Source organism: Polypterus senegalus, chromosome 6, assembly GCF_016835505.1.
Source record: "Polypterus senegalus isolate Bchr_013 chromosome 6, ASM1683550v1, whole genome shotgun sequence".
Classification (NCBI taxonomy): domain Eukaryota; kingdom Metazoa; phylum Chordata; class Cladistia; order Polypteriformes; family Polypteridae; genus Polypterus; species Polypterus senegalus.
Genome location: NC_053159.1, coordinates 36633474 through 36685142, shown reverse-complemented (window position 1 = coordinate 36685142; position 51669 = coordinate 36633474). Strand labels below are relative to the sequence as shown.

Genomic DNA, 51669 nt, shown 5'->3' with positions numbered 1-51669 from the left:
TTTCTCAGTGCTGTGGGGAGGGAAGGAGAAGACAATGTTAGTGATGGCGCCCTCTGTCGTTCCAGTAGATTAGTGCATACCTCAGCAGAGCCGGAGATCCTCTGACGTGCGTGTGTGACACAATGCACAACAAAACACCACTCTGACTCTCTGAGGTATCCCCTCCAACACCCCCTGCACACACACCCACCTGTTCATCGGGATTCAATTCACTTATTCTATAGCACCCTTCATTACAGTTTCAATCAGAGCAGTGAATGGACTGCGAACTATGAAGCATAATGAAGATTAGAAGCACAGAGAAATAAAAAAGAGCTCCAGAAAGGCTGAGTCAGCATGTGTCTGCGAAAAGATAAAATAGATAACTGCTAATTCCAAGTTGAAAAATAAAAAGAAACTTGTTTCAGGTGACTCACTTTCCTATAAAGCAGACATCATGTTACTAGAGATCTTGTTCTTGCTTGAATTATTTATCACTTATTTGTTCTTTATGAAAAGAATAAAGTACCACAGGGTAATTATTTCTAATTATAACATAAGTTGCTTAGAGCAGCATGGTGGCACGGGGTCAGCGCATTCTGCCTCACACCTTCATTGTCGAAAACCCAAATCATGGCCCTAAGCAGTGCTTGTTGTGGGGTTTGCAGGTTCTCCCCATGACTGTGTGGGTTATTCTTATAATAATCCACATAACAATAATTATAATTTGTTTATTAATTTATAATAATTTTCTTATAATAATCCAGATTTCCTGCCACACAATGTCACGTCTGTATTAGGAGCAAGTGGGGCACAGCCTCACCAGATGTCCAGCAAAATAAGTAAAAAGCTCCCTTATGTACAGTAATTTAATTATCATTAAAATGTTTATGTCAACTCTCTGCTTTGTCTTCTGGCCAATTCTTCCCCAATTTTCATCAAATGCTCAATGTAATTACTTTAACTGATATGCAAAAATATACAGTATATATCTAATAAGTTTCATTCCCATCAAGTTTTAGATTTTCTTTATTGATTTTAGAGTGCTGAATGCAAATCTGGCAACAGAATAACTTTATCATATCCAGTTTTTGAGAGATGATGGTTTAAAATGAAGAAACACTACTTTACAGGAAAAACTGAACATGGTTTTTAAAAATTAATTATTTTGAATTCAAAAAAGTATACATTGCACAAATAATTGATTATTATTAACTATAATTATTATTACAAAAAGTAGTCAATTGGTAGATTATTTCTTCTTAAATTCCCTGGAAGGTGTTTCATGGTGGAATGAGCAACCGGTAGCCTGCTAACATGGACTCATGCCACATTCCACTATAACGTCCGTCCAGCTGGGTAATGCCCTGGTGGAGCGTCTCCCCGTGTTCACCCGAGGCCACCTCATGTTCTTGGGAGAAAATCCAAATGAAAGTGTTGGAAATAGACCTTTTAAAGACATGTTACACTCTTAAAAATAAAGGTGCCAGAGTGGTTCTTCAGAGTGATGCCACAAAAGACCCACCACATGAAGGCTCCATACAGTAAATAACCATGAGCAGTGTGATGGGCGGCCAGCAGTTCAACCCGGCCAGGATGCCCCGAGAATGAAAGGATGGGGAAAGGCACCAACTTTTGGACACTGCCTCCTCCAAGACGCAAGATGGCAGCTCCCCTGCAGTATAGCGGTGTACCCTGATTCCTGCAGGGCATACTGGGACTTAGAGTTCAGTTCCTCAGCCCTGTTCTGTGCTGTGGGTGCCACCAGAGGGAGCTGTCAAAGGACCTGGGGAGTCATACTTTTCCTATACCACGGAAGTACTAATGGATCACGTGGATGGGAGCCCCGAAGTACTTCCGGGCTGACTAAAGAACTTGAGTTCTCCATCTGACCTGGAAGTGCTGGCAAGTCACGTGGGAGGAAGAACAGAAGCACTTCCAGGTCGGGCACTTCATAATGATCTGCTGAAGACCCAGCAAGCAAGCCAGAGTCAGGAGGAGCTGGACAACGCTTGCTGGGAGGCGGGGAGGAAAGAGAATTGTGATTGTTGATTTACTTGTGTTTATTGTGGCTGTGGTGCTTTGGGCATGATTATTAAGAAGAACTAGGAGGCTTTGCCCCCTGCTCACTTCACTCGCCAACCCCCCCGCCTGCGCTACGCGCCAGCATCTTCACATCTCTGCTGCTCACATATGTGGAATTCACTTTCACCAAACAACAAAACTTTTAATTCTTGTGGATACGCCTCTTCATTGGGAAGAAACACTGCTTTTCCCTGATGGGAACACGAATTAGACGATCTACAAGTCTCTGACTTAAAGTTTAAATCCAAACAATATATTCAATCTCTTTTCGCTGTTTCGTTATTTCACCGAGTCATAATTTCCATTTGTCTGCACTAATGAGATCTTTATTATCATGTTTTTGAGACTTTTGAATTTTATTTCTTTCATTATCTCTAACCTGCTCAGTCTGTGCACTGCGCCTTTACGTCTTTACGACGTTCAACTTTGTCATCTACTCTTTGTCTTTTATTTCCAGCCCCAGGCATGGTTAAATCTCTCTTGCACAAAGTCTCATCTCACGGGATGTGAATGTGTCTCTCTGAGAAAGTCACGTCTCGTCTCTCTCTTCCCAAAATTTTTTTATTATAATAGAGAGAAATAATTAAAACGCTTCTTAGTGCTTTTACTTTGTGTCCCGAGCGTCTGTCTGTTGGGATTAAAAGGGCAACAGCAACCCCTAGCATCTTTCAGCAGATAGGAACAAATTTACGGCTCATGATTTTAAAAGGACTCTCGCTGCATACAATAACACAGGCTAAGTCCAGTTTTCTTATTCTTTTAGTGTCCTGCTAGGTAGCCTACCATAAATTCAAGATTTCACTTTTTTCCTACATATTAGGCACAAAGCACAAAGGACCAGCTTCACTTGCAAAGAACCCTTCCTAGAATGAAGTGGTGCTTTGTTAAGCAGTGGCCCCACAAAGGACCACACAACCCAGTAAAACACCATAAAATACAATCAAAGAACTGAATAGGAAAAGAGAAGTTCCTCAACAAGCTCCTCGCAATTTTCTGCCTTTGTTTTGCCAAGAAAATGGCGGCACTTGCTCTTTTTTGAATAAAGGAAGGCTGTGCATTCTTGTACTGTTTGCTTAGCATTTACCTGGTCGAGACAATGAACAGATCAGACTGACTCCAAAAAAACATTTCAACAGCAACTTTCTTTATTCTGGACAATAAAAAGGCATCTTTATAACCTTCTAAATATAAATTCCTGACTATTTTGAAAGAATAAGAAGAAAAATTAAAGATTAAAAATGAGAAAATGCTCAATTTTGAGGTTATTTTCACCACAACTGACATTAAGAACAAGAAAGAGTGTTTTTTCCAGCAGAAAAATATACTTCAAATAATATTCTTAGCATGAAAAATACTCATTACATCTTGCCTGAAGAAAGGGACTGAGTTGTCTCGAAGGCTTACATATTGTAATCTTTTTAGTTAGACAATAAAAGGTGTCATTTTGCTTGACTTCTCACTATGTCATAAAAGAAATTTAACTTATTGATAAAAAAAATCAGCTTTTTTTTTTTCTCAAAAGTGTATTTTTGATTGAATCCAATATGTTGCAGAAATAAGTTGGGGTAAAAAAAAATTCCAATTTCAGAAATAGATTCAGCAAACCCAAATCGTTAACATACAAGAAAGGATTTTGGTGAAGCCCAATGATAGCTGAAATGATCTCGTGTTTTGTAGCAGTTTTCACACCAGGTCTGTCAAGCCCGTTTCCTGCTAAAGGGCTGCACCAATTGACCATTCAGTGTTCTCTGTTGTGTGTGTGTGTGTGTGTGTGTGTGTGTGTGTGCACGTCAGACCTGAGCTTTCCAGTTTAGAGATGAGGCTTGAAGGTCATCGTCCATATTGAAATAACAGCCATCTCTTGTCTTATTTTTAAAATTGTGCATTTGCACATCAAGTATGAGCTTTACCCATTTGTGGCCATGCAGCACACAGCAGTGTAGTGGTGTAGTATAGCCGGCACCCGGGGGCAGTCAGAAGTGGTCACTCCCGCTGAGCGTTAATAAGGAGCAGGAGGGAGTGGAAGGAGGATGGCTCGCCGCATATGGCTGCGGGAGTCTGGGACTTGGGAAGTGGAAGCCCCAGTGTGAGCGCCCTGGTCACGGGGGAGCCCAAGTCACAGTCTGGTGGAGCCCACCGGAGCCAGGCATCAGAAAGGCGAACAGACCAGCAGAAGTAAGAGAAGGTCAGCTGCAGGCAGGGCGACTATCCTGGTGCATAGCCTGGATGGTAGAAGAAGGGGAGTCACCAGTAGAAAGAAGGCACTGGGCTTTGTTTGTAAAAGGACTGCTTCTAGCCATTGTTTTAACCTCGTTTTTAACTGGATTTATTTATTTTTCACTTGTTTTTTAATGGATTATTTATTTATGGAACTTTATGCATTGCACTTGTTTTTGAACACTTTGTTTTTGGTTTTGTTTTAAATAAAAGTACTATTTTGCACCATCTCCTTGCTTCGTTGTTGATGTCTTCACTGTCTAGCTCATCTGGTTACATTACCAGTGGTGTTGGGTTCGAGAGCTCCCTAGAAGCCAGATGGGAGTACGGAGCAGAACCCACATCATCACAAAAGATACAAAAAGTTCAGTCCCATTTGCTCCCTTAACGGTATCCAATGTAATGTGAAAAATTGAAATGCGGAATACCTCATCCACAAAACATCACGCTGCTTCTTGAGTTCTACCCACTGCTATATAAAAAAAGCCACTAAGGCAGCCTACATATGTGTGCTCATCCACTTTGTGCCAAACAAGCCAGCAGTCTGATGGTCCTGTTTCAAATAAGTGCAGAGTCCTAACACAGGTATGCATGTAGAAAATCATTTTTTAAATTGTTTTTCTGGCCTTCCACTGAGAAGCAAAAACATGGCCACACGGTAATTAGCATTGCTAATGGATGTGCCGTGCAGCGTGTAGTTTGATCGTCCAGTGGGTGTAGTTTGCCTATTCTTCTGTATTAGGGTTGCCAGATTAGAAAATTAGAAATACAGGACACTCTTAAAATCTCTGTCTGTATTACTAAATATATACATTTATACATACCCCCTAAGAGAGACATAAGTTTAAAACATAAAGCAAGGATTTTAATGCGTTAGGAGAAAAACAAAAGTAAAATCATCCATCCATCCATTATCCAACCCACTATATCCGAACTACAGGGTCACGGGGGTCTGCTGGAGCCAATCCCAGCCAACACAGGGCGCAAGGCAGGATGCCAGCCCACCGCAGGGCACACACACACACACACACACCAAGTACACACTAGGGACAATTTAGGATCGCCAATGCACCGAACCTGCATGTCTTTGGACTGTGGGAGGAAACCCAGGCAGACAAGGAGAGAACAAAAGTAAAATCATTTGAAAATGATTTAATACACGCTAAAAAAAAATCTGTAAAAGTGAAATCATTTGAAAATATTTATTTAATACAGACAACAGAGAAATATTAGTCAGTCAGTCATCTTCCAACCCGCTATATCCCAACAGTGTGACCCGTCATTTCCGCGATAGACATGTGCGCCGATTAAAACGCGCTGTCAAAATCGCGCCGACAAAATCACGAAAGTTTCATTAAATATGAATTACTAGTTTAAAGCATATTTAATAATGTTTATTTTTGAAGTCAATATTATGAGACGCGGCATGCCATCAGCACAGCACGCAGATAGTCCTTAAGATCAGCCCCTGCATATGTAGGATGGATTGCAGCAAGAGAGTCCCACTCTCTTGGCCTCTCTCGCGATTTTGTCGGCGCGCATTTGTCGAAAACCAGTTAGCGGCTTTGTCGGCGCTCATTTGTCGGTCGCGGTTTTGTCGGGGTGCATATGTCTATCGCGCTTTTGTCGGTGAAACTCCTAACACAGAGTCACGGGAGTCTGCTGGAGCCAATCCCAGCCAACACAGAGAATATTATTATTAATTAACACGGGCAGTTAGAAAAAAAAGTGGTCCGCGGCAAGCAGTAACAACACACTTTGTTGACAGTCACTGTATGTTGCAATGCTGATCCAGAACTGCACAGCAGCAAGGCTGGAGAGCAAAACGGTGAGAGTGTCGCTGTCCTCGGCCAACCAGTTGCAAACAGGCAGCAAACACTCGTTTCCTCGTTACATTTGGGTTATTTTCATCAAGATAATCTGGGAAAAGAAAGTATAGTTACTTATAAAGTTACAACTAAGTACCATAAAAAGGTAGTAAAAATATATTTTTACTTTGAAAATGAACTAAATACAGGAAATTTGGGTGTCCCTGAAAGGTCAGTATGGGACAGGGGACAAAATGATCAAATATGTGCTGTATATAAGGGAGGTCTGGTGACCCTATTTTATATCATTGCGTCTTGTACTTTTTCTTCTGGTCGTTAAACTCTAAATTAAGGTGTTGCCACTTCAGTGTTGTCAGTTACAATACTTTTTCCTTGACAGTGGCTGCTTGTGAGGCTCCCACTTGTTTCTGTTTATCATTGAAGTCTATCTGGTGGTATTTTGGGAAAAAATTGAGGGACAGTGATAAAGTTTCTCTCAGTCTTTGGGCTAGTTCAGGGCGATGTGTGCGCAGATGTATTATTTTTTTAATATGGCAACGTAAAACAACAGCATTTGAGCATCAACTGAATCATTTGAGGAAGACGTGCTGTACCACCTTTAAAGATGAACAACCGTCCCGTTAATTTCTTAACATCATACACTCAATGAAACTTCAGAGACTTTACCAAGATGTGTGCTTTACTGCGTATCTTAACAGTCTCTGTGGCAAGGGCAGAGCTATGTTATTTTAAAAAACTGAAATTGTTAAAAAATGATTTATGCTCAACAATGTGCCATCACTGAACTAATTCTCTCTGTTGAACGTCAGTCTGCACGCTCACTAAAGTTATTAACAACTTCACAACTGCAAAAGCTTGGTGGCGGAATCTGTAAAAGTTAGTGGAGTAAGACAGGACCTGAGTTTTTACAAACTATTTTTGTTTTACTTGATGTTAAAGGAATACTTGGACATATTGGTTTTGCAAAATATCCACTAAATTCCACAGCTCGGAAAAGATTTTGTCACAGAACAGCTTAATAGTTTTTCATGCTGATTTCAGAAATGTACTTAGATTGTTTCTATCACCCGTGAGTTATTTTTTAGAGGCTCAACATTTAGTAAACCTTTTTAAGGTGTATTTTTTAAGTTAAACTCAGGTTTACAATGTTTTTATAGGTGTTTGTGAACATTTTCTGACTTTGGAAAAAGTGAATTCAGGGCAAGTGGAGCCCCATATGCTTGCTGACTACTGCAGGACTTTTAAGAAGGATATTTCTGAGGTCAAATACACAAGCTAACAGCACTTTACAGGATTGGGTTGTTCTTTATGGCCCATTGCTTGATAAAGACCCTTTTCATTCTGCATATGAAACAAGATTTTTGGGCTTTCAAAATGTTTTTAATAGGTGGACAAAACAGAAATCTTTAGTGTCTAGTAGGTGACCTATGGGGATTCTGAGAGATTTAGCCTGGCATTGTATGCAGCAAGAGGCTTTTTAAAATCAAGCATCCAGTGGCGTTTCACAAGTGTGTTATCATCTATTGATGGCTAGTTATGGAACCTGTTACAGATCTAAATAAATAAAGGCTCTCCTTGGATACTTCATGAAGATGGGTCTTTTGGGAACCACAAATGGTTTGCTTATGGCAAGAGTGGCATATGGGGGCGGCAAGTGGGGTGAACTCCCCAGGCCCCGCTTTTGAGGTCCACATGTCCCGTTTGAGCGGATTTGTCAAGTTATATTCTCAGGTATATATATATATATATATATATATATGTGAGATGCTTCGAAGAGGAACCCTTTTAAAATCCCTCTTCAAGGTCAGATTCCAGACATGTCAGAGTAAACTTGCAATTTGGGTACTTTTCTAGAAGAGGCCCTGCTAATTTCCGCATGACACCGCATCGCATTTCGCAGTGTCGTGGTATTGTCATGAATTATGAATTGCACATTTTTAATAGATTATATCATTATATTTTGATAAAGTCTGCGTGTTATCTTGCAAAAATTTAGCTGAATACTGCAATGAGAAAATACGGCTTATGTTAACATTATTTTTATTAAATTCACACACACGTTTATACAGTCCATACATACCGGTAACAGCGTTTGACATAACTGGCCCCGCGTGGGGTTGGTCAGCCCTAGGCCCCCCGCACATCCCTAAGGCTGCCTCTGCCCTATGGCATCACTCTGGCACCGTTATATGTAAGAGCGTTCAGCAGAAAATCTTCACTTCTGAGACACTCCTAGCACATACTGTACATAGTGTGCATATGTTTTTATTGTAGAACCCACTTGTCTGAGAGAGAAAGTCTCATCAGATATTTGAATTCAGCACATAAAAACACTGTGGGTTGAACCTTTATTGATTTATGTGGCAAAAAAAGGACATTTTGTTAAAATCTTTGGCATTTGTCTTGAAATGTAAAAGATATATATATATTGTAGTGACCCGGCAGCCAGCGCTGGCGGCATGATGCATTGTGGGTAATTTATGTAAAGTTTACTGTTGTGTTAAATTAGCAAGGCAATCGAATTATTGTTCCTGTTGTAATTGTTGTATGTGTTTGTGTTCAACTGGTGGGGTGGGTTTGGGTTATTGCCGTCCGGGGTTATTAAATTGTAAATAGTTACCATCAATGAGAAAGATGGCTTCGTTAATGACCTTGGCAATGGCTTTGCAATGAGATTGAGCTTTGTTTTCTGACTATCTGCTCTAATAAAGAGATACAACAGGACAGAGCTGTGTATTGCTAAGATTTCATCTAAGCAATGATTGCCGAGACACTCTGAGTCGTGCGGTGTATGGGACACGAGTGCTCGCTTGCTTAATGAGCTAGGTACAGCTGCGTGCATGGCGCTGGCATTCCGCTGGCCGATCAGCTTGGGGGAAGTGCACGGCTGAGTTCGGCTCTGAAAACTTCAAGACTCAACCACGGGTCGCTATATATATATATAATATAGAGAGAGAGAGGAAACTCTATAAAAGATAGCAAATGGGAAAGTCTTTAGATAGATTGTAATCAATAAAGTTGTCCATGTTTTGCATTTGTAGCATTTGGTTGCTACAAAATACACATTAAGAATGCCCTGTCAGTCACGGTTCTGTTAACAAGGCCCTGTGTCGGACAGCCAGGGTCCTTATCCAGTTGGGATGCCTTTGAATTGGAAGCACCGAGAGGGAAGGAAAAAACACAGGACAGTAACCCCCCCGCTTGGGCAACTAGATAGCAGTCCCCTTGGGTAGCAGCAGTCCTTAAGATTTCTACAGAGCAACATGGGACTTTAAAGTTAGGGACAGCTCCATGGGTGCCACCAGGGGGAGCTGCAGAGCCCCAGTTTTTCGGGCTTCTGCCACAGCTGGGAGTCCTGGGGATCTCACTGATAGGCCACCTGACGTATTCCCAGGTGCAGCATAAAAGGAGCCGTCCGCCTTCATTCTGGGAGCCAGAGTCGGGTGGAAGAGGATGAAGCTTGACGAAGGAGGAGTGCTGTTTGTTATATCTGAGTTTATTTTGGGGACCTTTTTGTGGTACGTTTTGGTGTGTGGAAAACTCTGACGAGAAAGCAATGTCTACGAAAAATAAAGTTTGTGTTGTGTTTCTGAACTTGTGTCTGCGTCTGTGTCTGGTTTGGGTGGCTGGAGCGCAACCTGCAGGCAACAGCCCAGTAGAGTTCTGTCCCAGGCCCGGACATGTATAACAACGTCCCACTTACACCCAAAAAACAAATTCAGTGGTTAAAATAGTGACTATGGAAACTAAAATGAGAATTTTGGCACATTACGTTTATACTGAAGATCTTGTACAAAAACGTTTCTGACACCATGTAGGCAACATCACCAGCCATACAAATGGTTTTAGAAACTTTAACCCCCATATTGAAACACTTGCTGTTTCTGTCGCGTTTTCAGGCAGAATCTTATAAAGTGTAGGGTCTTCAACTTGTTGGTGTATAATATATATTTTTTGCATCTATGATCTAATCGAGTATGAATAGTATGTAGAAAAAAATCAGGAAGTAATCACAAAAGTAATCACAAAACTACACAAGCAGGGAAAAATGAGTCTCGCCTATCCACCCCATGGCTTGTATTTAACGGCTTGCAGCGAATACGAACCAAGCCCTTGAACTTCTGCTGCAAATGAATCGGAATCCCAGAACGTGATACTCACGGAAGCGTCGCCGTGCTTCTTTAATTTCTTTTTTCCAAGCAGTTAAATAATGGCAGATTGTTCAAGATAAGTGTGCACTACGCACCTATAAAACTTCTCGCTCGTCACATCCCCACTCGCTCCAGCCCACCCATACACCTGTCACATGGTGAGATTTCAGTTTGTTGCGAGCTCTTGCTGTGCATCCGTCACGTAACCAGGCAGTCCACCTCAAATCTAAGCAAAGCTCTCCTCCAGGTATCGCGATCTCGTACCACCAGTGTCACTCCAGTGCTGCCCTAAATACGAAAGACCCTCACAAATGTGGAATTACTGGCGAACCCAGATCAGGGCTTCGTGTTCCTGTTGGCTGAGCTCATGAGGGGAAAAAAAGAAATCAAATCTGCGAGGTGGCGAGTCTCCGTCACAGGAAGCAGGGGGTGCTCTACAAAGCAAATAATAGAGGAGGTGAGAGATTGGGAGCGGTCAAAGCGAAGTTCCCTTTATATAATCCCCCTTTATATAATACGCTATTCTAGTAATCTCACATTGCCGGTTTTAATTTCTGCTACAATAAAGTGAACATTGAGTGTCGAGGCCTTTTCGAGACGACGTGATGAATAAGCCAACACAGGAGATGAGGCAGCTTTTGTCAAATATTAGGTCACTGTTTTATTTCGAAGCGTTTTTTGCTTCAGCTCAAGTACACTTAATGGCTATTAGGAGCAAAGTGAACGAGGACAGAGGATACCGTTACAGTATAAAAATAAACAAAAAAAGAAAAAAGTGCAAACACTCCAGCTAAGGTGTTCGGGCAGACACCACGTAAGGACGGGCTTTTCACTGCTGCTTTACATTCCAAATATCCATTTATGGGAAGGTGGGAAAGTTTTTGATTTTTTAAAGGAAATTAGTACACTGTTTGTTGTTACTTGCTTTAAAGAAGGAAATAGATAGAAGACATTCTCTTTTTTTTAATGCAGATTCCTATTAGTGTAAAGATACGGGGTTTTTCTTTACCCTTAGAATAATACGCGCTCGCATTTACTTTTCTTTTTAAATTATCCATCCATACGTTTACTAACGGCTAATTTTATTGTATCATCTGCTAGCAAATGACACAGCATTGTCAAAACCGCATAGTCCAAATCAGGGCCGCGGAGAACCGAATCCCACCCCGGCATTACTGGACTCAAGGCAGATAACAGTCATGGACAGGACGATGATGAATTGTATGACCCACTGACGCTCACGGGGCGATTTAGAGTCGCCAACTAACCTCACAAGGACATCATCGATAATGCGTGGGGTCCACCGAAGGAAACCCCACACAGACATATAGAAAGCACTTACAACTTTCTGGGATTTCGAGCCCGGGGCGATTCCGTGAAGCAACAACGCTGATCACCCAGGTAGATCCCTGCATTAACATTATATGTGTTTTATAAATAACAGCGTAACATCGGCTCGAGTTTCGCCACCTCTCTTAACGGTAAAGGTTCTAAAACGACACGTTGCTGGATTGTGCCGTATTTCGTAGAGCCATGCTTAACAATGAACAATTTCATTCTGGAAAGGGTCCTATATACACGAAAATTGTTATGATTGCTTTAAAAAGGTTCTTAATATGTGGCAAAACCAGAAATCTTTAATGAGAAGGATGCTACAAAATCAAGAAAACCATCACTTTGACTGGGTTATTGCCTGGCAAGAGTCCCTTTAAAACCATTAACTTATTGTCATTTCGCAAACCTGTTGTCATCTATTCGTAGTTATTTTTGGAACCCGCTGCTGATCGACGTAAATAAAGGGACTTTCTGAAACCTTCGTGTGGATGGTTCTTCTGGAAAACAAAAAAAAAGGTTTCTCTAAGGCATCGCCCTGAAGAGCCTCTTTGGCAGCTTTGTTTTTAAAGGTGTGTTCCTTTCACACGTTCTCCCTCGGATTTTTTTATTTTTCTCTCCCACTTTCGAAGTTGTGTCGGTGGGCTTTGGCTTTTGGGGGAGTGTGCGGTGTGCGCTCGAAGGGATCCGCGCCATCCGAGTACAGCCTGTCATCTGAATAGCGCACACCTGAGCGTCTTAAACGGGAAACATCTTTAAATGAATTTCACTGTAATGTGTGCCTTCACGTATTGTATGTAAATGACGGTGTAATAATTCTTGTTATTGCTATATAGCTGGAAACCTGTGCAGCCTCGCTGAGCCTGTATTCAATGAGGGGGACATACGAAAATGAATTATTAACGTTGTTGACGTTCAAATTCTATTTACATTCCTTTGCTTTCATTTCTTGCAGATACCAGTCAAACAATGGAAGCCCTTTGTAAACGTTTAAAGCTACTGCTTTTGACCGTCATTGCAAGAGGTAAGTAATTTTGAGGAAACAGTTTATTTTTATTAAGGTAAGTATAGTTTATTGCGCTCGCAACACCCCAAAAAGGGGGGCGGTGGGGTTTGGTAAAGGTGCAAAGAAGGATACGAAGCGAATACGATGTTATTTAAATTTCTTCAGCCTCCGACCATCTCACGCAGCTAAGGGGCACTCTGCAGCTGTGGCTTTCCTACTCGCATATTTAGCGCATTATCGTCGTAAATGAAGCGGAAAGAGGTCTGAACTACTAAGTCTCACGGTGAAGAGGCGGCTGCTTCGCTCACATTAATACATTGTGCATTAATGACGGGCTGTCATTAACACGATGATAAGTCTCTCTGCTCTTTGTAGTCCATAATGTGGCTCCGGTTAGTATGTAGGAATCCAACCGCCAAGTCGACTTCACTGGAGAATGTTTCGTTGTGTCACTCCTGATGTAGGGCATAGTCGTCGCCAAGGCGCCATCTAGTGGCCTGGTTGCACTACCGCAGCACCACACGGAGATTCCTATCTTAATTTTGTTTAGAAAAATTAGTCCGGACCAGACAAAGATAGATTTATGTTGTGCATGTGAAGCTGCGCATGTACTGTCTGCAATATGCACAGCTCAATCCGTTGTCCAGAAACAGTCCTGGGCGGCACGACATTTTTTCAACAATACACACTAACGAACACTCGGACTCAAAGCCAGTCAGTCAGACATCGTCCAACCCGTTATAGCCTAACATAGGGTCACGGGGGTCTGCAGGAGCCAATCCCAGCCAGCACAGGGCGCAAGGCAGGAACAAATCACAGGCAGGGTGCCAGCCCGCCGCAGGACACACACACACACCAAGCACACACTAGGGGCAATCTAGGATCGCCAATGTACCTAACCTGCATGTCTTTGGACTGTGGGAGGAAACCGGAGCGGCCGGAGGAAAATGTTTTATATTATTTTTGCATCTGTGGCGTAGCAATGGATTATGAAGATTGTGCAAATCACGAGGGCCTACGAGTTTAGGGGAGCACACTTAGGGCCGTACAGATTAAAAACAAATCAAAAAATTAAACCACTTGCACAGTTCATTGCGTTAATAATTCACAGTTTCAGTGGCATGTTTGCACCATCACTAAGCAAGCCCAATCCATGATGAGATTACATATTCGGCAGGCCTACAATTTACACGAATTTAGGTAGTTCTGAGGCTCAGGGCCTAATCGGTGGCGCAAAGCGTCCTAGTCCGCCTTATTGAGAAGTGCACTTCTTCAAATTTGTCAACCTTTGGTGTGCCATATAGCGGACGTGAACGGAAGAAGTTTTGAAGGACGTCACATGAATAATGTAAATATACATTATTATTGTAAATAATTGTTACTTTTGAACCTTGATTTGATTTGAAAACTTTTCGAAGTTCGAATTCGTAAATGGTAAATCATAACAATTCTGTTGTTAAGTTATGCTCCCCGTTAGTCGTCAGACGGCGAATATTTTAACAATTTGACGCTTTTTATTAAACTCTCGCCATATCGGCCAGTAGCAGCGAATCCGGCAAACATGAAGAGTGGTGCTGCTAAACGTAACAGGAATTGGAAGAACGCTAAGCTTACCAAAATTTCTACCTTTGTCAAAATTGAGCAAGGGTCAGCGGTAGTAACTAAGAATGCCGATGCTGGTGAATCGCCACAATGGCCGCAAGCAGGTTAAGAAGACAGTGCAGGGAGTGAAATGGTTGTAACTACCGAATCTGGAAGTATAGCCATACAACGGCTTCAGATCAGGCGCTGTCTGCTGAAACCGTTCAAGCCAGAGAAGCTACTGAAGATAAACAAGCAATATATTGTATATGACAAAGCAATTTCCTACCGACAAGGCAAATTTCTTGGAACCATTGACACTTCACTTTATGATGTCCATTTTCTCCGAACTTCTGTAAAACAGGTCGATTGTGTAGTGGTATTCTGTCAGCCGGTGTTGTCGTTTTAATTTGATACAAATTGAAATTGCTTCATTTTAGGGTACAGAGCAGTTTATACTTTCTAGCATACCTTACATTTTAATCATCTTCCATCACAAAGTTGCCTTGGAAAAGTAAGCGGGTCCACATCTTACATACTGTATTTTATGTACTACTACTACTACCCGCACCTCCCACTTTCCATTCCCACAATGTATTTTATTTTTGCAAACTTACAGCTGTTGTAATAAAGTGATTTCAAACGTCATTACAAAATTCCATGTACAGAGCCGGTTGGTTTGTCACTAGCGTGTGGTCTGATAGTGTCGCGGACGCCACCGCCCAGCCGGACTCTCGGATCTAGTTGTGAATAAATTACTAACAGTTGTGCTAGACAGGAGAGGCCCACCTCAAGGCGCTGCACAGGGGTCTTCATTAAGCCAACTACGCCACTGTTTCGCATACTAGTGATGTTCGGTCTTCACGTTTTACGACCTGCACAGTCCAACAATAACACGAACAACAATAATAATCCTTAAACTGTGGCAAAGAAGAGACAGACAAGGCGAAATACAACTGAACGATCAACACGGCAACAGGACTGTAGCTCTTGAGTAAATTGCTAAAAGCTAATTTAATCCAAACTATATCATCTCCCAAATGGACATATATTAAAACTTATGTTAAAACTTAGTAAATATTGTTCTTTGTTATTCACTATCATTTGTGAGATTCGCTCTGGGCACGCTAAAGCGGTTTTTTGGATGGGTGGATTGCATTATTTGCATACACGATCTTACAGTAAATAGGAATTATATGTAAAGATTCCTATTTAAAGATAATCATTGTATTCTCAGTTTCACTGAATGTTGTCATTATGCTAAGTTTTCAATTTGTTTTGTTAATGGCAGGTATACCGTATGTTATGTTATGGTAGTGTCTTAGTTAAAAAAAAATGATATATGGAATGTCACTGTCATCAAAAGGCACATGTTTATTGGTGGTTTAAACAGATATTTATATTACCAAATCCATTGCTTTATCAATAATTTCAGTGTTTCTTTTTTTAATTTTCTTTAGAGAAATGTTAAAAACCAATAAATAAAGAGTACTAGCACAGCCCAAATCCTTCTTATTTTTTGAAATGGCCCTCCTCAAGACAGTATTTTTCTGAGACAGTCTGGTAAACAGATGTTGCTATAACTCTGCATCCTCAAATTGTGAGTTTTGGCTCCTAAATACTTTGCTGTCCCCAGTCCCGTCTCCTGGTCTTAATGTGCAGATCTGGCAGTGAAGATTCCTCTCAAATCAAAGGGAGTGGCGGGGGCGGCATTTACAACTTCTGCTAGAGCAGCAAAAATCCTAGAACCGGCTCTGTCCTGATGAATCGGCCAACAGTACACGATGACAAAATACGCTTTTGACTAGAAAGGTTCTCCTTGTTTGGCTTCTGCCACATTCCTGAGGAATGGTCTGATGCTAAAGGATAGAGTTTCACTAGTATTTTAAGTTTTACTCACCTTCAAACAGAAGTCGTTTTGATATTTTATTCTTTTATTGTACCTATTAAACCAACCAGCTTTACCTGACTATATCCATCCATCCATCCATCATCCAACCCGCTATATCCTAACTACAGGGTCACAGGGGTCTGCTGGAGCCAATCCCAGCCATCACAGGGCGCAAGGCAGGAAACAATCCCAGGCAGGGCGTCAGCCCACCGCAGTTATGCGACTATATATGGGAGTTTATTCCTTGAATGTGGGATACTGAAAAGAAATAAGTGGGTTAGGCACAGCTATTCATATCACCGCAATCATACAGTTAAAGAGTTACCAACATTAAAGTCTTTGAGATCCGTCCAGATGTGAGGAGAACTTAAAGCCTCCATCCTCAGACCCTGGGTTTTAGTTCCACCAGGCCCCAGTGGGACATCGGGCAGCAAGAGGTGACCACCAAACTCTGTCAATGGCCAGTTGAGTTGCTTTCTCAAGTGATGCCACAAGCTTGGAGGTCTTTTTGTAATGTTGCTCTCTAAATCTTTCTGCGACATCCCCTCTGCCGCTGTCCTTCAGTGGGCTTAAAGCCTCCATATAGACAGTTAATTCATTTTATGCTTACCTCGTGTTCTCCATTGAAGAAAGAATCATGATTTTTACATAATTACAAATCCAACCAGAAAGTAACAGTCATATATAGTGCCTTCAGAAAGTATTCAGACCCCTTCACTTTTTTCACATTTTATTATGTTGCAGCCTTGTGCTAAAGGTGTTTAAATTCATTTCTTCCCTCATCAAACCACATTCAAATCCTCAGAATGGCAAAGTGAAAATAGAACGTATTTTGGCAAATGTATTAAAAATCACTTTGACACAAGTGTTAAGACTCTTTACTATAACACTTGAAATCTGACTCAGGTTTGAACTCCATCTGTGGTCAATTCAATTGATCTCACTTGACAAGGAAAGGCACACACCTGTCTATAGAAGGTCCCACAGTTGACAGTGTGCATCATAGCAAAAGCCAAGACATGAAGTCGAAGGAATTACCTGCAGAACTTGGAGACAGGAATGTGTCGAGGCACACATCTGGGGAAGGCTACAAAAAAATTCCTGCAGGTTCCCAAGAGCACAGTAGCCACCATAATTCCAAAATGGAAGACATTTGGAACAATCATGATTCTTCCTAGAGCTGGCTACTTGGCCTCACTGAACAACTGTAGGAAAAGGGTCACTCTTGCCGAGCTCCGGCAAAACAGTGTAAAGATGGGTGAAACTTCCAGAAGGACAACAACCACTGCATCACTGCACTAGTCTGGGCTTTATGGCAGAGTGGCCAGATGATGCATGAAGTCCTGCTTGGAGTTTTTAAAAAGGACCCTTATGGACTCTCAGCTATGAGAAACAAGATTCTGTGGTCTGATGAAAGCAGGACTGAACTGTCTGAAGAAAACTAGGCACCATTCAGTAACTGCGCAATGCCATTCGAATGGTGAGGCATGATGGTGGCGGCATCATGCTGTGGGGTTCTTTTTCAATTGTAGGAACTGAAAGACTAGTCAGGGTTTTGGAAAAGCTGATGGAGTACAGTACAGTGCACAGATATCGCTAGTGAAAACCTGCCCCAGAATACTTCTGACTGGGCCAAAGGTTCACTTTCTAACAGTGAAAGCACAAAGCAAAGACCACACAGGAATGGCTTAGGGTCAGCTCTGGGAATGTTCTTCAGTGGCCAAGCCAGAGCCCTGACTCAGACTCAATCAAACACCTCTGGAAAGAATTGAAAATAGCTGACCACTGAAGGTCTCCATCCAACCTGGCAGAGCTTGAGAGGATCTTCATTGATGAATGAAAGAAAATCTCCAAATTTTATTGTATGAAGCTTGCTGTATCGTGCCCAAGAACAAACCTGGATGTAATTGCCGCCAAATGGGCTTCAATGAAGTATCGAATAAAGGGTCTGAACACCTGTGTCAATGTGATAGTTCAGATTTTATTTTTAATAAATGTGCAAAAATGTCTAAAATCTTGTTTATACTTTTTCATTCTTGAGTATTGAGTGTTGCTTAATGAGAGAAAAATGAATTTGAATGATTTTGGCACAAGACAGAAACATATAACATATAAAAAGTGAAAGGGTCTGAATACTTCCTGAAGGCACTGCATGACTTGAAATAAAGAAAATGAGAAAGACCCAATAATCTCGGTTACAATTTAACAGAAATCCCCGTGTCTGCGTAGGTTTCCTCCGGGTGCTCCAGTTTCCTCCAACAGTCCAAAGACATGCAGGTTAGGTGCATTGGTGATTCTAAATTGTCCCTAGTGTGTGCTTGGTGTGTGTGTGTGTGCCCTACGGTGGGCTGGCACCCTGCCCGGGGTTCGTTTCCTGCCTTGCGCCCTGTGTTGGCTGGGATTGGCTCCAGCAGACCCCCGTGACCCTGTAGTTAGGATATAGCGGGTTGGATAATGGATGGATGGATGTTAAAGGAAGATTTGGCCAGTTGACATAGTAGGAGATTGGAATGAAAAGGTCAGTCCTGGATAAAACAAGATTAGCGGGATCCATGATCAAATGGTAAATGAATGAAAGATTTAAACCTTTTCATTTTAAGTAAACCAAGGTTTAAAGGTGACTTTAGTTTTGAAAATTATGAAATGAATTATTATAGTTTGGCTCCAGCAGACCCCCGTGACCCTGTAGTTGGGATATAGCGGGTTGGATAATGGATGAATGGATTATTATATTGGATTTCAGCTGTTGCTTTAAAATCAGGCCTTCAAGGAGAACACATATAGGAATACAGATGAAAATATATTAGGGTCAGATTTCACACGAATGTTCTTCTTGATACAGACCACCACAGACATCTGGAATAAACTACTCAGTAGTGTGGCGGTGAGTGTGTGAAGCCGGTGCGCAGCAAAGCGCATGCGTGGTCGGTGTCTAAAACACATTCACACTTGTTGCGGTCCCTTTGATCGGCGTGCTGACTGTCCCTAGTCAGTAGGTGACACTTTTTTGGTAAATGTCGTGTACTTAATGCTTTCACAGCACAGAAAGTGACAATCTGCTGATGGAAGAAGAGTCGTGCCTGTTATTACTAGCTTCAAGTGGGAAAAAAGGAAAACATGGAGAGTCTAAAACTGGCGAAGGAGCAGCAAATATAATTTTCTTGTGAGTGGGCAACATGCATGATTAACAGATGGGGGCCTGAGCTGCCTCGAAGGCTTGCATATTGTAATCTTTTTAGTTAGCCAATAAAAGGCGTCATTTTGTTTAACTTTTCATTACATCCATAATGGCTAAGACAGTGCAACACCCTAGTGTTACAGATGCGCTTCTGACATTTTTCCATATCTGTCTTGCGGTTTGATGACCTCTTGCATCATAATAAGTCCTTCATTCATCATTCTGTCACCCACGTAACCAGCATCTCCTCAAAATTCCCCACTGTGGATGATACACACTGTGGTGGGCTGGCACCTTTCCCGGGGTTTGTTTCCTGCCTTGCGCTCTGTGTTGGCTGGGATTGGCTCCAGCAGAACCCCCATGACCCTGTAGTTAGGACATAGCGGGTTGGATAATGGATGGATGGATGGATGGATGATACACATTGATTTGTCCAAATCGTCACAGAATTATAAAAGCTTTTATGCACCATATCCGCTAAACCCTCATGATCTGCGGATGCATCAAATATAAACCAGACCTCAGACTTTAGGGTCCTTAAAAACCAAACGCTCTTTTGGAGCAATTCAGTGGGTCGGACTATGGAGTTTTGTTAATCGGAATCGCATGGCCTCATCAAAATTGCTTAAATGTTCTACAATATTTTTATCCATCCATCCATCCATGAAACGTCTCCCATTATCTAGGTTAAAGCTTGCATACAGCTAGTGCTTATTCAGTATAGCATAACCAACATACACCTCATCCATTTCAGGGCTGGCAGAGAAGGGATGCTTGTGGGGTGGAACCTGGCAGCACTACACAAAAAGCAGGAAACATCCCATTGACAGGGAGCCAGTCTATCACAGGGCCCACCCACACTCACATGGGCACCAATCAGCGTATCCAGCAGACCTTTAGAGGAATGGGAGGAGAACTGGGGTACCAAAAGGATAAAATGTATAAGCAGGGGGAGAACATGCAAACTCCACATGGTCAATTAGGATTTATTTGAATTTCTATTGAAATTCAAATTATGTAAGTGCACTTGTAAAAAAAATCTGTTCTCTTGTCATCTTGGAAAAAAAACTACCACAACTAGAAAAGCAATATTTTATTACCAGATGAGCGTAAATATTCACAAAATACAGTAACCGTCTGGATAGCAGCTTCATAGAAGTTGGATATTATTATGAACCTAATTCCCCTTTAACAAGGCAGGTGCCTAAAGAGATGTCTGTGGTGTCTCCTGCTGCTGTGGGTGAACTGGTCCCTCTGAGATTAAAGAGCTGTCACCTGCTTTTGCAACTATCCACACCTTGCAATATGGCCATCAGAGAAAGAACTTGCATAGAAGAGGGACTTTCAAATAATGCATAAAATCAAAGGTTCTCGCTCAGTAAGATGTTTCTTTTTTTTTTTGGCCAGTTACTGGCCAGCATGCACCACTCTTAAAAATTAAGGTGCCAGAGTGGTTTTTCAAAGCAGTGCCATAGGACAGTGTTTCCAAGATTTTTTTGTTGGGTGGCACACTTTTTATAATCAAAATCATCCCAAGGCACACCACTATCTTACTAACCACGATCACATTATATCTCATACATGTGCTCAACTGTTCGAAGGTATAGGACCACCGGAGAAGCTGGTAAAAAAGCAGCTCCAAGATCAGCGTTCGCAGACACAGCACTTAGTGAGCATTTTGGTGGCATCTCCAAGCTGCTTTACCCTTTTGCCCACACCTCTCTGTCTCAGAGGTAACTCGTATGCCCACCATCCACCAGCACTGTGAAGCTCGCTGGCGACAACACACCCTGGGCAGATGGACTCTAGCAGCCTGGAGATGCGTCTGAAGTGCTCGAAATGCTGTGTCTGCAATGTAGCGATCACAGAGCTGCTTTTTTGCCAGCTTGTCCAGGTAGTCCTGTCCTCCTCAGAAAGGTCTTGACCACTCAAGGAGGTTTTCTCTCTCAGGTTCAGACCAAGGTGTGCTACACTATTATTTCCACAGCACACCTTTCCACACCACAAAGTGGTTGAAAAACAGTGTCATAGGGAAACCATGTTGAGTTGCCAAAACACCCATCTACGTGAAGGTTCCAGGAAGGACCTCTACATATTTAGATCAGTAACAGGCTCCTACAGGACAGATTTGTGATATTCCAGCGGGTCATGATTGCAAAAGGACTTAAAGGCTTAAGTTTTTTTAATTTCAGTGTCCTGCTAGGTAGCCTATCATGCATTCAAGATTTCAGCTTTTTTCTACATGTTAGGAAGTTTTTTTTTATCAAGTTGCTTCTTTGCACTTGATATGCAAAGAACCCTTCCTAGAATGAAATGGTGAATCGCCAAGCAATGGTTCTACGAGGAACCACACAATCCAAAGAAGAACCATAACATGCCAATAAAGACGTGTGGACTCAAAAAATCTCAGAGAGTTAAAAAATGGCAGGACAGGCTCAACCAGCTGACTCACACAAATTCAGGCCCTCATATGGATGTCCATTTCTCCGAGGCTGAGATTTAATTTTACCAGTTAAGACTTTGAGCTCCTGACCAGTGCCATACTTGCCTGTCACGTCAGATTTAGAAAAGGTAAACTGAGCTCATTTCAGAGTCACTTTGAGATGGGTTGCTGTGATGATTGTCCTGTTTAGTAAGAAGGTGAAGTAGCAGGGAGGGGTATAGGGAAGCATCATCTCACAGCACCTGAGCAGGTTCCATTCTGGGACGTTGAACCACATGCACAAACATGCTTCTTTTAACTCTTTTGTCTCCTCAGGTCTGCTGGGAGCAGCACAAAGTATACCCAGCACTGGTAAGCATGAACCCTTTGCTTTATTGCGCTAACACTTGGCTGCATGGGTTTCAATTTAAGCAACAGCTGCCGTGGTGGCAGCTGTCATGTGGGGGACACAAACTGCAAAACAATATAAATCAGTTCTGGCTCCCTCCAGCACTGGTACACTTCTTATGAGAAGTATGAAAAACCATTTTCAGGTGCCAGGCTTGGGAAATTCAACCTACAGCAAGTATTGGAATGTGCACCACAGTGTGATTTATAACCACAAAGAAAAGTTTTTAAAGCATGAAGTGCATGTACTGCATCTGGCTCAGTATACAAACCTTGCCATTTCATTTTAAATTCTGACGAGTTTGACCAGCCGCTAGTGCTCAGCAGCCCACAGGATAGCAAACCATGGACATGACTTAAACCCAGCCGTGCTGAGTACATCCATTGCAGCCTTCATCTGTGCTCTGGCTTGCATTTGAAGGTCTAACTGGGACCTTATTGTGGTTCATTCTTTCAAAGAGAGAGGTTCAATCTCAGTTTTAGCTGTCCCATCAGAGAATATGGAGTAGTTTGTTGAACAGAATTCTTGTCTCTTTTGTGCCTAACAACACTCTGACCCTCTTCTTGCTGCACTGGTTTCTATGGGCCTATTCAGGGTTGAGTAACTAGAGGAGATGGTACTCTGAATCCTTTTTGACCTTCTTGAGTGAAATTAAACTTCGCGCCCCCATAAGGTGTGTCTTGGGGGTAACCAGATTAACACACCTCCCTGAATAGATATCTCAGTCTCCTCCCTTGGTGGACTTCCAGGGGTCCCTCTAGTTGTTTCAGAAACATTGTAGTTGCCAGCTGTGACAGGAAATTCAAAGTGTTACAGTGTGCAGTGCAGACAGAACAGCGAGTTGTGGTCCAACAGTAAGTTGGGCACCAGCTATCTTTGGAACATTCTGGTGCTTTCCATATTGGAGTGACTGACTTTAACATAATATATGACAGATCAGCTAATGGTAAGAAAGATTCCCCCTATTCAGTAATCTGTGGATTTAATGAATACTAATTTTCCTACAGAATACGCTTTAACATTTTTCATCAGTAATGGGCACAATTTAAGAACCAAAAACTGATGTGTAGTCAGTCCATCACAGAACACACTCAGTTAGACCACAGCATTTAAGAGTCCGCAGTTAAGCTAAAACACATGTCTTTGGGTTGTAAGAGGAAAACAAGAGTAACTCGTGAACACCTATGTGACAAGGCCTAAAATCAAACCTGGACCAATGAAACTGTGAGCGAACAGTGCTATCCTTTCCATCCCCTTGAAAGATTCCAGTAGAATTACAGTAATTCAGGGTAGGAGAAATGGATAACGGAAAGGCTGATATAAGAAAAAACAGAGAGTGGAGTCCATTTGTGTCACCTACTGTTTCACATGCTACGGCCCGATCCTTTTGGTGTGGCAGATCATTCATGACAATGAAGAATAGAGAGAAGCAGTTCCAAATCTAATGAGCTGCTCAACATAGCATTGACACCAGCACTATGGCCACTAAAATAAACATAATTAAGGGAAAGATTGAGCAACACGTGGCAAGAACATGGGGTTTACTGAACAGTCAGAAGAGGGAGGTCATGCTTTACCAACAAGCTGGAATTCCATGAGGAAGCAACAAAAGGATATGATCAAAGTGGAGCATATGATATTATTTATCTGGACTTTCAGAAAACATTTAATAAGGTGCCACATGAGAGGTTGGGCTTCAAACTAAAAGAAGTGGGAGTTCAGGGGGTTGTGTGTAGATGTGTGCAAAATTGGCCCAGACACAGGAAGCAGAGGGTGATCATGGTGAGGAACCTCATCAGAACTGGCCGATGTTAAGAGTTGTGCTCCACAGGGGTCAGTGCTAGGGCCGCTGCTATTTTTAATATATATAAATGATTCAGATAGGAATATAAGTAACAAGCTGGTTAAGTTTGTAGTTGATATCAAGCTAAGTTGATTGGCAGATAATTTAGGATTCCGCAGAATCACTACAAAGGGACTTGGACAGATTACAGGCTTTTGCAGATTTGTCACAGGTGAAATTTAATGTAACTAAATGTAAAGTATTACACATAGGAAGAAAAATGTTAGGTTTGAATACACAATGGGTGGTCAGAAAATCAAAAATGCACTTTATGGGAAGGATTTAGGAGTCATAGTGGACTCAACACTGTCCACTTCAGTGTTCAGAAGCCATTAAGAAGGCTAACAGAATGTTATGTTATATAGCGCCCTGATGTGTAGAGTACAAGTCCAAAGAGGTTCTGCTCAAGCTTTATAATGCACTGGTGAGGCCTTATCTGGAGTACTGGGTACAGTTTTGGACTCCAGACTATAAAAATGACATAGCAGCACTAGAAATGGTCCAGAGAAGAGCAACTAGGCTGATTCCAGGATAGCAAGGGGATGAGTTATAAGGAAAGATTAAAAGAGCTGAGCCTTTTCAGTTTAATCAAAAGAATATAAGGAGAAGACATGAATGAACTGTTTAAAATGAAGGGAATAAGTCCAGCGGATCAAGACTTTTACTTTAAAATGAGTACATTAAGACTATGAGGACACAGTTAGAAACATGTTACTGGTAAATATCACACAGACATTAGGAAGTTTTTCTTCCCACAGAGAACCATCGACACTTGGAATAAATTACCAAGTAATGTGGTAAACAGTAAGACTTAAAGACTTTTCAAACTCGACTTGAAGTTCTTTCAGAAGAATTCAGTGGTGAGCTTTTTTGGGCTGAATGGCCTGTTCTCATCTAGATTGTTCTAGTGTTCTAATACAGAGAGAGTGCATGAGCGCACATGTCAAGGAATATTAAATGTAATTTGTGTGATTAATATTCTAGTGGCTAGCTGATCCAATTGTCCAATTCAGTAGTCTATTTAAAGATCGATTGCTGTACTATTAAGGAAAAGGAGTGCCCAGTTTGTGTTTAAGTGCATTCTGCCCTGTTTCTTGACGTTAAACCCAAACACATTATGAATAAACTCCACTGCTGGATTCACCTTGTCTTTGCTTTGGAAGATTTTATGTAATGTCAGTTTATGTAATGGCTTGTGGTTTTGCAGAACTTAATGTGAGTCTTTTCCTATTCAAGACCAGGACTCCACATGTGATTTTAGTCATGATTAAGCACAATTTTTTTCCTAATTATGACTGACATTAAAACTTTTAAAATGCAGTTCATATAGCAACCTAACTCTAAACTGCATTTTCCCAGTTCTACCTCCTTAATACTTCTTACCACATCAATTGTGATGCGGGCTGCTAATTTCAAGTAACAATCCAGGCAAAAGGAGTAACGTTCTGATATCAATCCAGACACACCTGAACTGCTTGTCTCTGAAAACGTACCCCACATCTGAAATCCATGTTTTCTTTTTTTTAGTCTGGTTCATTTAGGAAATTTGTAAAACTCCATAAACTCTGTAATATTTGTTCAGTTCTGTATTGTCCATCCAGTTTATCTCTCACCTTAGTCTGAATAATGTTGCATTTTCGCATTTATATTCAACTATTCACTTGTTAAAGCTTAGTGAGAGCCAATGACCCTCTGCCTGTACCTCACTTCTGTCTTCTGCTTTCATAACTTTCTTATTCTCCTAATTCATGTTGAAGCGCTGTAATTGTTTCTTTCTTGGAAAAAATGTTGGAAAGGTAATTATTTGATTCCTTATCTATTATCCTCTCAGTTATTTGAAGTCAATCTTACTTTACAAAGGTTTTAGATATTTTTATTTTTAGGTAATATTACTACAGCATTTTGCTCCAGTTCCGTTTACATATTGTTTAGCTATACGTCTGCTTCTTCTTTGTACAAGAACTCAGCATTACACCTCAATATCTGAGGAACTCTACTTTCTTTCATTTTTATCTGCAATGAAGTAGAAAAGGCTTAAGGTGTCATTTTTGTTTCTCATTTCAGGAGCATTTGATTCAAGGATTATTGGAGGCTATGAGGTTATCCCAAATTCCATCAAGTACCAGGCCTCAATTCAGTTTCTTTCTTCTCACTACTGCGGGGGTACACTGGTCCATCCACAGTGGGTCCTGTCTGCTGCCCACTGTATGAGACCGTATGTGGAGATGAATTTTCTACTTTTGTTTAAATAAGTTTGTGTCAGATTTGGTTAAGTATTCTGTTTAAAAGACACCATTCTAGCTGAAAGGTCAATGCAAGCGAGTGACTACAACCAGTATCAATATATATTCGATAGACTAGTCTAGACCTTTTTACACAAGTGCCCATATTTATCAAGTGTCTCAGGGTAGGAAAATAGTCTTAACCAGCTCAAAAACCTCAGAGTGATGACAATTTGGTCCTACTCTTAGGGGCAGGAGTAAAAGCGTTTTATCAATTTTAATAATTTAGGAAACTGCACTTAACTTCTTCAGAATTTAGGAGAGTTTGTGGGATGTCCTAACATGCTAGGAGATTCCAGAAGATGACATTCAGGCAGAGATCAACACACACATCCCAGAAAAGGCTGAATGTTTTGAAAAGGATGGACAGCAGTGAACGTATAAAAAGATATTATTCTGAGAAAGATAGAATAATATTCATAACAAATCTTGAATCTATGTACCTGGAGACATCATGCACTGTCAACCGAAATAAAAAATGTTGGCAAAATTACACTGCAGCCTTTCAATTGCAATGATTTGGGTATGTAACAACCAAACCACTTCACGAATTTTGATCACCTTTACAATGCAAGATGTATACACAGATTCATACATTTCCCACAACTCCATGTGAGGCAATATTAAAGCAAGCTAAATTGATGGAAATTGGCAAACACGAAAAGATCAATGCAAGAGATATCATAGTATCATTGCACACAGGTGAGTATTGATGCAAACTGCACTGTAGTAGCCAGCATATAACCCAGAAGATTAGTGGGGCTGGATGGGTGACTGACAGTGAAATATCACACAGGTAAGCTGACCTTTGCATTCCATGAACCTCGAGAACATTCTCTTTGCACTGTACATGCTCATGAAGGTTCAAGATGGCAGGCTGAGACTCCCGGGGCATTAGATAAATAGAGCCTCGTAGAAGATTAGGGTGAATCACTGAGAGAGAGGCATGGCACACAACTCTGGAAGATAATCCTGGAAAAGTGAGCATAACTGCAGAAATAGCACAAGAATAGCTGTGGTTAGTTACAGTTAAACTGTTACTTCATGAGGTGTTTTCTGGGGCCATAACAGCAGGAAGGTAATTCATCTGAAAGTATGACTGTGAAGCACCCATCCATTGTCTAAACCCACTTTATCCTTAGCAGGGTCATGGGGAAGCTGTAGCATATCCCGGTAAGCCTCAGGCACAAGGCAGGAACAAACCCCTGGGTCATTCATTGTTAAATAACCATGTCTGTTATCAGGCTTTACTCTCATTAATTGTTTGTATGTCTAGGGCTTTCCATTTTGGTGCTCATTATACAGTAGTATTAATCTTGATGGTGTAGGAAATTGACAATAGTTATGTGCAGCTTAATGGAATATCTTACATTATTATGTTATCCTATTTATTCTTCACTTCCTACTTTGATTATTATTATTATTATCTTTCTGGTGTGGTGTTAGTATCAGAAAACTATAAAATATCATCATGAGTTACAATTTGCAGCTCAGGATGTCGTAAAGTCGTCACGACATTCATTCTCAAACATGAACTCCTGCTCCTGTTGTGGGAGTACGAGTAGGACGCTTCATAAATGGTTCTCATGTCCTACTCTGGTGCAGGACATATTCTTATCCTAGTGAGATTCTGAGATGCTTGATTAATATGGGCCCAGATGTCTTTAGTTTCAATTAACATGATTCATTTTAATCTTTTCAGAAGCCTTGTAAACTCCTGTTATATTTGTTTTGGCTCTATATCACCCATCCAGTATATTTCTGACTTTAATTTCCATTATGTTGTATTTTCAAATTTGTACTAAAGTACAAACCTGCCAGTTTAATTCCCACCTACTCGTGTACCGAGTGACCTACAATAAGTCACTAATTTGTCTGTGCTCCATATATATAAATAATACTGATTGTGAAAATCACTTTGGATAATGGACTAATGATGATCATCATCATTGTTATCATCAAAGTGTAGTGGGCAGCAGTGCTGCCTCACAGATTCAGTGTCCTGGGTTCAAATCCCACACCAAGTTCTTGTCTGTTGACTTTGCACATTCTCTTCACATTTGTGTGGGTTTTTCTCCAAGGACTCCAGTTTTCCTCCCACATTTCCATATGCATGTAAGTTACATTAATTGTCAATTCCAAACTGGGCCCTGTGATGGACTGGCATTCTGCCCAGAGCTGTTTTCTTGCCCCCTGCAACCCTGAATTGAATCAAATGGGTCCAGGAATGTTATTTATATATAGTAGTCCACACAAAACGGTATAAATATACATTCTCATATACTGTACATCCACACATTCAAATGTATAGACACACAATGTCTTACATTAAAGCTATAATGCTGAATATAGAGTATGTCAATATGTATAATGTATATATACATATATAATCATATGTAAAATTCTGAATATACAGTATGACAGCCTTATTGAGGAAGATCACTCCCTTCTGCTGTAGCACAAATAGTTTCAGTTACTTTCTAATTCATATTAAACATTAAAGTGTCAGAAAGACAAACATCAGAAGTCAAAAGATTTCATTTAACAGATTCTTGTGGTGGCCGCAGCCTCTGTACAGTATAGGAATACATTTCAATCATGCTTAGAAATATATTTTGTGAACATGGCACTAGCCTGGGAGTACCTTTCTGAACAGGGCATCAAAAACTCATTTCACACCCCCAGGGCTCATCATTTCCATATGTGGTCATAAGGGTGCCAATCTCCAAGGGGTATTCTTATCGATTTCTTATGCAGATCTAAAAGAGGGACTCTTTGGATGTCTCTTTTATTGGTACTTGCATCTGAGTCTACCTAGGGGTCCAATGTACCCTTAAGCCAGCTCTGCCTTCACTTAAGAAACTGTTTAGTGGTTCTTCATTCTCTTTATACTTTCTACTTTTTCACTTTGCTCAGGTTAAGTCACACATCACCTTGCAATGTCTCCTCTGCAAATACACACAATCGCAATGATCGCACTGCCATTCCTCCATTGCACACCTGCTGACTTGTGGCTTATCAATCATTAGGGCTTCCGACTCCAGCCTCCTAGTTTGCTTTGCCACACACAATACTTTGTGGCTCCTCTATACACATCTTGTCATCCACTTGGAGATCCATCTCGCAAAAATTACCTCTTGCTGTAAACACCAGATCTCATGACTTTCATGGTGCTCCTGTTTAAATAGCCCATGCTGTAGGATGCCCAGTCCCCTAGACAGTGCCCCTATGAAGCTGTGCATCAGACAGGATGCTTCTGGGTAGTCTGTTCTCAATTAGATGGCTGGCTGCACTTTTCTTGTATATGAAACACAAGTTAAAGGGGGGCTTTGAGAAAACTAATGGTCATCATGGACTTTCTGTAACATATTTTCAGTATAGATGAAAGGTTCAATGGCCAGACTTTGGCACCCCTTGTGTAGACTAGCATAAACGTTTTTCAAGCCACTTTCTGGACTGAAAATGTGCCTTTGGAGAAAATGAAGGAAACTGGAGTTCTCAGGGCAAAAAAACAAGCCAAGGAGGCCCAAGACCTGTCATGTGGTAGTAGTACCTGCTGCAGCAACATGCTATACAATGCAACACAGTTTATTTTTGTATAGCCCAAAATCACACAGGAAGTGCCGCAATGGGCTTTGACAGCCCCCCAGCCTTGACTCTCTGAGAAGACAAGGAAAAACTCCCAATAAAAACCTTGTAGGGAAAAATGGAAGAAACCTTGGGAAAGGCAGTTCAAAGAGACCCCTTTCCAGGGAGGTTGGGCGTGCAGTGGGTGTCGAGAATAGGGGGTCAATACAATACAATATACACAACAGAACAATTCCTTAATACAACATAATAATAAAAATTTTAGAAGTACGGTTTAACAGTAGATGATATGACATAATTAGGTTTGGATATTTTTAGAGTCCTGGAGACCTCATCCATCTAGCTGCATCTCCATTTGGCCATGCCACGGCTGAAACGTTGCTCTGATGAAAGGACCCCTCTTTCCCATGATTCCTGTGATCCTCCATCAGGGATGACTTTACCATAGGCAGGCAAACAACTTGGCAGGTGGGCCGTGGCACCAATGGCCACATTTGGGTACCGAGAAAAGAAACAGAATAGGTGAGGGTTAGTATTCAAATATAATTATCATGTTACTTATGTTTTAGTGCTAATGACTAACAACAGAGATGCAGTCTGTACAGTTAATCAGCAGCTCTAGTCAGGATATGCTAAACTGAAGTAGTGAGTCTTCAGCCGGGATTTAAAGGCTGAGACTGAAGGGGCATCTCTTATAGAAGCAGGAAGACCATTCCACAGTTTAGGGGCCCTGTAACTAAAGCTCGACCTCCCACTGTTATTTTATTAATCCTTGGAATCCTAAGCAGACCGGCATCTTGAGATCTTAATGTGCGCTCAGGTTTGTAAGTCATGATAAGTTCAGACAAGTAAGCCGGACCTTGGCCATTTAATGCTTTATATGTTAAAAGGAGGATTTTGAAATCTGCCCTGAACTTAACTGGGAGCCAGTGTAAAGATTTAAGAACTGGGGTTATGTGTTCATATTTTCTTGTTCTTGTAATAATTCTTGCAGCGGCATTTTGGATTAACTGGAGGCTGTATAAAGAACAGTTTGAACAGCCAGTGAACACTGCATTGCAGTAGTCAATCCTACTAGAGATAAATGCATGAATTAATTTCTCACAATCCTGTTTATTTAGAAAGCGCCTTAATTTCCTAATATTTTTAAGATGGAAAAAACATGTTTTGGACGACTTTGTAATATGCGCTTTAAATGACATGCTAGAATCAAAGATAACTCCTAGATTGCGGGCTGATTCAGTAAAATTAATTGGGATTCCAACTGAGTTAAATGACGACAAAATATTGCTGTGATCAGCGTCATTCCCTCCAACAATTAACATCTCTGTTTTATCTGTATTTAAAGACAAGTAGTTCTCATTCATCCATTCCTTTAATTCACTAACACAACTAATTAAAGAAAACATCGGAGAAACTTCATTTGATTTAAATGAAAGGTATAACTGGGTGTCATCTGCATACGAGTGAAAATTAACATTATGTTTCCTAATGAGAGATCCCAGTGGAAGCATGTAAAGTGAAAACAGTAAAGGTCCCAGTACTGAGCCCTGCGGGACACCATATTGAACTTCTGTGTATAATGATGGAGTACTGTCTGCACATTTCTGTACATACTGGAATCGATTTGATAAATAAGAACTGAACCAAGCGAGCACGGGGCCTGTAAGCCCAACATCGTTTTCTAGCCTGTGCAGTAAAATAGAATGGTCAATGGTGTCAAATGCTGCACTTAAGTCCAATAACATAATTACAGTGGAATTTCCTTCATCAGAGGATATCAGAATGTCATTTACAACCCGTGTTAGTGCCATTTCTGTACTATGACCAGTGCGAAAGCCAGACTGGAATTTCTCAAATAAATTGTAATGCGTAAGGTGTGACTGAAGCTGACTGGCGACTACTTTCTCTAGTATTTTAGAGAGAAATGGTAAATTTGAAATAGGCCTATAGTTATTTAGTATGTGTGGGTCTAGGTCTGACTTTTTAAGTAAAGGTTTAATGACTGACACTTTTAGTGCATCAGGTACGGTGCCATGCAGTAATGAACTATTGCTACAAGATATATGTCAAGATGAGCAGCAAATAGTAACCTAACTTATAGATACTGCATATTAATAATCCAACTGGACATAAGTTTGCTTAAGGAAACTAAAAAAATAAATAGATAGATCTGGAAGGGGGTCTATTTCAGCAGCAGCAGGCATGAGCCACTCACCAGCCCTGGGCTGGCTATTATTGTATCAAAGAGCCCTCCACTCAAATACAAATCTATAACCTGCACTTAACCACAAATGTACCAAAATCAAAGTACCAGGAGAAAAACTATACACACAGAGGAAATATGCAAAGTGCTCACAGGTCATAACAGGGGAACTGAATCCAAGATGCTGCATCCATAAGGCAGCAGTGCACTGCTAACCACTTCACCACCTTGCTGCCTCACTGACAGGTGATGTTCATAAGCTTACAAATGCATTAAAAAACACTGTTACTCTTACAGATTTATGCTGTACTTACATTTGTGTGCACTCTGTTTTTAGAGCTTTTCTGATTAAGGTGATTTTAGGAGAACATTCCTTGAAACTGAATGAGGGATTTGAACAAGCATTCAATGTCACCAAAGTTATAGTTCATCCCTACTACAACCCTTCAACCTTCAACCATGACATCATGCTGTTAAAAGTAAGTATTCTGGCTTCACTTCCTCCATATTTAAGGTGTGTTGAGACATCGAGGTAGTCTTAGTGTTATAGGCTGCCATCTGCTGGCCATAATTGTTGTATTACACCTTTTTGGTGTCGCTCCTGTCCTGGTGGTCTGCAGCTGTTGCATGTTTTTGCTTTAACCAATTTTTAGGGAGATTAGTTTTAGTTAACTTGTTTGTTATAATTCAAAGCCCTTAATTGCCTATTTAGCTTTAAAAAGCTGCATTAAGGTTTTAATTGTTGCCTGTTTCCTTAACCATCCATCAGTTAACAATGAGGTACTGTATACAGTAAATGACAAAGGAACCATCAACTCTCCATCTGACGTGATTCTATGTAAACCCCCTCCCATGGTTTCTTTGTCCCACTTCCAGCTGACAGAAGGTGGAAGTATTTGTCAGCTATTACTGTATATAATAACAGTGATCATTTTTTTTTTTTAATTTTTGAGCTTTATAGACACCCCAAAGGTAGAATATCTCACAAAATAATTTTTCCCACAAAAACAGAAAATCCAGGGCCAAAAGGGTTAAAATAATAATTTCTTTCACAACCACAGAATGAAGGTGAGACACACACACAATGCTGCAATATTGATATGACACAACATGCTGTAGAGTATCTGAGGTGTCATCTCCATCGTAGATAATCTGAGATTTTTAAGATGGCAGAGACAATGAAGACACACAATAATCAAGAAACACCAGATGTGCTGTTTATCTTCTCAGAACCTTTTGTTCAGGGTGTCTTAAAGTGAGGTCCACTAGTTAAACAATGGCGCTGAATCATTGTAAGTATAATATGGCAGCTGTTAAGGTAATTTCATTTGTAGCACAGGCAGGAAACGCAAGGAGCCAACTGAGAGACTTGGACTCCTGGGCTACACCACTGGATGTGCTTTAATATGCTCTGTTAGGGAAGGTGACCAACCCTGCTGGACTGGACGCTATGGCCCAATCCATTATAATCAGGAATGAGCAATTAAATAGCGTTATGTGGTCATACTGTACGTAAAGTAAAATACTGTGGATTGTTTGGTGTATGGCAGGCAGAAACCTTGTACATGTGACTATCTATCTATCTATCTATCTATCTATCTATCTATCTATCTATCTATCTATCGTGCCTTTCATTTCTATCTATCAGTTATGTAGTGCCTTTCATTTCTATCAATCTATCTATCTATTTATTTTCCCCAGCTTGACCGCCCAGTTCGAATTAATTCCTACGTGCAACCAGCAAGGCTGCCGGATTACTATAGCACTCCGTCCTTGGGCACATCCTGTACAGTCAGCGGCTGGGGAGTCACACAAGTCTACAGCTACACTTTGTCCAAAGAACTTCGTGCTGTCCAGGTGCCAATAATATCATCGTCTGCCTGTAACATTTATTATTCTGGAAGAATCACAGAAAATATGATTTGTGCTTCAACGAACACTGGTGGCAAAGACTCGTGCCAGGTAAGAGCTTTTCCATAACATTACTGTGTTTTGGTAGATGTCAGAAGGATATGATTGATATAATTTGAATTCAGTGATAATCCCACTTATCATGTCTGGAAAACTGAGCAAAATAATGCAGAGACCATGTAAATTCATAATTCAAAGCAGTTATGAGAGTGCAGTAAATGCATTTCTGCTACAGCACTGTTGTTAATATGGAGAAGGTACAAGTTCCGCATGGGTCCTCCTAGGGTTCCGCAGATATCCTAAAGATGTGCACATTTAGGGAACTGGTGAATCTAATTAGCCTTGGCATAAGTGTATGTGTGTGTGAGTGTGTTTTTGTGGGAACCCAGTGATGGACTAGCACACTTCTCCATGATCATTTCTGTCTTATGTCCCATATTGCTAGAACAGACTCCAGCCAGTAAATGTAAAAGTGCATTAAGAGGGTTTGATGAACAGACTCACCCCACGATTAGGAAAGCTTCCTGTCTTGCATTGTGTATGGCCAGTATAGACTTCCACGACCCTTTAATGGTTGTCTTAAGGTGTCCTGAATAATGGACTATCTGTTGGGCAGACAATAGTTTGTGAGACACAAGGACTGTGTGAGCACCGCAAGGAATAGTCCTGTTGAATTTCTCTTCACACTGTACACTCTTGACTATAAAAATAACACCAGGTCATGTCAATTGCAGAAATTCTCAGGTGATTCTGCACTTATGGGGTGTATTGATAAGGGGGCGAGACAAAGTATAGGAGTCAGCTGGAGATCTTTGTTTCTTGGTATAAAGTTGTTAGGGTGTGGACGTAGAGGTGGTGCGCTGCTAGAAGTACCTGAGGGTCCACATCAATGACAGGTTGGACTGGTGTCCTAACACAGAGAAACTACAGAAGAAAGGGTGATGCAGGCTCTTTTGTGTTAGGATACTACGTTCCATTCATGTGGAAAGTGACATCCCTCACATCTTCTACAACTCTGCGATGGTCAGTGCAATTTTCTACACTGTGGTGTGCTGGGCTGGAAATATCATTTCAAGAGAGGCCCACCAAATCAACAAGCTTATTAAAAAGGCAGGCTAAGTTATAAGATGCACTCTGGACCCCCTGAAGGTCGTACCAAAGGAGAGGATTTAAACAAAACTGAGTGCCATTATGAACAAAGCTGCACATCTTCTCTCTGACACACCAACACTGAGGACTTTCAGCCCATGAAAAATTCAGTAGAAGTGTGTCAAGAAACACTACAGGGACTCCTTTATACCAACAGCAATATGGCTGTTATCTATCTAGTGAGCTTCTTTGAAAAGCCAAATTTCCGCTGGGGACAAATGAAGTTCTTTCTAATAGAGAAATGGGTTCAAAAATTGAATTAAGTTTTTTTTTTTTTTTTAAATGTGTGCATTTCTTTCCACTTACACTTATGCTATCTTTTCCAGGGTGACTCTGGAGGACCTCTGGTGTGTGGAGGAGCTCTTCATGGCATTGTTTCCTGGGGCATCAGCTGTGCAAATGCAAGATACCCTGGAGTTTACACCAAGGTGTCTAATTATGTGTCATGGATCGAGCGCGGTACATCTGAACAGTGACTCTCCTGTACATAAAAATACCACACTGCTATACAATATTGTTATTGAATGAATAAAGACAAAACATTTCTCTTTTGATAATTTAGACCATTATACTCTTTGAAATAATTTGTTAGAATGGCCCACAGTTTGAAAATATTACACAGTTGTAATATGTACAATCATCATGCCAAAAATGAATGCAGATAATACTTGCCTTGGCCTTGGTGGTATCATTATTCTAGGCATAGACTTCACTGCTTTTAGAGGATCCTCTCCCTCCCTAAAATGAAATATACAGAGGAGGAAAATTCAGGTGTTTGGTGAAGAACAAATGAGAGTTATATTTGTGTTGAAATAACTTTAATAAATGAATTTCGTAGTGGGTTCAAGCACCAGTCGCTTTATAAGTGCACCGTCCTCAGATGACAGTGGAGAGGTTACAAAATCAAATCTCCCACTCAGTGAAACTCCCACTTCAGGCCATTTTGTTATAATGTGGCATCTTCCACATTTAAAAAGGCATGTGAGGCCTCCAAAAGGTTTTACTGGCCATGCCAGGCCACCTTTGCCTCACCTCAAATGGCTTAAACCCACCTGTAATGGTATGCCTCAGGCTTCACAGGCCCAAAAAAGAGTTCTGCCTCAAAAGTAAACCTAAATGTCCCAAAATCCACACAAAAGAGGGATGTTTTGTAAACCTTTATAAAAAAGGGCAAAAAGAAGCTTTATAAATGGACGATAGTTTTAACAAAAATGGAACAACACAAGGAAAAACCCAAAAGAACACAAATGATCAAACAGATTGGCCTGAAAAAGACAGTCCACAGCAAGAACAGCAATACAGAAGAATAATTCAAAAACAGAACAAAGAATCGAAAAAATAAGTAAATCCAAATGGAATACAATATTTACAAATTCCACAATAAATGAATGATCTCCAGCTCCTGAGTCTTCCCAGCAGACTTTTATAAGCCCCATGGGGTGGGGGCTCAGGAGTTGTGACATCAGGGTGGCCCCACCTCCTGGGGCTTCACTCACAAGTAACATAAACTATTTAAAAAGAAGGTAAAGAATAAGCCAATAATAAGCAGGGTCGACAAAATAACATACAAATATACAGAAATAATACAAAAACAATGAAAATAACAATAAAATAACAAAGACATGTTAATCCATGACACACATATACAATAATCAATACTCCTCCAGTTGAGGTCATTAAGCTGTGTTTTAATAAACTTCCAATATCTGCTATCCATTTGATTATTCTGTGTCCAGCCATTGTTATCAAACCTGCTTAATCAAGTCTCAACAAATCAATTCTATTTAAAGCTGTTGTGATGAGGGGTCTTACACACTTCCAAGTTGGACTTTATAATTTTGATAAATATGTCTTATCCTTGAAAATCATAAAACATAAAATGAAACAAAAACTGACACTGGTGGAGTCTTTCACCATGTTGAAATTGCTTTGATTTAACACCTTTGCCATAGATGTCTTTATATTTATAAAACACATGTAGACAGGACTGGTGAACTCACAGGAGTATCAGATATCCACGCAACTACATAACAACATCTGATTTTCACCTACTGACTGAACTCTCAATTCCAGATGAGGACCCTGACAATAAGCAAAGGTACACATTTAGAGTTACCCTGAAACATCATGATACAGCTAGACCAGGACAATGCATGGGTCTCTTATGATGAAGAACAGTCCTTCCTCACAAAAGAAATGTTCATAGCAGCACCCAAATTTTAAGTAGAATGACAGTTACTACCATCTGAATAGGGTTAACCATGTGATCCTGTTCAGACTCAGATATGGACACAACAGGATGCATGCCCACATGAACAACAAACTACAAGGTGGCTAGACAGACAGACAGACAGACAGACAGACAGACAGATGTCCTTGTGACCCTGGCCCAATGAATAGTGAACACTTCACCCAAGACTGCTCCTTCCAGGATGCCCTTAGATCCACCCTGTGGCCTGACCAAGCAACCCTGAGGACAAAACATTTTGGTAACCTGGAGGGTCTGTGGAGGATAGCTGAATGTCTGCAGGTGACTGGCATGGGCAGCTACTGATTGACAAAGAAGAAAAGATGCCCTGACTTTCCATGCAACATTGAGTAGCTATGTTAATCAAGACAGTCCGACATTATGCACCAGATTGCTACTTAGACACTCCACAGCTTTCAGTTGCACCACTTGTCCAGACTCTACTAGATGTTTTTGGTCCTTCTTCTTTTTTCAGAAAGTATGCACAATGCCTTGGTGGACTCCTAAGTGATCAATCTGAGTTTTCCCCCCAATAGGATGATGATACTGGACTGGTAGAAGGAATTGCATAGCCCTGTGATCCTACTGGCTATAAATTTGGGACTCATAGGGAATTCAATTGGGAAATTGTCCCAAGGGAAGGAAGGCAAACAAAAATGATCCAAAACTGAGGTAACTTCATCCAGAATAGATATATTGTATCACGTCTAGCACCAAGCTCCATCAAACTTATGTAGGCAGATATATATGGCTCAGCCAGACTCAGCTCTCATTCCTGGCTTAAGATCATCACCAGCAATTCACGTAGCAGGTCATGAAGACCACGTTTATGTAAAGCTGTTAAAGATGGTTAGACAAAGTCGCTTATTTATTGTTTCTCATACTGTATAAATAAATTCATTCATTATGTTCTGATTCAGACATTTCCAAACATATTCAATTACATTTATATTGATCAAAAGTATATTGTGTATGCGGTACAATTTCACAGAATGCACACTCAAAGTGAACTTTATAAAAGAACACACTAACAAGTGCAGTACAAAATAATTCTGACCCTTGACACTTTACCCAGAAAAGCACAGATTGAGGAAAGGATACAAATGTGCAAACAAACGTAAGGAAAACTTAAATCACATATATTGTAGTATTTCACAATGTTATTTGATTTGCCGATATATTAAGTGCTGAAGAAACATTTAGATAGCAAATAAAACACATCTAAAAGATGAGAGAATAAGGATCAAGACACATTCTGGATTAGCGAATACCCCAGGGTGAATTTTGGTCAGGAATCCATATGCTGTTGAGACAAAAAGCTGTAGACTTCAAAGATAACCTTCAAAACTGGATTTCAAGATGGTTAACCATCAGGACGTAAAGGAGGAGAAAACTCTACATGGATTGAGTTCCTCAGGGGGTCTGTCCTTGGACCATTACTTTTTCTGTTTTATATTAATCACATAGGCTTTGATATAGTTGGTAAACTTGTGAAGTTTGTACATTACACTAAAATGAGAGGAATACCAGACACTGAGAAGACAGCAAAAACAATTCATAATGACTTGGATAAGTTTCAGAGCTGGGCAAAGGCTTGGAAAATGCAGCTTAATGTAGAAAAGTGCTAAGTGCTACACGTGGGCAAAAGGAACATCAGTTATCAATACAAGATGGGAGACACTGTTCTACAGGAAGCATCCTCTGAAAAGGATTTAGGAGATTATGTTGACACAACATTTTCATCATCAAAACAATGTGCAGCAGCTATTAAAAATACAAATAAAATGTGAGGTTATATCATAAAATCCGTTGAATATAAATTGAGGGACATTATGCTGGGGACACAATGCGGTAAAATAGGACACAAACAATGATAAAGAGTTAGGGCAAGACCTTGGTGACCCTGTATAACTGAAAATCTTATAGCAAAGAAAAACACACAACAATTGCAGAATTCATAGGCGCAATTTCATAACAGAACTGATTCAAGATGGATGATTTCTCGGTTACGAGTTCAAGTGGCAGAAAGGGTAGGGTTAGGCAGTTGGACGCAGAAGTGATGTCAGAAATGGAGTGGCTGTCAATCTTCGATTCCGCAGAAGGAATAGAAGAGAAGGCATTAGTATACAGCGGCAACCATTGGTTCGGCAGGTAATTACCATCACCAAAGCCTTTAAGCTGTCCCCATGCACGCACACGTCTGACAAATGCACTAGCGATACTGTGCAGTTCTGGGGCCTCATGTATAATGCCTTGCATAGATTTTATACTAAAACAGGACCTACAGACAAAACTAGAAATGTGCGTATGCACAAAAAAAATAATATGCATAAAACTGTGTATAATTTAAGTTCTACACGCTGTCACACATGTGTGACTAGGAGCGAGCAGAGTGGACCAAGTGGAGGTGATTGCCCACCAGGCCAGGGCTGACGGGGTGTTCTGTTATCTCTTTAGACCAAATACGGGAAAACCTGCTTGATTTAATGTCACTTCCTGTTCCGGCGCCCAGACGGACGTCACTTCCTGTTCCGGTCAAATGGCATCACTTCCGGTTTACAGCATATAAAGTCTCCATTCTTCCAAACCAGTTCAGTTCAATCTGGGAACTCAACCTGAGAGCATCCTCTTGTTTCTTTAAACCTTTTGCAGCCAGGGACAATATACGGGTGGCTGCCCCAAACCTTTTTCAATGTGTTGAGTCTCATTCTTTTACAACACTTTCCCTTCATAAATCCTAATCAATGTGAATTTTAGCACACATGCATGAGCCTATAGCCCCACCCTGACTCCTCCCAGAATTTCACCTATTTGAATATGCAAATCAATATAAATAGCCCCTTCCGTTCAGTGTTTTGATAAAAGATGAAGGCAAAAGCATATGTAAAAAAGAATTTGGAGGCAAGGAAAAATTTACTATTTGGTGACTTAAGCAGTGGTATAAGCAACAAAAGGATATTGATGGAGTGGCACAGCATGCCAAAGGGACTCAAAAGTTCAAGTTCAGAAAGTTGCACAGTGTCTGAAATGTCTAAAAAAGAGGTGGTCAGATATCAAAGGTGACTTGAAAAGGTGTAGCCCATCATCTGAGTGTCAACATCACTGGACTTCTGGGCTCGCACTGTTTGAGCAGTGAGCTGCTGCAGTTATTGGAGAGACACTTATATATCTTGACACTACATTAGTGAAATGCATTTTTGCATCGCAGGTAATTTTCACATTAATAGAGTGGAAATGCTTTCTATTTACATAAGCAAGCTGATTCTCTGAAGGCGCCTTTATAGCAATTTGAATGCAGTCGACCGCTCCAATTATTTTTGGAAAACCAGATGTTGTTGTGAATTACACTTTGATGTTTGCTTGCTCAACCATAGTGTGAGGAAATCATATATATCGTGATAATAAATAGATAATAATATTCCACCCTGTTGGCATGGCGACTAAGTGATGATTGTGAAATAACCAATTGGTCAGGCAGTTCACGTTGAAAACCTCCTGTGGCCAAACACCCAAAGGAGCACATACAGTACAATTCCTCAAAGTCTGCCTTTGTAAATCTGACCCCAGTTCGGCACACAGCTCCTAAAGGACAGCTCTTGGAAATCGACTCAGAAGCCAGTCATCATCATGGGACACGAAAGCAATAAGATCTGTAAATCTTCGTTCTCTTCTAATTCTTCCATTTGCGACGTCTTCTAACAACACTAAAGCAGCTATGATATTTTGGCCATTCTGTGCACCATTATACTTTTACAGATTGATTACAATCAAGTGCCTTAAATTTGTAAATGATATGCAATTAATTTCAGTGTGTTTGATAAAGCCCATGTCATGGAAAGTCAATCTGAAAAAGAAAGGGGAACCACACAGAAACACTGCTTTGACCCTGGGTGCTGCCCATTTACAAAACTGAGCAGAAACTATGTATGGTCTGAAGCTTCCATGAAAATGTGCGTAGCATTATGCAAAGTTTGATTTTTATACATTGTGATGGATGGTTGGGGATCATGTCCTACCGGGAGCCCTGGAAAAGCAGGGAACCAGGAGAGGGGCAATTCATACCCTGGGGCATGAGAGGGCAGCCCATGGGCTTGGGGCTTAGAAGCTTAACCCTGTTGGGGTTCATGGCCACTGCCACAGGACTCCTGGACAGCTCTGGAAGCACGGTCTGCAGCATTTCTGCCACACCAGGAAGTGCTGTCAGAAGAGGAGCTGGATTCGCATGCAGCACTTCTGCCACACCCGGAAGTGCTGCTGGAAGGTGAATGGAGAGCACCAGGAGCACTTCCGGGTGCAGTTTAAAAGAGGCTGCCTCACTCCATTAAGAGAGCCGGAGTTGGGAGGCAGAGGACCGAGCTTACCGAGAGGAGTAGAGGCGGCAGTAGAAACAGAAAAGTGATACATAAGGACTGAGTTATGGTGAGACTGTGGATTTGGGGCACTGTGTTGTGTGCTAAAAAGAACTGTTTAATAAACGAGTGTGCTTTTGGATATTGTGGACCTTGATGTCTGTCTGGAACCGGGCGGATCTTTCACAACATCTTGACATGAGCATGAAAATGAGCATATGCAACATTTTTGTACACTGTTTATACATGAGTCCTCTGGTCTCCATCCTAAAAGAAAGACATAGCAGTAGTTGAAGCTGTGCAGAAGAGATCAATAAAGTGCATCCCAGAACTTAAGGGCATGTCGTACTCTGACAGACTTGGAGAATGAAAACTGTTCAGTCTCGTGCAGAGGAGACTGTGTGGGGACCTAATCCAGATCTTCAGAATTCTAAATTGGTAAGGTTGATACAGTAGAATTCTTTCATCCTAAGGATGAATTACATACTTGGGGACACCAGTGGAAATCAAAGGGAAGGAAGAGTGTTTGTGAGAGTCTGGAACAAACTACTGAGACACTAAGATGGAGTAGCAATCTGGACAACCTTTACGGAGTACATGGATGAGATATTGGGGCAGTTTATATATTACCTAAACAAACATGTCTGATGCACCGAACGGTCTCCACTTATTTCCCAAATTTCTTATGTTCTTAGCGTCTATAGTAAAAATGTTGAAGAACACATTAATTTTGTGTTTTAAAAAGATGGATATCTCTGCATGCCCTTTGATGGCCAAAATGCTAATTTAGCTTATGAGAAAGTAGGAGTGAAAGTGCAACTACTCTCCTCATCTGTCATAATCCTTATTAGTTTTTGTCTATTTACAACTTTTGATCATATTTTGCTCACACATTCTGCTATCTATTGTTATCATTATCACAGTGATGTCATTGTGCTGCCATTTTGGGAAGACTTCTGTTCCTAATGCTGTCGTTAGACACTCAGTTTTCATGGCTGCAGCCATCTTATGTGCTGTATGACTATGATGCTGGTTGCAGTGTGACCACCAGCATCATGTGACGTCATCATGTGTCAGGTATTTAAGATGGCAACCTGCTCTCCTCTGTATACAAGCTTTTAGACATCTTTCAATTTCAATTTCAATTCAATATTATGGTCTTAAGAGGGACATTTGGTTAATCAGCAGATTTTACAGACAGACCACAATGTGACATTAAAACCACATTACCATGAATAAAGTCATCATATTTAAATGTATTAAAAATACATAAAATACAGCAATGATCATAATACTGATAATGAAACATTTGATCAAACATATTTGACATAACAATAAACGAGCATTTAGTCTTGAATAATGATTGATACAAATGCTAACTTTTCATCCTATGATTTAAGCCTGTGGATGTTTATTAAAAAACTGAACTTATTTAGAAGATTACCAGCAGTTGGAATGGAGGAGTATTTGAACTGACTGCTTATCATCCTTGGAACCTTGAAACTGTAACCTGATGGCAACAACTGCAATTAACAAGGCGGTGGGTGAATCCTGCTCTGCTTCTCATAATACTTCCTTATCTGTGAGATTAGACAGTTGACATCTTGTTCTTTTTTTGTTCCGTTTTACATTAAGACTTACTTTGTTCTTGTTGCAGACATTAAGATTTATGAAACAGGCCCAGCAGAACTTAAGTAAAGACAGACTTGATACAAGATTTATAAAAGAGTGATTTAAAGGTAGGACTCACATTAGAAAGACTCAGCTTCCTTAGACAGTAGAGGGACCCACTGGCCCTTTTTGGAGATGACGTCCGTGTTTTTCTTGAAAATCAATTTTGATTCTACTAGAAAGTGATTACCATCAGGCCTAACTATTTGATTTGCTCGCTTCTGTCTTACGACTGTGGCCCTGCAGAGGTTTATTTTTCTCCTATTGCCCATCATAGGAGTTTCTTGTATTCCTCTCTTACGTGTCAGCAGATCAAACAATCACCATTTACATCCTAAATCAAAAGAAACCACTATGGACTGTTTTATTTTCTTTTGTATTTTTTTAATAACTTTAATAACATCAAACTTTTTCTACTCAATGGGTTGCAATGTACATATGCCTAGGTAAGATGTAGATATGTACTGTATATATTTATTTATATATTTGAACTAGATCTGGTTGTTCTATTGTCTGCCTGAATGTATAAATATTGTAAATAGAAAACCTTTATCTGATAAGAGTGAAGGTTTGTTTTGCACTTTAGTGGGTAACGTTTGCTTAACAATACCTAATTGATTTTGTATTTAGTATACTTACATTAATTAGAAATTATCATAGTATTAATTAATGATAATAATCCAAGTAAATGTGGTATATCTTTGTTTTTTCTTACTCTGTGGAAAGCACCTTTAGTTGCCTGTAAATGTATGATAAGGTGCTATTTAAATAAAGTTATTATTCTTATCATTACTATTGTCTTCAGATATTTACAACTGCCCACAGTCTCCTCTGCCTGGTCTTTGATGGTTGCTTCTTGTGAGTGAATAGGGTTTCTTCTCCATTCTTCTTCTCTGTATTTGGGGTTAATGTCCTTCTGCAGAATCAATTACTTTCGAAGAGGGATTGATTTTGTTAGCTTTTGTTTTTGACTCCTGCTCTTGAATTTTGACTTGTAATTGTTTCTTTCATTCTTGATTTTTGACACCAGATAATTTGACTCCCTGTTAGCAAGACTGTGCCTTCCTTTAGATTTTGATTCTGTCAGCTTCCATCCATTCATCTATTCACTTTTTGCCACTTATCCATGTCTAGGTCTACGGGGGCAGCAGTCCAAGCAATGATGTCCAGATGTCCCTTTTCTCTACCACCTCTTCCAACTCCTCCCGGGGGATACTGAGGTGTTCCCAGGCCATCCAAGAGATAACACCTGTCCAGTGTGTCCTGGGTCTGCCATGAGGTCTTCTCCTGCCTGCACATCTCCACGTGGAGCCATCTAGGAGGTACCTCAACTGGCTCCTTTCGCTGTGGAGAAGCAGCAGCTCTACTTTGAGCTCCTACCGAATGTCTACGCTCGTGGTTTGGAAGGACCGATCTCCAGCTATCAAAACTGACTCTGTCACCTTCCGGTCTTTTTACATTACATCTCAATCATTATATTCACTCTTCTTTCAAACGTATACATTTTTTGTCTCCATAGTGTGTGTAACATCATTAAATGCTAGGCAAAAAAAAGTATAATTCTGTAACAAGTTTGAAAGTTGACTGGAGTTTTTTAAATAACACATGGCCTGCACTCTTAATTGTTGAACTAGAACTTATGACCACTGGGGACAGACAGCTGTTCAAAGAAATTTTGGACTTGGAGATAGAAGAAGTAAACAATAGCAGACAGAATTATTATCAAGATACGTGCAAGTCACAGCCTAAACCCAAAATCAGACTCAAAAGTAAAATAGCAATAATATGTGTTGTTTGTTAAAGAAATGGATCTGGGTGCCATCATCTTATGTAGGAGGGATGTGAAGACATGATATGTCATGTGACCTCTGTGTCACATGACCAACTATGGGTGTACTAGCTGCAAACAAATGGCTACGGCCACACGATGTTTACCACAAAATGGAGGTGAGTCTTCTAAAGCAAACAAAAATAGACAGTATTGCCAGAAGAGCAATAAAATTAATAAATGATCATAAAACTACGTACACAAATTCCTAACACAAGACGAGCACAGTCCAAAGATTCCCAAAACTCCTATTCATTGCACTTAAGTAACATAAAAGTTTCTATTTGATCCCAGCACTGTCAAAAGACACACCATGCCCTTGCAATATGAAACAGGATAAATAAGTAAAATTGTGTGGGTGGATTTGAATTTGGTCTGACAATCAATGACACAGTGGATTCAAACTGTCCTTTTTGCACACTTTATTGTATTGTAGATTCAATTTTAAATGGATAAATGTGCCATTTTAGCTCATTACTGTACACTCAATAAATCATAATGACAAAGTGAAAACATTTTTTCAGAAAGGTTTGAGAATTTCTTAAAAATCAAAATCTGAAATGTGTCACTCATATATGTTTTCTGTTCTGTATTTAGTAATAGCACCTTTTGCAGGAATTCCAGTCATCTTGGGTAATTGCACACTTGGATTTGGGCAGCTTATCCCATTCTTCCTGGCTTATTCTTTTAAGCTGTATTGGATTGGATGGGAAGCGTCTGTAAACTGCCACCTTCTGGTCTCTCCACACATGCTCTATGGGCTTTAAGTCTGGGCATTAGCTGAGCCACCCAAGGACATTCAGAGACTTGTCCCGAAGCCACTCCAGCTTTGTTTTGGCTGTATGCTTCAGGTCATTGAGATGCTGAATGGTGAACTGTCACCCCATTCTGAGGTTTATATGCACCCTGGAGCAGGTTTTCTTCAAATAGTACTCTGTATTTGTCTGCATTCATCCTTCCCTCAGTTCTGACAATTCTCCCAGCCACTGAGAAGCATCCTCATAACATGACGCTGCCATCACCCACATCACCATGAAGAGATGGTATTGGGCAGTGTCCTGTCTTCGCCAGACATTGTGTTTAGAGTTCTGACCAAAGAGTTCAATTTTTGTCTAATCAGACCACAGATTCCTTTTCCTCTGGCTCTCAGAGTCCTTTAAATGATTGAGTGGGACTTTGGCACTCTGCCATGAACACCTGATTTATGAAGTGCTGCTGAGATGGTCATCCATCCAACTACTTTTCCCATCTCAGTAGAGGACTTCTGAAGCTCTGTTGGAGTGACCATTGGGTTCCCTGTCACCTCCCTGACCAAAGCTCTTCCAGCCTGGTTATTCTGGTTGGCCAGACAGCCAACTCTAGGATGAGTTCTGATGTTTCCAAACTTCCTCTTTTCACAGTTATTGAGACCAATGAGGATAACGAAAGCATAATGGAGGCACCAGATAAAAATTTGGAGAACCACAGCAAAGGTTCTAAACTTTTATGTAGATGACAGATTTCAGTTTTTGTTTTTAAAAACATTTGCAAAATCTTTTTGCTAACATGTTTTCACTTTGTCATGATGGGTTTATTGAGTGTAGAGTGATGAGAAAAAAGATGGCAAACTTATCAACGTAAAATTAAATTTACCACAATGAAGTGTGCAGAAAGGAAATTTCAGATCTGGGATCATTTCACGTATGGGTGTGGAGTTGGAAATCTGTTGGGACACGTATGATATGGTCCCAGTTTTTGTAATGGCAAAAAGAAGAGAGTACTCAGCATTTATCAAATCATTCAGATATTCCTCTTGTTTTTATTGCTTTACTCTGAACATCATTATAGAAGTTTCTGATTCCACATGAAGTTTCTAAGATTAGCTATATGATCAGCTACACCACATGGTGGTACAGTGGCTAATGCTGCTGCAGCTTCACAACTCCTGGCTTTGTCTGGGTGGCTTCTGCTCCTGATCCTGTGCTTTTATTTTCAGATTTGAAAAATGTGATTGAAAGATTAAATGGAGACTCTAAATTATGGAGTAAGACTAGCAGAGCGTCTTCTTTTACCGGCCATTTACTGTGGACTAAGAACGTATAACTAGGTCATTAAGCTTTTAATGTGCAGTTTGTTATCGTTTAATAAATGCACCCATTGCCTGCTACAGTTACAATATGTTAAATTATATTTATTTTGCATGCACAACTATTATAAATCTCATTACCTTGAAGTTTAATCAGCTGGAATGTGAATGGTAGCCTACTATCTACAGTCAAGGAAAAGCAATCAACAGAAAATGATTAACCGATAGGAGTATCAGCAGTCCTTAAAAATAAAACATGTCTCTTTATTATATAAAAATATCCTGGGACGAGATGAGACTTTTTCATAGTGATATTTTCTCGTCCCGCGAGACGAGACGTTGTGCCAAGAGATTTAGGGGTCGCTACAGCGGATCATCTTCTTCCACATCTTCCTGTCCGCTGCATCTTGTTCATTAGCATTAGCGCTAACAAACGGAAAAGAGATCGAATATATTGTTCGGATTTAAACTTTAAGTCGGGGACTTGTAGATCGTCTAATTCGTGTTGCCATCAGGGAAAAGTAGTGTTTCTTCCCAATGAAGAGGCTTAACTGCGAGAATTAAAAGTGTTGTTGTTTGGTGAAAGTGAAATCCACATACGCGAGCGGCAGAAACGTGAAGTTGCTGGTGCGTAGCGCAGGCGGGGTTTGGCAAACGAAGCGAACGGGGGTAAAGCCCCCTAGTACTAATAATAATAATAAAATGATTACATTGTGCTTTATAATGATTTAGGTGACTTCTTCCTTGATTATACAGTTTTGTACATGTAAAAGACAATTTTAGAATGTTAAAGCTTTAAGCTAAACTCATACTAGTGTTTGATAAGTAGAATAGAATTTCATAGTTATAGATTATGGTAAGTTAATATGAGACAGAATTTTCTTGCTGTATCTGTAATGCAGTGTGCTGAGTCAGTATTTTTGGAATTCGTCTCATTGCTAGCATGGACTGATAGACCCATTTGCAGTTTTCTGAGCCATTAGAAATGGTTCGACTGTATAAGCAAAGTTAAAGAAACGAAAACAAGATATAAGCTATCAAAGAACTTTTCTTAAACAACAACTTTTGCAGTATCTATTTTTCCCTCTATTTTTGTGTGAACTGTTTTACTTTGCACTTTTACTAAAACTTTTAAAAACAAGGATATTTTGTCTGTGGAGTCATTCCAGCATGTCACCCTATTGCTAGAATCCCATGAAGCAAACTAAAGCTGCAGAACTTTTGGGTAAGCACAGTTACAGTACGGTTTATTGACTCATTTATATACATCAAGTATTATCACATGCATGCACATTGGAGGCAGCTTAAGGGTTTCAGTGGCAGTAATTACCCACCGATCAGGGGTTGGCGCCGTGGACTAATGCCTTCTTTTTTTCTCCCTCTGCAGAACTGAAGACTGACAGCTACTCACCTCTGACATCCATCTCCGTCCGCCTGGACCCTCTCTTTCCTACTTCGTGAACTCATACCCCAGAAATCGGCCACCTTCTTTCAGTTTAATTGAGAATCCAGTCTGAAAAGACTACGCTGCATTTATTACATGTTTTCTTTCTTTATGCTTCATCAAAGTATACAAAGTCACCACGCTGGTGCCTCAACTCTTTATCTTTGTTTGTGTCCTCTTTCACAATATATCTCTGCACTTTTGTAGGTGATTATGTGTTTCATTTTCACACAAATGGCATTCCAAACTAAACTGGCTGGTGCTAAGTGGCTAACTGCTGGTGTGCATTTTGAGTGTCCTCCACGATGGGCCACCACCCTGTTTCCTTTAATTTTCAGGTAAAGCCTTAAAGTGCATTTTTTATTCTTATATAATAAAAGATGACAGCAATACCCAACATGTACCAAAAAATTGCCTGTTCCTCAATCTTCCTTCAAAATAAAGTTGGCTAAACCTGATGATGTAACCATCACATTTTGTCTCCCATTTGTTTTCAGTTCCGACTAGTGATTAGTGTGCAGGTTTTTCTTCTTACCTTGGTAGAGATAAAGCTCATATTCAGGGTGGGTGCCACCATTAAGGTGAACTGGGCATTCGCTTAGGGTGCAGATCATAAGGGTGGGGATCCCAGACGCACAGCTTAGCTACCCAACAGTCGGTTGGCACACTAATAAGCTTGGCCTAGGGCACAAAATAACCTAACACCGGCACTCCTCATACTCTTAATATTCCATAAATAATTTACTATCCCAAAAAGATACAGAAAGTAAGAAGGGAGGTTAAATGTATTGACCTACCTGTCAGTTTTGGTCTCCAATGCGTTTCTGCTTTTTTTTTTTTCCTTCTTTCTTCTGAACAGGAGAGGTAAGTACGGTTTCATGAATTTAGCAGCTGATTTTCCATTCCATACCTGTGCAAGAAATAAGAAGGTGCCACATCTGCCAGCCTACCACCCAGTTATTTTTATTTCAGACCTTCTTCAATTATAACATTTAACCATTATCAGATACGTATGAACTGATTTATTTATTTTTTCTTCCAAGAAGAGGGTGCATGAAGCAGTTTTGAAAAGCCCTCCTCTATTTTAGACCCCTGTGTGTTCTCACTTCAAAACATATAACTGGGAATATGTCCTTCTTCTTTGAAACAAAAGTCACAACTGTTTTCTGACCCCTTATATCTCTACAGGAAATAAAAATAAGGAGTTAAATCTGATAACCCACCTGTCAGTTTTAGCTCCTCTTATGTTTTCAGTTCAAACCAGGCAGGTAAGTGTAAGTTTTCATCTTACCACGTGGGATAAAACAACCACAAGTGTTTGTTCATGTCTGATTTCTGTACCTCATTCCTACAGAATATAAAAAAGTTTTGAAATGTGAAGGCACACCCGTCAGCTTTGGTGTCTCTTATTTTTAACATTCAAATCGTTTAAGTGAGTCTGTATAGGGCATCCGTTTAGTCACTTCAACTAAATGAGTTATTTCAGTTGTTCCTAGCTGACTAAGACAGTAGGAATAGGCTTGAATAAGACATAATATATAATAAAATGTATTCCCCAAAATTACACAAAGAAATAAGCGTGACTTTTTTTTTGTAATTTTTTTCCAGATAAAGTAAGTCGATACGTCTATGATTTTATAAATGAGATTTGTTTGCGAAACTTTATGTACCAGTATGAAATACGCGTGCATTGCAAATGAAAATATTCTTGTCGGTAAACAAGTTCAAAAACTGATGATATCTGTGCAGAAAATGTTCAAAGAATATAAATATGTAAGAACTTTACCAGATGTGAAGCGTTAAAAGATACGTGAAAATCAGACGCGAACACTTGTATTAAGCAATTCCAGATTTCTGCTTGCTTTTTCACTATAAAAATGCAATTTACTTCTGACAGTGAGTTCTTTAGAAACGCGCAGCACGTTACGGAATTGTCGAAGTTTGTGTAAACACGTAGCTTGGACCTTACAGCTTGCCGTAGAAGCGTACGTGATCGCGCATTCATTCCTTGAGCACGTGCGCAGCGTGAGGAGTCGCTGATACTTTTTGCACTCTGGGGAAACTGGTTGGAGGCAACAGTTGTGTGTGGTTATGCTCGACCTAAACTTCAGCCTCGTAGGAAAAACTAATGAGAGAAATGGCAATATGTGCGTAAACTGTTGATGTTGGCATTTACGGCAGAAATGGTGGATCTGATGTTTAACGAACGGTAATTGCCCGTATTAGCAGAAATAATTAAGGAAACAAACTAGCTGAATGGGAATTAAAAAGTGAACGTTATTTCGTAGACTTAAAAACTGTGCACAAAGCTTTACAGAGCAGATTAGCATTATATTAGAAGGGACTAACCAAAGACCAGTAATGGCCATTCTGAGCTCATTATTGGATGACTGTAATTAAGAAATCCATATACTATATATACAGTGTTAGGTGAATAAAGAGTAGAAGTGGACAGTATCGAAATGCATAGGCAGATGAGAAGGAGTCTGTTGTAAAAGAATAAAGGGGTAATATACACCATAATAAAAGGACAAGTGTGTGTCTGTCCAGTTGTTATATCTCTGTCATTTCAAACTAAGTCACATCACAAACATTTTTAGTAATAAAATGTGCTGCATTTGTCATTCCCTCTGATGGTGCATTAAAAACCTCACACTGCTTTTTAATTTTTTTTACAAATCCCATACCAAAGGTCATATAACATTTGTGGTAAATGCATTTTATTATTACAAATGTTTCCGGTGCATCATCTGTTGGAATGACAAATGCAGTGGATTTTATTACTACACACATTACATAATACATTCCAAAGAGAGTGCAATGCAAACATTAACACTGAGGTCTATATTGATTACTTGGATTTCAACACTCGTCTTAGACTGGTAGTGCAGCTATTGTACAAATTCATGTATAAGCAAAACAAAGGAAAGGTAAAAATATGCTTAAAGAAATTAAGTTTTGTGCATTGTGTTGGTGTCAGGAAGGAGGTGAACCCAATCTTACTC

At 40.3% G+C, this 51669-nt stretch overlaps 1 protein-coding gene and 1 long non-coding RNA gene across 5 annotated transcripts; one reads left to right on the top strand and one right to left on the bottom strand.

Annotated features, from left to right (window-relative positions):
* The first annotated feature begins 11037 nt into the window (after positions 1-11037).
* LOC120530970 (trypsin-3) lies at positions 11038-35730 on the top strand. Of its 4 annotated transcripts, none has more exons than XM_039755833.1 (7): positions 11038-11130; positions 12549-12617; positions 22008-22043; positions 25988-26138; positions 32337-32478; positions 33701-33961; positions 35386-35730. In XM_039755833.1, the coding sequence occupies exons 2-7, from the start codon at positions 12563-12565 to the stop codon at positions 35533-35535; spliced, it is 795 nt and encodes a 264-aa protein (XP_039611767.1). In that variant the 5' UTR covers positions 11038-11130; positions 12549-12562; the 3' UTR covers positions 35536-35730. The 4 variants fall into 4 exon arrangements, with proteins under 4 accessions (XP_039611767.1, XP_039611768.1, XP_039611769.1 ...); XM_039755834.1 differs by having other exon boundaries at positions 11065-11075; XM_039755835.1 differs by lacking the exon at positions 11038-11130 and adding an exon at positions 12077-12165.
* On the bottom strand, positions 35726-51258 carry LOC120530971. Its single transcript, XR_005634048.1, has 3 exons — positions 49888-51258; positions 49462-49574; positions 35726-35797 (listed from the first exon to the last, which is right to left on the bottom strand). It is a non-coding gene; the product is annotated as an uncharacterized LOC120530971 (long non-coding RNA).
* Between the last annotated feature and the right edge of the window lie 411 nt (positions 51259-51669).

Bases quoted from the DNA above. Each gene is read 5' to 3' on its own strand.
- LOC120530970 (XM_039755831.1), top strand. From the start codon at position 12,353: ATGAATTTCACTGTAATGTGTGCCTTCACGTATT. The intron at 12,618-22,007 runs GTAAGTAATTTT...TTGTCTCCTCAG, and splicing joins TTTGACCGTCATTGCAAGAG to GTCTGCTGGGAGCAGCACAA. The intron at 22,044-25,987 runs GTAAGCATGAAC...TTCTCATTTCAG, and splicing joins ACAAAGTATACCCAGCACTG to GAGCATTTGATTCAAGGATT.